This window comes from Chiloscyllium plagiosum, unplaced genomic scaffold, assembly GCF_037043375.1.
Source record: "Chiloscyllium plagiosum isolate Xiang-an unplaced genomic scaffold, Cpla_swu_hap1 HiC_scaffold_42, whole genome shotgun sequence".
Lineage (NCBI taxonomy): Eukaryota > Metazoa > Chordata > Chondrichthyes > Orectolobiformes > Hemiscylliidae > Chiloscyllium > Chiloscyllium plagiosum.
The window spans coordinates 6656460-6728548 of record NW_028270180.1 but is presented as its reverse complement, the minus strand read 5'-3'; the positions used below and the strand labels follow the sequence as shown (position 1 = coordinate 6728548).

At 44.0% G+C, this 72089-nt stretch overlaps 1 long non-coding RNA gene across 1 annotated transcript; it reads left to right on the top strand.

The window, feature by feature from the left end:
- Positions 1-24966: 24966 nt before the first annotated feature.
- LOC148137553 (uncharacterized) lies at positions 24967-61363 on the top strand. Its single transcript, XR_015754099.1, has 3 exons — positions 24967-25225; positions 29779-29852; positions 61275-61363. It is a non-coding gene; the product is annotated as an uncharacterized LOC148137553 (long non-coding RNA).
- The last annotated feature ends 10726 nt before the right edge of the window (positions 61364-72089 follow it).

The following is a 72089-nucleotide window of genomic DNA, read 5'->3' as shown; positions in this document are numbered from 1 at the left end:
AACAGCCTGACATAGTCATTCTTATGGAATCATACCTTACAGATAACACCCCAGACCACAACCATTACCATCCCTGGATATGTCCTGTCCCACCAGCAGGACAGACCCAGCAGAGGTGGCGGCACAGTGGTATACAGTCAGGAGGGAGTTGCCCTGGGAGTCCTTGACACAGTCTGGACTCTATGAAGCCTCATAGTTTCAGGTTAAACATGGACAAGGAAACCTCTTGCTGGTTATCATGTACCATCCTCCCTTGGCTGACGAATCAGTACTCTTCCATGTTGAACAACACTCGGAGGAAGCATTGAGGGTGGCAAGGGTACAAAATGGTTCTGGGTGGGGGATTTCAGTATCCACCAACAAGCGTGGCTCAGCAGCAGTGATACTGATCGAACTAGTTGGGTCCTAAAGGATATAACTGCTAGACTGGGTCTGTGACAGGTGTTGAGGGAACCTACAAGAGGGAAAAACATACTTGACTTCATCCTTACTAATCTGCTGGCTGCAGAAGCATCTGTCCATGACAGTTTAGGTAAAAGTGACCATCGCACTGTCCTTGTGGAGACAAAGTCCCACCTTCACATTGAGAATAACCTCCATTGTGTTGTGTGGCACAATCACCATGCTAAATGGTGATCAAACATGGCCTGGCATATCCCCACTCAACCATTACCATCCATCCAGGGGATCAACCCTGGTTCAACAGAGAGTGCAGGAGGGCATGCCAGGTACAGTATCAGGCATACCTGAAGATGATGTGTCAACCTGGTGAAGCTACCGAACAGGACCACATGCCTGCTAAATGGCATAAACAGCAAGTGACAGACAGAGCTAAGTGATCCCACAACCAATGGATCAGATCTAAGCTCTGCAGTCTTCCCACATCCAGTCATAAATGGTGGTGGACAACGAAACAACTCGCTGGAGGAGAAGGCTGCACAAATAGCCCCATCCTCAATGATGGAGGAGCTCAACACATCAGTGAAGAGATAAGGCTGATGCTTTCACAACAATCTTCAGTCAGAAGTACCGAGTAGATGATTCATCTCGGGCTCCTCCAGTAGTCCCCAGCATCACAGATACCAGTCTCCACCCAATTCAATTCCCTCCACGTGATATCAAGAAATGGCTAGAGGCACTGGATACTGCAAAGGCAATGGGCCCTGTTAACATCCGGCAATAGTACTGAAGACGTATGCTCCAGAGCATGCCGCTTCCCCAGACAAGCTTTTCCAGTGCAGTTACAACACTGGCATCTACTGACAATGGGGAAAACTGTCCTGTACACAAAAAACAGGACAAATCCAACCCGGCCAGTTACCGCCCAATCAGTCTACTCTCCATCATCAGTAAACTGATGGAAGGGGTCATCAAGCAGCACCTGCTCAGCACCAACCTGCTCGGTGACGCCCAGTTTGGGTCGCCAGGGTCACTCAGCTCCAGACCTCATTCCAGCCTTGGTTCAAACTTGGACAAAAGAGCTGAATTCCAGAGGTGAAGTGAGAATGACAGCCCTTGTCATCAAGGCCGCATTTGACAGAGTATCAAGGAGCCCTGGCAAAACTGGAATCAGTGGGTATCAGGGGGCAAACACGCCGCCGGATAGAATCATACCTGGCACAAAGGAAGATGGTTGTGGTTGTGGAGGGTCAGTCATCTCAGCTCCAGGACATCTCTGCAGGAGTCCTTCAGGGTAGTGTTCTAGGCCCAACAATCTTCAGCTGCTTTATCAATGACCTTCCCTCTGTCATAAGGTCAGAAGTGGGGATGTTTGCTGATTATTGCACAGCGTTAAGCACCATTCGCGACTCCTCAGATACTGAAGCAGTCTGTGCTCAAACGCAACAAGATCTGGACAATATCCAGGCTTGGGCTGACAAGTGGCAAGCAACATTCACGCCACACAAATGCCAGACAATGGCCATCACCAATAAGAGACAGGTCAAGAGGGCAGTGCCGAATTGGCTCTCGAGGTTGGGTTGGAAGGTTGATGAACAGTTCATCAACTTCACTAACACCTTCTCCTGACCTCAAGTTCACTTGAACCATGTCAGATACCTCCGTCCCCTTCCTGGACCTCTCCGTCTTCATCTCTGGCCATCGACTCAACATGGACCTCTACTTCAAACCCACTGACTGCCACAGATGCGTGGATTCCACCTCCTCCCACCCCCCTCTACTTTAAATCTTTACACCCAATTCACCCGCCTCCCCCTGTATTTGCTCCCAGAAGGGGCGATTCCACTCCAGGACATCCCAGATTGCTTCCTATTTCAAGGACTGCAATTTTCCCTCCCACGTGATCAACAATGCCCTCCATCGCATCTCCTCCACTTCCCGCACCTCTGCCTCGAACACCACCCCTCCAACTGCAACAAAGATAGAACCCCCGGTCCTTACCTTCCACCCCACTAATCTCCAGATACATCACATTGTCATCTGCCATTTCCATCATCTACAATCAGACCCCACCACCAAAGATATATTTCCTTCCCCACCCCTACTGGCATTCCACAGAGACCAATCCCTCTGCCACTCCCTCATTAGGTCCACAGTCCCCACCAATCCACCCTCCACTCCTGGCACCTTCCTTTCCTTCTGCACGCAGTATAAAACCTGGCCCACACCTCCCCCCTCACCTCCATCCAAGGCCCTAAAGGATAATTTCAAATCCAGCAGAGATTTTCCTGCACATCCTCCCACCTCATTTACAGCATCCATTGCTCTTGATGTGGTCTCCTTTACATTGGGAAGACTGAGCACCAACTCGTGGTGGAGTTCAGGGAACATCTCTGGTCCACATGCACCAAACAACCTCACCGTCCTGTGACCAACCACTTCAACTCCTGCTCCCAATCCCCCAACAACATGCAAATCCTTGGCCTCTTCCACCACCAAATCAAAGCCATCTGATGCCTGGAGGAAGAACGTCTCATCTTCCACCTCAGGACCCTACAACCACACATCATCAACATCGACTTCACCAGTTTCCATATCTCCCCTGCCCCCACCTCATCCCAGATCCAACCTTCCAACTCAGCACTACCCTCTTGACCTGTCCTACCTGTCCACCTTCCTTCCCACCTATCCACTCCACCCTCCACACTGACCGATGAAAAACACCTCCTACCTGCATCCACCTATCACCACCCCCACCCCCACCCCCACCCCTATTTATCTATCATCCACTCCTTCCTCCTCCACATTCCTGATGATGGGCTTATGTCCGAAACATCGGCTCTCCTGCTCCTTGGATGCTGCCTGACCCGCAGTGCTTTTTCCAGTGCCACACCTAGAGAGGTTTTTTAAAATCATGGATTGGGTAAAGAGACAAGATCTTTTCCCCAGGTGAGGGAGTCCAAAACTAGAGGGCATAGGTTTAAGGTGAGATGGCAAAGATTTAGAAGGGAATTAAGAGGCAACGTTTTCATGCAGAGTGTGGCGCGTATATGGAATGAACTGCCAGAGGAAGTCGTGGAGGCTGGTACAATTACAACATTTAAAAGACACCTGGATGGGTACACGAATAGGAAGGGTTAAGAAGGATTTGGACCAAATGCTGTCAAATGTGACTAGATTTATTTAGGATATCTGGTCAGTATGGATGAGTTGGACTGAAGGGTTTGTTTCCGTGTTGTACATCTCTATGACTATAGGACAAACATCTTCATTGATATGGAGGGTTTGTTGTATATAGGTTTAGAAGGGTCTGTTCCTAAGACTGTAAATGGTAGGAGTGGAAGTTGGCCATTCGGCCCATCATGTCTGCTTTGCCAATGAAGTCATAGCTGAGTTGATCATTTTCAACTCAATGTTCCCGCCTCTTCCCAATAATAGCGAAGGGATCTTGTTCAGTCCTGGGGGAGGGAAGGTGATATCTCAGTTTCCCATCTCATCTAAATGATTCACCATCATATCTCATCCAAATGTAGAAGACATGGTTAGTACGTTTGTGGACAACACCCAAAACTGGTGGCATTGTAGACAGTGAAGAAGGTTTTCTAAGATTACAAAAGGATCTTGATCAAATGGATCAGTGGGCTGCAAAGTGGCAGATGGAGTTCAGTCTGGATAAGTGCAAGATATTGCATTTTGGTATAACAAATGAAGGTAGAGTTTATACAACTAATGATAATGCCTTGGGTAATGTTGCAGAACAGAAGGATGTGGGGGTGCAGGTACATAATTCTTTGAAGTTTGTGTCACATATGGACAGGGTGATTAAAAAGGCATTTGGCACGCTTGCCTTTCATTGCTCAGTCCTTGGAGTGTAGGAATTGAGATGCCATGTTGAGGTTGTACAGGACATTGGCTTCTTCGGGAATACTGAGTCCAGTTCTGATCACCCAGTTATAGGATGGATATTATCAAGCAGGAGAGGGTTCAGAAGAGATTTACCAGGATGTTGGTGGGTTTGGAAGCTTTGAATTATAAAGAAAGGCTGGATAGGCTGGGGCTTTTTCACTGGAATGTAGGAGGTTGAGGGGTGAATTTATAGAGGTTTAAAAAATAATGAGGGGCATAGATAGGGTTAATGGTAGTTGTCTCTTGCCTAGGTTGGGGGATTTCAGGTGTAAGGGGCACATTGTTAAGGTGAGAGGAGAGAGATTTACACAGAGGGTGGTTCACATGTGGAATGAACTTTGAGAGAAAGTGGTGGCTGCAGGTAGAATCACAATGTTTAAAAGACATTTGGATAAGTACGTGAAAAGGAAAGGTTTGAAAGAATATGGGCTAAGAGCAGACAGATGTTTGAGACTATGTTCAGCATGGACTGATTGGACCGAAGGGTCTGCTTCTGTTCTGTATGACTCTGACTCTATGACCCCTGGCACTACACTAGGAGAGAGAGAGAGGGAGAGAGCATAGATGTTTTATGATCAAGTCTCTGAAATGGGACTTGATTTCAGAAACTTTAGAAAGGTAGGAATAGTAGCCACAGCTGTTGGGGGACTGAGTACTGTAACTTCTGTTATAAGAGTGTGTGAGAAAGCTGCAGAGTGCCGCTGCAATTCAATAATTTGTGAACTAATGAAATTATTGGAAGCTAATTATGGCTCCAGCAACAGATATAAATCAGTTTTAAGCACAATGGCATTTAACAGAGCCAAATTATTGTTGCAAGTTCCATTAAGAGCATATAAATTATGAGCAGAAAAAAGCTGTTCAGCTCCTTGAGTCTGTTCCACCATTCAATAAGATCATGTCTGACCTGACTGTGATCTGGCCTCCACTTTCCTCTCAATGCCTGGATTTCTTTGTCACCTTAAATTCTGTCGAATATGGCCTTGAATGTTTTCATTGACTCAGCCTCTGCTGCTCATTGGGAGGGAATTTCAAACACTGATAAACTTTGACAGAAGAGATTCCCCTTCATTTCCATTTTAAAGAGTGGACTCCTTGTTTTTAAATTCTGACTCCTTGTTCTAGATTCAGTCACACGGGGAAACATCCTCCCCAGAATCTCCCTGTGAAGCCCCTCACGATCATACACTTCAATAATGATTTGGAGATGCCGGTGTTGGACTGGGGTGTACAAAGTTCAAAATCACACAACACCAGGTTATAGTCCAACAGGTTTAATTGGAAGCACTAGCTTTCGGAGCATCGCTCCTTCATCAGGTGATTGTCACCTGATGAAGGAGCATCGCTCTGAAAGCTAGTGTGCTTCCAATTAAACCTGTTGGACTATAACCTGGTACTTCAATAAGATTACCACTCATTCTTCCCAATTCCAATTGTACACGATCCATTCCTCACAATACAAACTCTTTTATCCATCAAACCATCTAATGTTCCTTCTCTGATCTGCCTCCAAAGCGAGCATGTTCCTCCTAATCTAAGGTGGCCAAAACATGGAACACAGAACATTACTCAGGAACAAGCCCTTTGGCCCACCAATTGCTGTGCTGTCCATGATGCCACGAATCCCAACTGCCTCCACATGGTCCATATCTCGCTAATCCATGTGTCTGTCTAAATGCCTCTTAAATGTTGCTACTGTATCTGCTTTTACCACCACCTCTGGCAACACATTCCAGGCACCTACCACCCTCCATGTAAAAAGACATATCTTACACATCTTTAAGTGTGCCCCTCTCACCTTAAACTTATGCCCCCTAATATTTGACATGTCCGCCTTGGGAAAACGTCTCCGACTGTCCGTGCCTCATAATGTTATATGCTTCTATCAAATTGCTCCTCAGCCTCCGATGCTCTAGTGAAAACAATTCAAAGTTTGTCCAACCTCCTTATAGTTAATGCATTCTATTCAGGCGACATCCTGGTTAACCTCTTTTGCACCCTTTCCAAAGTCTCTACATCCTTCCTATAGTGTGGGGACTAGAACTGCACACAGTACACCAAATGTGGCCTCACTAAATTCTTATGCATCTGCCAATTTTTATACTCAAAACTGAAACAATACTGATATGGTCTCACCATTGCCCCAAAACTTCCTAGCAAGACATTGCCATGAACCTTCTGCAATGCAGCGTGTCCCATTGTGCTACTCACAGATTATAATGGAAGAGATTCTCAATGGCCTTGTGAGTAAATTCACTCTAGTGCTGAGGCATACTGAGCTCTGGGATTTCAATCTCCAGCATGTGCTGTACCAGCTGGGAGAGGGTTGGGGTTTAAGAATAAGGGCACAGCAACTAGGCTGTTTGGCTGGTGACGCAGGAACAATCTACTTAAATTACCTCAAACGCAAAAGAGAATGACTAACCAGACAAAGAACATATTTAAAGAATATGGTGCTCTCCATTGTCGGGAGAGATTGAAGTGAATGGCATAATTTCCTTTATTAGATTAGATTCCCTACAGTATAGAAACAGGCCATTTGGCCCAACAAGTCCACACCAACCCTCTGAAAAGTAACCCACCCAGACCCATTCCCTATATTTACCCAATGCACCTAACACTATATGCAGTATAGCATGACCAATTCACCTAATCTGCACATCTTTAGATTGTGGGAGGAAACCCACACAGACAGTCACCCAAGGTGGGAATCAAATGCAGGTCCTTGGCACTGTGAGGCAATAGTGCTAACCACTGAGCCACCATGCTGCCACATGGGATCTTACATGAGGAACCTTTATGAGGAACTTTACATGTATATGAAGGAGAAAGGAACAGAAAGAAATGCTGATAATGTGTTCTAAATAGGATGGGAGAAGGTCCAGGTTAAACACCAGCATTGACCAGTTGGGCTGAATGGCCTGTTTTAGCAATGTAGAGCTGACAGGAACAGAAATTGCACGTAAAATGAATACAATATTTCCTGAAAAGGTTTAAGACCAATATTGGAGTTGAATGATCTTTTTTGCCTTCAGTTTTTTTTAAAGAATAGCTTCCCACCTCATTAAAATGTCAAATTTAGAGTGGACATTTTCAGAGATTAATAAAGATTGGATGCATTACTGTGAGGCATGCATTTACTTGAAAAGATCTGTCAAGGGCAATGCTTCTATCAATTTAATGGAATTGGAAGAGGTAGATACTTTCACATAGAGTACTCGGAAGAGTTAAACCTTATGTATCAGCTCCAGTGATCCAAGGGAAACTAACATGCAATCAGAGTGGACCAGTCACTCACTGGATCTCAAAACGGTTTATTTGTTGTTAAATTTAAAATGGAACATGATTTATTTTGCAGTGATGGTGGCAGACTCAGAATAGCTTTAAAAGGACAAATGGACAAATGTTAGTTTCAATAAGAAGGTAAGTAAAAAATTGTGGGGAGGCCATTGTGACAAATTTTGATAGCGCCAACAAAGAGATTAGTAAATGGAATGAATGGCGTTCCTCTGTTGTAAAGGTTTGCGGGCATCTGCAGTCATTGTTTTTACCTCGATGTGCTACACCTGTCATCTAGTTTTGCTGTTCTCTAAGTCAATTATGTAACTGATGTGACTTGAGTGAAACTAGAAAACATTTCTTTTTATCTTATAAATGACCCCATTGCCCCCCTGTACTCAGAAGAGCTTGGGCATCTTGGGAGGCCTCCAAAAGAGGCATTCTAGCGAAGTTTGCCGATGATACAAAGTTAGGTGGACAGGCAGGTAGTACTGAGGAAGTGGGGAGGATACAGAAGGATCTAGACAGGTTGGGAGAGTGGTCCAGGAAATGGCTGATGGAATTTAACGTGAGCAAGTGCGAGGTCTTAGTCTCTTATCTCAAGAGGGTTGGAATATAAAAGCAGAGATGTACTACTAAGACTTTATAAAGCTCTGGTTAGGCCCCATTTGGAGTACTGTGTCCAGTTTTGGTCCCCACACCTCAGGAAGGACATACTGGCACTGGAACGTGTCCAGCGGAGATTCACACGGATGATCCCTGGAATGACAGTCTAACATATGAGGAACGGCTGAGGATACTGGGATTGTATTCGTTGGAGTTTAGAAGATTAAGGGGAGACTTAATAGAGACGTACAAAATAATACATGGCTTGGAAAAGGTGGATGCTAGGAAATTGTTTCAGTTAAACGAGGAGACTAGGACCCGTGGACACAGCCTTAGAATTAGAGGGGGTCATTTCAGAACAGAAATGCGGAGACATTTCTTCAGCCAGAGAGCGGTGGGCCTGTGGAATTCATTGCCACGGAGTGCAGTGGAAGCCGGGACGCTAAATGTCTTCAAGGCCGAGATTGATAGATTCTTGTTGTCTAGAGGAATTAAGGGCTACGGGGAGAACGCTGGTAAGTGGAGCTGAAATGCGCATCAGCCATGATTGAATGGCGGAGTGGACTCGATGGGCCGAATGGCCTTACTTCCACTCCTATGTCTTATGGTCTTATGGTCTTTATTTCAGAAACATCTCACTGTAGCTTAATCTTGCCACAAGGCTGCAAGACAGAGTAAGATTATGTGACATTGCATGACCGTCTGGGATGAGGTATACTGTGTGTCAATAAAATGTCACAATTAAGCATAATCTCTTCTACCACACATTCAAAGCTTGCAGACATCAGATTTCCTCAGTCTAAGTGCTCCTAATGCTTTGGTATTTGACGTCTGGGTTTGGGGAGCGGGTTTTGGGGGCATCCTGTCTCACAGAAAAGACACACACAGTTAGATCTCCCTGGCAGATGTGGGGGTCTGAAACCCCATGCGTCACAACCACCCTAATACTCCCCCACTTACCCCTACCTCCATCGCCTGGTACTCAAAGCTGGGGCACCACATCAATCTATTTTTGTCCTTTTTCAGTCACCCTCTCAGCCTTCTTTTTTCAGGAAAATACACCCACAGCCTATTCAGTCTTTTCTAGAATCTTCGACATTTACAGCAAGAAATAAGGCCATTCAAACTCCCCCCCCCCACCCCGCCCCATGTCTGTATTGCTGACAAAAAGCCAACAAGCCTAATCTCACTTCCTGTCTTATCTGTACACCTATAGGTTGGAGTACTTTGTGCTGATATGCAGATGCATTTTAAATGCTTTGAACATGCTCTGACATGCCACCATTTCAGACAGTACCAGAAATCTCTCAGTGCCATCAGTATAACGTCCGATCACTGCACCCGTCACTTAATGTTAAAACACAAAGGCTTTCCTGATAGCTGTAACCTCAAAACAGCCTGAAAAATTATCTTCAGTTTTCACAGAAACCTCCAAAATGCACAAAGTTCCAACACCTTGGGTCTGGTCCAGTGCAAGAAATGTAGGATCTCTCGAAGGGATCAGCAAAATGTCGAAGGGAGGAGCTCAATATTTTAGTGTTGAAAAGAAAGATTTGTTCATACTATCAGTTGGACTAGTTTGCGAGGCTGACTTTCCCTCTTGACTGTACATTATTAATTTTGTTCCTATAACCTGGACTGCTCCTCTTGGACGTGCCTCTCCCCTTCTTACAAATAACACCTTGTAGTAATACGTGTTACAATTTTCAATGCTGCTTCAGGCTTTGATGGGCTTAACTGATTAATAGAAGTGCAGCGGGGCAGAGAATCATTCAGCCCTGTTGGCAGTCTATTCCTCTTGTAGTTTCTCCAATCAATGTTGTTAATTAAACCTTAACAGGACCATTTGTTACGGTGTGTAGATTTGCATACTTATCTGCTGGGATATTGGATTGAGAATGAGATTTCTAATGAATCATGAAAGATTTCTATTACTCTGCGGTTTCTTTTAACCAGCTTGATTACCACTTTAACAGTCCATATTTATCTTACTGAACACTAACTTTCTGAATAGTGTTGTGTTATCCCCCCCGTACACGAGGAAATTTTATCTTCAAGGGGGGTTGCTGCTTATTAAAGCCAAGACAACTCTTTTCGGGATGAGCTTTGTCCTAGTCAGGGTGAAGGCTGATATTCCTGAAGAATGATCCAGAAAGACACCTAATTAGAGCAAGAAGCATTCTCATATGTCAAGTTACTTACAGAATCAATGGGAAGGGTCTTGTAGAGCAGTGGTGAATAGAACATAGAATGGTACAAGCCCTTCGGCCCATCATGTCTGTGCTGATCATGATGCCATTCTAAATAAAGCCAATCTGCCTGCACATGGTCCATATCCCTCTATTCTCTGCTTGCTCATGTGTCTGTCTAAAAGTCTCTTAAACATTGCTATTGTATCTGCTTCTACCACCTTCCCTGGCAGCACATTCCATGCAGCTATCACCCCTCGCACATCTCCCTTAAACTTGCCCTTTCATCTTAAATCTATGCATGCTCTTATTCAACATTATCATCCTGGGAAAAGCAATCTGACTCTCCAGACTAGTGCTGCAAAAGCATAGCAGGTCTGGCAGTATCCGAGGAGCAGGAAAATCGACATTTCAGGCAAAAGGCCTTCATCAGGAAGGTATTCATTCCTGATTAAGGGCTTTCGCCTGAAACGTCGATTTTCCTGCTCCTCGGATGCTGCCTGACCTGCTGTGCTTTTCCAGCACCACTCTCATCTTGACTCTAATCTCCAGTCTGCAGTACCCACTTTCGCCCAATCTGACTATCCACCCTACTCATGAATTTTATATACTTCTATCAGGTCACTCCCTCAGCCTCCGAAGCTCTAACCAAAACAATACAAATTTATCCAATCTCCCCTTATAGCTAATACACTCCAATCCAGGCAATATCCTGGTTAACCTCATTTTCACCCTCTCCATAGTTTCCACATCCTTCCCATTATGTGGAACCAGAATGCACACAATACTCCAATTGTGACCCCTGGGCCAGAAGGTCTGGATTCAAGACCTAAACATGTGTCATCACATGTCAGAACAGATTGCTTCGAAATATCTACTTCTGGATTCACGGCCTGTCCACATGACTCAGGAGAACCACTGGAATAGAGTCATAGAGGGGTTGGGTGGAAAGAAATAATTAAGAGTGGGAGGATGTTAGTGAGAAGCGTACAATTTGAGGTAGACCAGTTTGATCAAATGGTCTGTTTCTGTACTAGACATGCCATGTGATTCTATCTCATCAAACACTCCCAGGGCCGGTACATCTCTGCGTTCGATACAGAGTAAAGCTCCCTTTGCTCTTTTAAACTGAAAATAAAGCTCTCTCTACATGGTCTTCAGCAAACACTCCCAGGAGAGTTACAGCATGAGGTTAGATGCAGAGTGAAGCTTCTCTACTCTTTTAAAATGCAAGTAAAGATCTCTCGACACTGTCTTCATCAAAGACTCCCAGGACAGGTACTGTACAAGGTTAGATATAGAGTAAAGCTCCCTCTACACTGTCCCCATCAAACGCTCTCAGGACAGGGACAGTACGGGGTCAGATACAGAGTAAAGCTCCCTCTACACTGTCCCCATCAAACGCTCTCAGGACAGGTACAACACAGTGTTAGATAGAGTAAAGCCCCTTTCTACTCTTTTAAACTGAAAGTAAACCTCCCACTACACCGTCACCATCAAACACTCCACAGGGACAGCACGGGGTTAGATATGGAGTAAAGTTCCATCTATATTGTTTTCATCAAAGATTCCCAGGACAGAGACAACCAGGGGTTGGATGCAGGGAATATCACCTTCCACACTGTTCCAAAAGCATGACTGATGCACTAGAGTGGCCCTTACAGTACCACGTGATGGTCTTTACTCTCCTTATTGACCAGATTTCTGAGTGCAATCGCAGTGTCTCCATATTCGCCCTCTTGAAGCATGTTAAGCCCTTGTTGTCCTCTCTGAGGCTCAATAAACATCAGAGAACATCCATCACCTGCCACTGGGCCAAGTCTTGCAGAATTCACTGACAACTTTGTTTAGCCTAACCGACTGCTTACAATAAAGCTCTGCTAAAGGTCAATAAATCCAGAGTGACAGCATTAAATTCCACTTCCTTCATCCATCTACGGAAAACCACATTTCCTGAGATTGAATTGTGTGGGATTAAGTAACAGTTTCCAAAATTGAATTGTGCTTGGTGCACATTTCTAAACACATCGGTCTTTCCTGAGACAGCTCTTTAAGCTTTCTTGGCAGTTACATTCTACGTTTCCTGAATCTCAAGGTTGCTGCAGTATTGTTATCTAACTCTCCAGTGAGCTATTCCATCCCATAATCTGGAGTTTATAATTATGTTAGATTATCGCATTGTGATATCGGTTGCACAGGGTGGATGTTGGGCAGTTTCCAGATAGATGGTTGAATAGTCTTGAACTAGGATTTGAGGCTGGGGCTATTTTCCCTGAAGTGTCAGGGGTGACTTGATAGAAATTTATAAAATCATGAGAGGCATGGATAGGGTGAATAGCCAAGGTCTTTCCCCAAGATAGGGGAGCCCAAAACTAGAAGGTTTTAAGGTAAGAGGGTAAAGATTTAAAAGGGATCTAAGGGGCAATTTTTTTACATGAGGGTGCTGTGTGTATGGAATGAGCTGCCAGAGGAAATGGTGGAGGTTGGTACAATTACAGCACTTAAAAGGAAGGGTTTAAAGGGATTTGCTGGCAAATGGGTAGATTAATTTAGGATATCAAGTCGGCATGGACGAGTCAGACTTAAGAGTTTGTTTCCATGCTATACATCTCTGTGACTCTATAATCGGATAGGACTGAGATAAGGAAAAATATCTTCATTCGGAAGCATGCAAATCTTTGGAATTCTTCGGTTGTGTGACTGGATGCTCAGTCATCAAATCCTTTCAACATTGGGATCAATAGACTTTGAGTTCTGAGGGAATGGAGACAAAGTGGAGTTGTTATAAAGAGTGATCTTATTAAATAATGGAGGAAACTTGAGGGACCAATCAGGCTTATTCCTCATGTTTCTGAAGCAGTCCTTTTTGTTCAATGGCCATCCTCAGATACATATGTTGTTCAGTTCACATTTCCAACAACACTCAAGAAGCTTGACATCATCCAGGACAAAGCAGCCTGCTTGATTGGCACCATATGCACAAGCACTCACTCACTCAACTACCGACACTCAGTAGCAGCAGTGTGTACTATCTACAAGATGCACTTCAGAAATTCACCAAATATCCTTGGACAGCACCTTCCAATACCATGGGCACTTCCACCTAGAAAGACAAGGGCAGCAGACAGAGTCCTACAGCACAGAGACAGGCCCTTTGGCCCAAACTGGTCCATGCTGACCAAAATGTCCATCCACACTAACCCCATTTCCCCTCACTTGGCCCATATCTTTCTAATCCTTTCCTATCCATGTATTTATCCAAATGCCTTTTAAATATTGTTAATGTGCCCGCCTCAACCACTTCCACTGGCAGCTTATTCCATATGTGTACCTCCCTCTGTATATAAAAGTTGCCTCTCAGGTTCCCTTTTATTCTTTCCCCTCTAACCTTAAACTGATGCCCACTAGTCTTCAATTTCCCAACCTTGAGAAAAAGATTGAGTGTATTCATCCTATCCATGCCTCTCATAACCTTATACACCTTGAAAAGGTCTCCTCTCAGCCTCCTACGCTCTAAAGAAAACAGTCCTAGCTTGTCCAACCTCTCCATATAACTCAGACCCTTGAGTCCTGGAACATCTTGTAACTTTCTTTTGCACTCCTTCCAGTTTAGTAACATCCTTCCAGTAACAAGGTGACCAAAACTGAACACAATACTCCAAGTGCAGCCTCACCAACGACCTGTACAACTGCACCATAACTTCCCAACTTCTATACTCAATGCCCTGACTAATGAAGGCCAGTGTGCCAAAAGCCTTCTTCACTGCCCTGTCTACCTGTGACTCCACTTTCAGAGAACCGTGAACCTGAACTCCAAGGTCCCTCTGTTCCACTACATTCTTAAGGCCTTACTATGCAACATGAAACTCCTACCTTGATTTGACTTTCCAAAATGTATAACCTCATACTTACTTATATTAAACTCCATTTGCCATTTCTCAGCCCAAATCCACAGCTGATCAAGATTCTGTTGTAATTTCTGATAACCTTCCTCACTGTCCGCGATACCGCCTATTTTAGTGTCAACAGCAAACTTACAAATTATGCCTTGTACATCCTCATCCAAATCATTGATAATCGATAACAAACAGGAATGGGCCCAGCACCGACCCCTGAGGCACTCCACTAGTCATGGGCCTCCAGTCCGACAAACATCCTTCTACTATTACCCTCCGCTTCTACCATCAAGTCAATTTTGCATCCAATTTGCCAGCTTGCCCTGGATTCCATGTGATCTAACCTTCCAGAGCAGCCTAACATGTGGAACCTTATCAAAGGTCTTACTGAAATCCATATGGTCCACATCTACTGTCCTGCCCTCGTCAACCTTCCTGGTCACTTCATCAAAGAACTCTAACAAATTTGTGAGGCATGATCTCCCACTCACAAAGCCATGCTGACTACTCCTAATCAAACATTGTCTTTCCAAATGCATGTATATCTTATCCCTCAGAATCTTCTCAAGTAACTTACTTCTCAAGATGTTAGTCTTATTGGTCTATAGTTCCCAGGCTTTTCTTTGCAGCCCTTCTTGAGTAAGGGCACAACATTCACTACCCTCCAGTCTTCCGGGAACTCACCCATGGCTAACAATGATGCAAAAATATCAGCCAGGATCCCTGCAATTTCTTCTCTAGCCACTTGCAGTGTTCTTGGATGTATCTGGTCTAGGACCAGGAGATTTATCCACCTTCATACACTCTAATACATCCAACACCTCCTCTACTGTGATATGGACTGTCCTGAAGGTATCACCACTAACTTCCCCAAGTTCCCAGGTCTTCATGTCTTTCTCCATGATAAACACAGAGGAGAAATATCCATTGAGAATCTCGTCCATCTCTTGCGGTTCTACACATACATGTCTATTTTGGTCTTGAGGGGCCCTATTCTTTCTCTGGTTATTCCTTTTTCTTTACTATAATTAAAGTCCCTCTTTGAATTTCTCAGCCAAGGCTATCTTGCACCCCCTTTTCACCCTCTTGATTTCCTTCCTCAGTAAACTCCTGTATTCCCTGTGTAGCTCTAGGGATTCCCTTGATCCCAGCTGCCTGTATCTGAGCCACTCCTCCTTTCTCTGGTCAAAGCCTCAATATCCCTTTGTCATCAGATACATTGGAAGTTCCCTTCCAAGCCACGCCCCATCCTGACTTGGAAATATATCGCCATGCCTTCACTGTCACTGGGTTAAAATCCTGGAATTCCTTCCCCAGTGACATTGCGGCTTATCCCACAGCAGGTGGACGGTAGCGGTTCAAGAAGGCAGCTCACCACCACCTTCTCAAGGGCAGCTAGGAACTGGCATTAAGTACTGGCACAGCCAGCAATGCCCACATTCCACAAATGAATTTTTAAAACATTTATGGGAGATTGGCCAAATGAGACTAGATTTATTTAGGTTATCTGGTCGGCATGGACAAGTAGGACCAAAGAGTCTGTTTCTGTGCTGTATGACATCTCTAAGACTCTATGATTCCAAGTCAATACTCCCTATGCTCCAGTCCACTTTAACATTTGTGGATCCTTTAAAGAGTTTTACTACATTGAAAATTTATTGAGTCCTGAGGGTCTCTCTGTGTCTGACAGCAGATTTGCTGGTTAATGAGTTAGCTAATGTTATTGTTTCTAATATTAATTCATCATTTATTTCTTACTCAGCATCAAAGCAGCACAGATTCGGGCCTGTGGGGGATTTCAATTAAGCGTTAAAGAAACGACTTCAGTGGCCGATATGACTATATTTATGCATTTCATTGTTTCCTGTGAGAGGCAACCTAAAGTTTATAGAATGTGAAAGTAATATCACACAGAGCGAGGCCGTTTGACCCATCGAGTTCTGCTGTTTTTAACAAAGGACAATCCAGTTAACCCACACCCTGGCTCTTTTCCCAAAATCCACATTTCTTTCCCCTTGAAGTTTTGCATCTTAATTGTGGCATGATACCCATTGCACACAGAAACATAAAAACAGAAGGAGGCCATTCAGCCCCATTCAGGCACGTTCCAATGAGGTCATGGCTAATCTGCAGCCCATGGACCCATCTTCTTACCATTGAATTATTTCTCAATTTAGAAATTGTACATTTAGAGTATTGATTAACTAAATGCTCCTCTTCAATAAGTTGTGTTTGGAGAGTGTAGCTTCAAAAGGTAAATTACAACTGGGTACAAAAGAAGCCCAATTCTGAGGAAGGGTCCCTGGACCCGAAATATTAACTCTAATTTCTCTCCACAGATGCTACCAGACCTGCTGACCTTTTCTAGCCATTTCTGATTTTGTTTCTGATTTATAGCATCTGCAGCTCTTTCAGTTTTTACAAAAGATGAAACACCTGCTATCCAGTTAAAATAGAAAACCTGAGGCATGCATACACTCACAGAATACTGCATGGGATTAGATACAGAATAAAGCTCCCTTGACACTGTTCCCCATCAGACACTCCAGGACAGGGACAGAATGGCGTACGATTCAGACTAACGCTCCCTCAACACTGTCCCCTTCAAACACTCCCAGTTCAGGGACAGAATAGTGTTACACACAGAGTAAAACTCCCTCAACACTGTCCCCATCAAACACTCCAGGGACAGGGACAGAATAGTGTTAGACACAGAGTAAAGCTCCTTCAACACTGTCCCCATCACATACTCTAAGAACAAGAACAGCTTAGGGTTAGATATAAAATAAAGCTCCCTCTACTTTTTTAAACTGAAAATAAATCTCCCTCTTCACTATTCCCATCAAAACTCCCAGGACAGGGACAGAATGGTGTTAGATACAGAGTAAAACTCACTGTACTCTTTTAATCTGAAAGTAAAGCTCCTTCTCCACTGTCCACATACAGCATAGAGTGAGACACAGAGTTAAATGGTCTGTGGCAAATTCAGTGAAATTACATTGTGTCACTAGTTTAAGTAAGCCTTAAAAAAAACACGAGAAACACATAAAACATCATTTGAACCATCCCCTAAAACAAAAGCAAACATTGCTGATGTTGGAGATCTGCAACAGAAACAGAAGGTGTTGGAGAAGCTCAGCAGGTTTGTTAGGATCTGTGAAGAGAGAAACCGAGATAGCGTTTTGTGTCACAAGTTACCCTTTTTTGGAACTGTCCTTCTTCAAACAACGCAGCGGTCAACAATGTTTGCGGATGACATTGTACATGGTTGGCATGTTAAGAACATGTATCTGAAGAACTAAAGAAAATTCTGGAAGACATACTTCAGGATGACCCTGGGGGGAAAAGAATTGAGTGAAGTTGAAGACTTGAACAGAAAGAATGGTTTCAAACAGCTGAGTTCAATGGTGAGGAACACTGGAAATATGGAAAGGGAAGCTTGTCAATGGATTAGCTCTGGTTGGACGATTTGGGAAAATTCTCATGAGTGTTGTGTGAGAGAAAAATATTTCTAAAAATGAAAGGAACAAGTTAGAAGATTGATGTGAGACAAGCTTTGTTATATCATAGACAGAAGTCACATGACACCAGGTTCTTGTCCAACAATTCTATTTGAAATCACAAGTTTTCAGAGCATTGTTCCTTCATCAGGTGAAGTCAAGAAGAGGAAGGGGCGACTGGTAAGACGGGATGAAGAAGGGTGATTAACCAGCCCTGTGGTGACCCCAAGAAAATGAAAAGCTGAAAGAGGGGGTAAATATGTACCCCATGACTCAGATATGAATATAAGCTGAACATTTGTGTCATTGAATAGCACCCATTTTACCAAATGTAACTCACAGCTGATACACATTTTTTAAATTTCAAAAATGCATTTTATTTGTAAAAAGAATCTTTGTATATATACCACAGTCACAAGTGCAGTTCAGTTCTGTATAGTAGCATATCAAGGAAACAAATAAGCATTGGAGTTTGATTCTATCCAAACAAACCAACAACATCTCTTACACGTACAAGATTATATTTACATGTATTTGAGGCACTAACTGAACAGACCCCCATTTAACTTTGGCAGAAAGACTCCAACAGTGGTCTTTTCCACTGTGCTTGGTGGCAGCTGCTCCAAGCTTTAGTGAGTCCCTTTATTTCAAACACATACTTTATTCATAAAAAAATCTTTGTATATATACATAGTCACAAAATGCATTCTTCTAGTTTTGTACATTCGATGTATGTACATCGATTTTGTACGTTCTTCTAGTTCCCTCACTACATCTGTGAAGGGTATAGCTTTGTTCTAGTCTGCTGGTCTCTCCTCAGTCCTTTATCTCAGTGGTTTAAGAAGTGATACTGGTGAGTTATTTGACTACAGCTAGTAATATGGCACTGTAGCTGAATTATTGTAATCACAATCTCGAGACTTGAGCTTATGATCCAGAGACAATGTATATAGAGCCTACCACAACAGCTAAGAAATTTTAATTCAGTCAGTCAAATAAGTCTGGAACAGAGAGGTGGTGGTAACAGTGGCAACCAACTGTATTGCTGTATTGAATTGCCTGTATTGCTGGAAAAACCAATCTGATTCATTAATGTCCTGAGGGGAAGGAATTCTGCCATCCTTAACCACTGTGGGCTACAACACGATAACCACAGTGATGTGGTGGACTCCACTACTCAACCTTCATCAATCTTCTTTGTCACTTCTTTGAAAGACTCAATCAAGTTAGTGTGACACAATTTCCCACACATGCCAACTATCCATAATCAGTCCTTGCCTTTCCAAACTATCCTGTCAAATGGCTTAGCAAGACACCCAATTGTATGGAAGAAGGCAGCTCTCCCCCAGGTTGTTGGTGGCAACCAGGAATGGGAACTAAACATTGGTCTCATCAGCAACACCCATATTCTGTGAACAATGTTTTTGAAGAAGTGTCTTTTTTGATCCACAGTCATGAAAGAAAGGAGGTTGCAATGCACTCCGTTTTTAAAGTAGAGTTATGTAAAAACCTGTTAAGCTTTTCTGTGGAAGTGACTGTTTTGCTTTAATACCTTAACCTGCGGATTTGCCATAATGTCTGTGACATTTTGGGCTGCTACTCATCTACTAGTCTGTAAGAAGCTTTAATTGGACTTTATTGTATTATCCATGTGGTTGTTAATTGTGTTTGGCTGAGCAGTGATAACTGTGAAGTACAGGCACCCTGACAGGTACTAATTGTGAAACCAGCTGGATTGTAAAGTAATTTGTATTTTATATGATAGGTAACAAATTGAAAAGGACAACAAAGAGTCACATTGCTGTCACTTCCTCGTTGAATTGCAAGTGTTTAAAAACAAGGTTAATGAAAAATATCTGTCGAGATACATGTGCTTGCAGTGGAATGAAGATTAGCCAGTTTAAATGTCTTTAAAATGGTATATATCATCCTTATTTGTGACACTTCCTTCCTGTCACATTGTCTTTTCACATCTTGTCACTACCATCTTTACTATTGCATTGTTGCTACTAAAGAAGTGATTGAGGTATACAGCAAAGATGCATGGAAAGGGGAAGCTAGTTACGTATAAGAGGGAGAAAGGATAGAAAGTTATGCTGAAGGGGTTATGTGAAGGGGGATGGGTGGTGACAGGAGGCTTATTCAGGGCTTAAATGCCCACATAGACCAATTGGTCCGAATGGCCTCTTGACGTGCTGTTGTACCTAGGTAAAGCACCAGACCTCAGACTCGGCATGAACATGCCTCGCAGATTCACTGAGGTTATGAAAAATATAGTCTGAAATTCCCCGTACACCACATATCACATATCACTATAAAATTCACTAAAGAGGAAGAAAACAACAACAAACTGCCATTCCTAGATGTCACAGTAGAGCGAAGAGCCAATGGGGAACTTCAAACCAGCGCCTACAGGAAAACATCACATACGGACCAAATATTGAACTACAGAAGCAATCAACCCAACATTCACAAACGTAGCTGTATCAGAACATTATTTCAATGATCCACCACACACTACAGCACAGAGGAACTATGCAGAGCAGAGGAAAATCGCCTATACAGTGTTTTCAAAAAGAATGGGTAGCCAATGATCACAGTCCGCAACAAACCCAAACAAGCAGACAAAACGCATCCAGAAACCACAGCCACTCACCCTTATATCAAAGACATCTCAAAAATGACTGCCAGACTACTTAGACCTCTTGGCATCATGGTAGCCCACAAACCCACCAACACACTAAAACAGCAGCTAATGAACTTGAAAGACCCTATACAGACAACAAGCAAAACTAATGTCATTTACAAAATACTGTGCAAGAAGTGTAACAGACACTACATTGGACAAACAGCCACCAAGATATATGAACATCAACTAGTCACAAAACGACATGACCCACTCTCACTAGTATCCTTACATACAGATAAGGAAGGACACCACTTTGACTGGGACAACACATCCATCCTAGGACAAGCCAAACAGAGACATGCACGAGAATTCCTAGAAGCATGGCATTCCAACTAGAACTCTATCAACACAAACATTGACTTGGACCCTATTTACCACCCCCTGAGTATAAGAACAGGAAATGACATTACCACAGGAAATGACATTACCATAGGAAATGACATCACCAACCCAAGGAAACCCAAACACATAAATAGAAAGCAGAAAACACGAGCAGTGCTTCGTCCAGAGGCTCACTGGAAATGTTACCTAGTAGGGTGATGAAATGTCTGAAAATGAACCTTCCAGCTCAGCGTGCAAACCTACATCAAGACATATCACCCTTTGCCTTCTCCCTCAGGTTAAACTCACCACTAATTATCTCTGATGAGAGACCAACCTGATGGTCCTCTGGGACTATACCTTTACATTTTACCTCGCAAAATACTGGAGTCAGAATATCTGCAGCCTGTTAACTGAGCTATGTATGAGCCTTATAATGATTTAACGAAAACAACTTCATCCTTTGAAAAATATACATTTTTTAATCCTTTCATGGGGTGTGAGTGACGATTACAAGGCCAGCCTTTATTGGTTATTTCTAATTGACCACGAGAAGATGGCGATGAGCTGCCTTCTTGAACCACTGCAGTCTACTGTTAATCCAGACTTTACATGGTATAATGCTCCTAAGCCTATAAACTAGTCCTATGGGCATTTCCTTCTCTGTCATGCTCCAAATGTCACAACATAATTTTCTGTTCTACTTTCAAAAAGGAAATGTAAAATGAAAATGGACTCTGACACTTCCAATGTCAAGGCTGACAACTACTGCACCCAGTGCATTTCTATCATACTTTATGCATTAGATTTTAAAATGTGACAAGTAAAATAAAATGAGAAAGAAATCCAATCTCAAAACACACAGTAGGACTGTTGGCAGTGACTGTGCCATGGATATCTTTATAGGGTTTGTACAGTTGGGCCAAGACTTACTGGAGTTTCATCCAGAATTTAATTCATTGGTGTTTCACGTAAGCTATCCTTAGTACGAATCACTCTGTTGTGCAGCAGTGTACAGTGCTGTCAAAAGAAAGCAGCTTGTATTTTGCACCAGGAATTGTGCACTAAAGACATTTTTCCAGATGCATTGTGATCGTGCTCCAGATATAGACTAGAGGAATTCACACGCTCACACACGCTCACACACGCACATCAATTTGAATTAAGTATCCCCATTCAATTTCCAAACCTTCTTCATCCACACTGTAGGCAATCTAATCTGATCATCTGTGTCTGTGTGTGTGTGTGTGTTTTTGAATTCCTCTAGGTATATCTGGAGGACAATCACAATGCATTTGGAAAGATGTCTTTGTTTCACAATATTCCATTAAAACTTTTTGACAAAATTCTGTTCTAATATCTCTTTAGATAGTTTCTTTGACAATACCTTCATCTTTTGACAGCACCTTCCAAAGCCACAGCCCTTATCATCTCGAAGGACCAGGGCACTAGATTCATGATGTCACAACCCTAATGGGAAAGATGCACTGGAAATGAAGCTCCACTATTCCATGAGTCATCATAAATGTATAAATGACCAATTTAATCGATAAGATGGTTATTTTGCCTGTCTTTGACCATTATCTTAGAATAAAAAAAGTCTAGCACCAAGTTGCATCAAGAAACCAAAATATATTTATTTTAATAATCTTATCCTTTAACAAATGGCAAAATGTTAGTTAGTGATGTTATTAGTTGCTAATATGCAAACTTAAACTATAGCCTCATTAAATCCAAACGTGTGCACATGCATTCAAAAACATGACAGACAAGCCGTACAGTTCTGCAGGAATATCTCAAATGGAAAGCAGGCAGAAAGGAACAAGTTTGTAGATCAAGAGACCAAACCGTGAAGGGTAGAGTAAAAAAACGAAGGAACTGCGGATGATGGAAATCAGAAACAAAGACAGAAATTGATGGAAAAACTCAGCAGGTCTGGCCGGATCTGAAGAGAAATCAGAGTTAATGTTTTGGGTTTAATGACCCTTCCTCAGGAGGGATGAATGATGTGACTTTCTAAGTTCTTTTAATTTCTGGCACTGACCAATGTCACATCGTTGTTGACTGTAGCTAGTCAGTCAGATTGGGGTTTTTGCTTGAATTAGAGATTCTTCCTGTTAGAGTCTTTGAATGCCATTTCTTTCTTCCCCCCACTGTATGAGAGAGAGATAGAATCATAGAATTGTACATCATGGAAACAGATCCTTCTGTCCATCTCGTCCATGCTGACCAGATATCCTAAACTTATCCTGTCCCATTTGCCAGCATTTGGTCCATATCCCTCTAAACCTTCCTATTCATGTACCCATCCAGATGCCTTTTAAATGTTGTAATTGTACCAGCCTCCACCACACAAGCACCACCCTCTGTGTGAAAACGTTGCCCCATAAGTTCCTTTTAAATCTTTCCCACTCATTCTACACCCCTACCCTGGGGAAAAAACCTTGTCTATTCACCCTATCTATGCCCCTCATAACTTTATAAACCTTGATAAGGTCACCCCTCAGCCTCTGATGCTCCAGAGAAAATAGCCCCAGCCTATTCAGCCTCTCCTTATAAGTCAAACCCACCATCCCTGGTAACATCCTTGTAAATCTTTTCTGAACCCTTTCAAGTTTAACAACACCTTTCCTATAGCAGGGAGACCAGAATGTAGTATTCTCAATCTCCTGTACAGCCAGTGTTTCTCAGTTCTGTGAGAAATTGTAACTTAAAGCAAATTTAAAAGCTGTTGCTGGGCATTTTTCTTTTCAACTCAAAGGGACCTGGTGCCAGTTAGTTTCACAAAAGTATCAAATCCAGCTTTTCTAAAAGTGAAATCCTTTTGTGTAACCAGTAAGTAAACAGCATAGAATGTTGCTTTTCCTTCAGGTTATAAAAAGAACTCTTCATTCCCTGCAACATTGCAGTCCAAACTTCCATTTTTCCAGGTTATATTTCGAAAAAGAAATCTTCACAAAGGGAAAGCCACCACTTGCAAATTCCCCTCTGAGCCACAAACCATCCTGACTTGGAAATATTCTGTCGTTTCTTCGTTGTCGGTGAGTCAAAATCGTCAAACTCCCTTTTGTAATGGCACAATGGTAACTGTCTGCTGCATGGACTGCCTGAAAGCAACTCGCCACCACCTTCTGCAGGGCATTAAGGGATGGACAATAAAAGCGGGCACGCCCAACAATACCCTGAGCCAATTATTTTTTAAAAGTCTATTGTGAAGTTTTATTTGGTTACAGCCCTGTAAGAGCTTCGGGGATGATTTCCTGTGCTAAAAGGTGCTCTCTAAATGCACAATCAAAACTGTGGATGCTGTAAATCAGAAACAAAAAGAGAAATTGCTGGAAAAGCTCAGCAGATCTGGCAGCATCTGTGGAGAGAAAACAGAGTTAACGTTTCGGGTCGAGTGGGTTCTGAGGAAGGGTCCCTGGACCCGAAACGTTAACTCTGATTTCTCTCCACAGATGCTGCCAAACCTGCTGAGCTTTTCCAGCAGTTTCTGTTTTTGTTTCTAAATAAAATACACATTATTCTCCAAATACAGCAGTGATTCTCAGGTTCCTTCCTGTCCACTGTGCCGAGTATCACATTCAAATGTTAAACTCAGTTTCCAGTCACTACATGGAATGTAAATCAGAACAGCACTGGAACGAGCCATTCGGCCCACGATATTGTGCCAAACATGATGCCAAATTAAATTAATCCCTTCTGCCTGCCCTTGGTCCATATCTTTCCATTCCCTGCATCAAGCTAAATGCCACTGCTCATTTGTCATATATTGCTTGCTAATTTCCCTTACCTATTTTTGCACTGGGACTGAGGGAGTTAATAGTGCTTATACAACTTACTACCTCTAGGATCTTATGCTCATTTAAACATATCTACGTTTTCAAAGATATGAAGAGATAGAAGAAATTCAATTACTTGTGCCAGACGTGGGTTATCAGCTCTATAAATGAGGATGTGATACCATAAAGCACATAGCGTGAGATCAGGGGTGTGATACTTTAATAAGATTTACTGAGCATTCAGGGCTAGCAGTAGGCCACTGGTATCCTGAGGCTTTTCAAACAATGATGAATGCACATCTCATTAGCTTCCCAGAACAAACCTGACATCAGTGTCTCAGTCAGACCACTTTCAAACAGGACTGATCACTTCAAGAGGGTTTTAACCAGTTCTGATAGTCCGGCAGAGTGATGCAGGTAGAGAAGGCTGGTGACTGAGGTTAATGCTTAATTCAATATAAACAAGTCCACTTCTGATTCTGGTGAAACGTGCTTCAATGGGTGTGAAATGATTTTTCTCTCTCGCGAGCTCAGCCAGGACTGACCCAGTGACATTTGGCCTCCATACACTGGACCGACCTGGAGTTGGGAAGGGAAGAATCCACCAAGATTCTCACGTTAATCACACAATAATGATTCTTGGGAATGCCATGCAAAGGTAAGATCACGTAAACACAGAAATCAGGGTAAGGAATTCTATCATGTTACCCTCTTCCATAAAGATGTTAATGGAGTGCCATGTGATCCGATAGCCTAGCACAACTGCAGATTGAGCCTAAGATCATTGTGCCTTTAAGAATTCATTGCAACGGAGGATTATGTCTTAATTCTCCATTTAGGTTTTGTGATGATTGTAACTTTTATTTGGGGTGTGTCCACATTGACATCTGGTCAATCATACTATTTGTTAGTGTCATTGTTAGGTTCAGGGTGGGGGAATATTATTTGTTTTTGAGTGCATTTAAATAGAGAACAGCAGCGACACTGGATGGTTGCTGAGAACTGTGAGACTGAGCAAGTTAATAAACTCTCTCCACGAAGAAAGCATGAGCATCTCGATTTCACCAGCTGGCTTGGATTTTACTAGCAAACTACAGTACAGCAGAATGGCAACAGTATTCTCTTCGTAATCCAAACTGGATTTTTCTTTATTCATTGGTGGAATGTCAGCATCACTGGCTAGACCAGCATTTATTGCCCAAAGGGCAGTTAAGAGTCAACCACATTGCTGTGGGTCTGAAGTCACATGCAGGCCAAACCAGGTAAAGACAGCAGTTTCCTTCTCTAAAGAACATTAGTAAGCCAGACAGTTTTTTCCAACAATTGACAGCAGTTTCATGATCATCATTAGACTGTTTTAAAAATTGATTTCAAATGCCACCATGGCAGGATTTGACCCCAGGTCCCCAGAACATTGCCAGGGTCTCTGGATTAAAAATCTAGCAATAATGCTACTAAAACATTGCCTCCATAAAACACATGGACAATCCCGAGTAAATTAAAGAAGCCACCTGAAAGTCTCTTTAGTTTTGGATGAAGGTACAAAATGAAATTAAATAGCCTTTTTGGTGAAGAAACCAATACATATACATGAGTAGTGTGATTGGTGGAGCAGTGAGACTTGATAAACAGTGCCTTCCTCCCATCACAATTCTGATGCCACCCAAACCTGATGGATACCTGTACCCAGTTTTTACATTTATTTCAGTTGATCCATTTGGGCACAATGATAGTGCCACATTTCACAAAAGAGGGTATCCTCAATGTGGAGGCAGGGATGGTGACCATGTTGCCTGGGAAATGGACGCTCAGGTATAACTGTGCGAGATGACTTTCGGGCTGTTGCCTGATAGTCTGTGGGGAGTAACTCACAACTTTGACACAGGCCTCCACATGTTCATAAGGAGGGTTTTGCAAGGTTGACAGCGTTCCGCATACTGCTGGGTGGTCCATCTGCTTTCATTCTTTTTAACAGTAAAGTAACATTACCAGTTTCTTACCAGACTGTAAGGCTGCTCTCCATTGTAGAGAGCTGAAAATGTGTTGCTGGAAAAGCGCAGCAGGTCAGGCAGCATCCAAGGAACAGGAGAATCGACGTTTCGGGCATAAGCCCTTCTTCAGGATTCCTGAAGAAGGGCTTATGCCCGAAATGTCGATTCTCCTGTTCCTTGGATGCTGCCTGACCTGCTGTGCTTTTCTAGCAACACATTTTCAGCTCTGATCTCCAGCATCTGCAGTCCTCACTTTCTCCTCCTTTGTAGAGAGACAACTGAAGGGGAGTGTTAACCTGAGAGTCACCACACTAGAGGCAAGGGCTGAGGTTAAGAAGATGACTTCAGCTGGAGCAGGATTTGAACCCATTCTGCATTGGCAACCAGCTGTCCAGACAACTGAGCTAACCTATCTGGCCTTTTTTATACAATTGAACAACTTGATAACCCATTTTACACAGCAGTGAACAAGTAACCAGACTGCTGATTAATTGGACCTTTGGTGAATTTCTGTACTGCATATTGCAGGTGGTACACACCGCTGTTACTGATTAGATAGACTAGATTAGAGGTGATGGCGGCAAATGTTTCTTTGCTAAAGTCTAATAGTGAAACAGCTGGGATTTTGTAACAATCACCATGGTTACATGGTTACTATTGGCCAGCTTTTCATTCCAGACTTATAAAATGAAAGGAATTCAAATTTCACCATCTGTTGAGATTCCAGCCCATCTCCCCAGAGTATTAGCATTGGTGCTATGGAAATGCAAATCTCCTCTCATAAGTTAACATTAATACTTTAGTTAACAAAATCACACAATTTCAACTTCACTTGGATTCTCTTCTAGACAAGTCGACACAGTTGCACACTCACACGCACATTGCTCGTTTACACACACACATACACACACAATCTCACATACACACAAAACATCATACTATTTTAGTGACAATACCACACTCCTATAAATGACTTGGATGGGTTTACACATGTATATTATATTATGTGTAACTATCCTCCACTGACTGCAGTTTGCTGGAGTTGTTACCCTGTTCCTATTAGGGCAAGTTGCTTTAGCCTCTGTTAAGAGTTCTGTCTCCTCTGGTTCAAAGAAGCTTTTTCAACTAGATGCGTAGACTAACATAATTCACACCGTGCAAGTCAGGAGTGTGATGGAATACTCCCTACTTGCCTGGATGTGTGTAGCTCCAACAACATTCAAGAAGCTTAACACCATCCAGGACAAAGCAGCCCACTTGATTGGCAGCACATTAACAAACATCCATTTCCTCCACCATCGACGTTCAGTAACAGCAGTGTGTATCACCTGCAATATGCAGTACAGAAATTCACCAAAGGTCCTCAGACAGCACCTTCCAAATACATGACCACTTCCAACTAGAGGGACATAGGCAGCAGATACATGGGAACACCACCCCCTTCAAGTTTTCCTCCAAACCTCTCATCGCCCTGACTTGGAAATACGAGACCATTCCTTCACTCTCACGGGGTTAAAATCTTGGAGTTCTCTTCCTAACAGGATTGTGGGTCAACCTACAGCACTTAAACTGCAGTGGTTCAAGAACGCAGCTCAACACCACCTTCTCTGAGGGCAACTAGGGGTGGGCAATAAATGCTGGCCCAGCCAGAGATGTCCACATGCTCCCCTGATTGAATTAGAAAAAGATCCATCAATTTGACTGACACAATGATGTCAATGAACATGCTGAGTGTGACCCAGTTCTGTGAAGAACTAGTCAAAGAATCCGCAATGTCAGAACTCAGTTCTTCAATGTGTGAGAGTGTTACACTCTAGTGCATGCAGGTAGGAGCGCAGTTAATGGGCAACAAGACTCCGGGATGCCATTGTGTCAACATCAAGGCATATGCATTTGCCAGGACACGTGGAAGTGTGCCTATTCTATCCAAGGAAGGTCAGTGCTGGACTTTACAGAATAAATCTTCAGACTAGAATTGTATGGAGTATTTCTTCTACGGAGCTGAACTGAAAATCAGTTAGTGTGTCTCAATGGTTTGTTGCCTTTAATGTCAGATGCCTAATATAATTCTGTAACCAGCGTGATGCTAACCTTTCAAGAAATGAAACATGCCATGCTTCCTTTTTAGTTGGGAGCTATAAATGTCAAATTTAATTCATAAATTGGGGAGGAAAAGTGAAGAGATTTAATTCATCGATTCATCGAGAATTGCCTAAATGGATGTGGGCTGAGATGACAGCGCAAATCTTAGAGTCAAAACAATCTTTAGTTCCTTTAGTCTTCAGTTGACACGATATTAATCATAGGATTATAGTTCGCCACAGTCCAAAAGAAAGCCATTTGGCCCATTGTTATAATGCTGCTTGCCTGCAAGAACAACTGAGCAAGATGCTGGAGATAAGCAGAATAATCTCATAAATATAGATGATAAATACATGTAATGTATAGGGGAGCAGATACATGGGAGCACCAGCATGGTGGCTCAATGGCTAGCACAGCTGCCTCACAGTATGAGGGGTGTGGGTTCAATTCCAACCTTGGGCAACTCTCTGTGTGGAGTTTGCATGTTCTCCCTGTGGCTGCATGGGTTTCCTCCCACAGTCCAAAAATGTGCAGGTTAGCTGGATTGGCCGTGGGTAATTGCCTGTAGTGTCCAGAGATGTGCAGGCTAGGTGGGTTAGCCATGGGAAATGCAGAGTTACAGGGCTGGGGTGGGATGCTCTTTGGAGGGTTGGTGTGGACTTGATGGACTGAATGGCCTGCTTCCACACTGTAGGGTTTTTATTATAGTTGCCATTCTGACTGGAAATGTATCATTGTTCCTTCACTGTTGCTGGGCCAAAATCCTGGAATTCCTTCCCTAATGGTGTTGTGGGACCACCTACAGCATATGGACAAGAAGGCAGCTCACCATCACCTTCTTGAGGGCAACTAGGGATGGGCAATAAATTCTGGTCCAGTCACCAAAGCCCCCATCCTACAAATTTCCCACCACTGATCCCTTAGCACTTCATTACAATTTGAGAACCTAAAATTACCCATTTGCCCTTTCTGTTTCCTGTATCTGTGTTAATATACAGTATAACCATGAAAATCAGTAGAATCTCAAGAATAGCCTTTCATCTGATCACATTAAATTGCTTTTGGAAATCCAAACATGCTACATCTACAGTTATCTTTCATCCTTCCTGATTGTTACTTTGTCAAAAAATATCAACAGATTTGCCAAAGATGTCATGTTGACTCTACCTGATTATATGAAGAAATTCAACAGGCCATGAGTGACTACACTTTGTAAGTACTCCATTGGCTGTTTAAGTACTTGAGGATGCCATAAAAGGTGCTACGGAAATACATGTTTTTCTCTCATGAGTTAATATTGACCTATTGGTTAGCAAAATCATGCAACTTCAACCTCACTTGGATCAATTTATAGTCAAAGACGGTTGCCCCATCCAAGTCCACACAGTTACACTCTCACAAACACAAACACACTTATGTACATACACACTGACAAACACATACACACAATCACAGACATACACAGCCCCAATCTCACACACACACCCAATCGCAGACACACACATGCACTCTTTCTCTCACACACAGACACACTCTCCCAATATCTCTCTCTCACTCACGCACACACACACCCACACACGCACACACCTGCACACGCACAGGCACATACACAGGTACAAATCTGTAGATCAAGGTCACCTGGTGATATTATTGCCAGACTATTATTCCAAAAACTCAGGTCATGTTCTAGGGACCTGGGTTTGAATCCTACCACTGCTGATGGTGGAATTTGAATTCAATTAAAACAAATCTGGAATTAAGAATCTGCTGATGACCATGAAACCATCGTCAATCGTGAACCCATCTCGTTCACGAATGCCCTTCAGCAAAGGAAATCTGCTATTCTTACCTGGTCTGACCTACATATGACTCCAGACACACAGCAATGTGGTTGACTCTCAATCACCCTCTACAATGGTCTAGCAAGCCACTCAGTTGTACCAATCACTACAAAGTCTCAAAGAAATGAAATTGGATCGATCATCTGACATCTACCTAGGCACTGGAAAAGACAACGGCAGAAACAGCCCTGTCACCCCTGCAAAATTCTCCTTATGAATATCTGGGGGCTAGTGCTAAAATTGGGAGAGCTGTCTCACAGATCAATCAAGCAACAGCCTGACATAGTCATACCTTACAGACGACTCACCACATTAAACACAGCGGCTACAAGATCAGGTCAGAGGCTGCAGTAAGTAACTCACCTCCTGACACCCCAAGGACTGTCCACCATTCACAAAGCACAAGCCAAGAATATGATGGAATTCTGCCCATTTGCCTGAATGCAGGCCCAACAACACTCAAGAAGCTGACACCATCCAGGACAAAGCTTCCTGCTTGATTGGCATTGCATCCACAAGCATCCACTCCCTCCATCACCGATGCTCAGTAGCAGCAGTGTATACCATCTACAAGATGCACTGCAGAAATTCACCAAAGATCCTCAGCGAGCACCTTTCAACTCCACGACCACAAGGACAAGGGCAGCAGATACATGGGAACACCACCACCTTCAAGTTCCCCTCCAAGCCGCTCGCCGTCCTGACTACCTGTTCCTTCACTGTCACTGGGTCAAAATCCTGGAATTCCGTCCCTAAGGGCATTGTGGGTCAACCAACAGCAGGTAGACCATAGTGGTTCAAGGAGACAGCTCACCCCCACCTTCTCAAGGGGCAACTAGGGACTGGCATTAAATATTGGCCCAACCAGTGATGCCCACATCCGACAAATGAGTAAACAAAAAAAATGCACACATACATGTGCAAGCACTCATAATTTTGCAAATGAAAACACAAAACCGTGCATAAAGAATCACTTTACACACACCTACTAAGCATGCTTACATACACTATTAATCATAACCACACACAATCATGCACAAACACACACATACATGTACACATATAAGTACACTATGATACACTTGCAGCTGGATGTTTATACAATCAGTGAACCATTGAGTCTCTTTGCCTGTGACATTGGTCCCACAACCCGCTCTTTCCCCATAGCCCTGAAATTATTCTCTTTGAAAGTATGTATTCAATTCCCATTTGAAATTGAACCTTGCCCCTCCAGGTTAACCATCTGATTTATTTTACCTTAACAAGATCATCGAGAGGCTCCTCACGTTCCTCTCCCTCACACAAATATGTTTATTAGAAGCTGTGCCTTTCTCAGTCCATCCCATTGGACCAAAACAAAATCTCTCCAAATGTTGAATCTGTTTATTATTAATAATAATACAGGCCAGAAGATTACAAGTTCTAACCCCAGCCTGTGCTGAATTAATTGATTTTTATTCTGGTTTGAGACAGGAATCACTCCTGCTGTGCTGGGCAGGGAATTCATATTAGCTACATTTATTAACTTTTTCAATAAAATGTAAACACTGCAAATGCTGGAGTTTTGGGTGACACGGTGGCTCAGTGGTTAGCACTGCTGCCTCACAGCACAGGGATCCAGGTTCAATTCCACGCTCAGGCGACTGTGTGAAATTTGCACATTCTCCCCGTGTCTGCGTGGGTTCCCTTCAGGTGCTCCAGTTTCCTCCCACAATCCAAACATGAGCAGATTAGATTAGATTAGATTCCCTACAGTGTGAAAACAGGCCCTTCGGCCCAACAAGTCCACACCGATCCTCCGAAGAGTAACCCACCCCCCTCTGACTAATGCACCTAACACTTTGGGCAATTTAGCATGGCCAATTCACCTGCCCTGCACATCTTTGGACTGTGGGAGGAAACCAGAGAAAACCCACGCAGACACAGGGAGAATGTGCAAACTCCACACAGACAGTTGCCCGAGGCTGGAATTGAACCTGGGACCCTGGTACTGTGAGGCAGCAGTGCTAACCACTGAGCTACCGTGAGCAGGTTAGGATTAATTGGACATGGGAAATGCAGGGTTACAGGGATAAATGAAGGGGGTAGGTCTGGGTATGATGCTCTTTGCTGGGTCGGTGTGGACTCGATGGGCCAGATGGTCTGCTTCCCCACTGTAAGGATTTGAGTGATCATGATCCAAGGATGGAATCAAATTCCTCCAGGAACAGGGTTGGTGCTCAGGCCCCTGCTGACAAACCTGAACCAAAGTCTTTTCAAAGTTATGAAGAAAGGCTGGATGGGCTGGGACTTTTTTCACTGGAGTGCAGGAGGTTGAGAGGTTTATAAAATCATGAGATTGTATAGACAGGGTTAATGGTAGTTGTCTTTTCTCTAGGATGGAGGATTTCAAGACTAGGGGCACATTTTTAAGATTAGAGAGAAATTTAAAAAAGACATGAGGGGCAATTGTTTTTTCACAGAGAGTGGTTTGAGTGTAGAATGAACTTCCTGAGGAAGTGGTGGATGTGGGTATAGTTAGAACGTTTAAAAGACACTTGGATAAGTACATGAATAGCTGAAAATGTGTTGCTGGAAAAGCGCAGCAGGTCAGGCAGCATCCAGGGAACAGGAGAATCGACGTTTCGGGCATAAGCCCTTCTTCAGGAATCCTGAAGAAGGGCTTATGCCCGAAACGTCGATTCTCCTGTTCCTTGGATGCTGCCTGACCTGCTGCGCTTTTCCAGCAACACATTTTCAGCTCTGATCTCCAGCATCTGCAGACCTCACTTTCTCCTCTAAGCACATGAATAGGAAAGGTTTGGAGGGATATGGACCAGGAGCAGGCAGGTGGGACTAGTTTAGTGTGGGATTAAGGTCGGCATGGACTGGTTTGACCGAAGGGTCTGTTTCCATGCTGTATGACTCTATGACCATCCTGGCTCCCATTATCAGGTCACAGGTTCTTTATCTCTTATCTGTTTTCTCTCTCTTTGTGGTTTTTACAAACTGTAGTGGTAAGCCTACATCTTTTTAATTGAAACAAAACCCAACTTCACGTCCCAATTGCTCCAGAGATGTGTAATAGTATTGCTGAACAAGCTGATCAGAAACTATGTAGGGTACATCTGTGTCACTGGGTATGGGATGAGAGGGTTAAGACTAGGGAAGTCAAAAAACTCTTCACAGAAGAAAATATTGATTTCAATTTCTTTACTTGGCTTGAAACCAAAGGCAAATATGAAAGGAATGTTCAGTTGATGAGGCCGGTGCTAATGGAATGCGAATTATATTGTGCGATAACACATTGTTCAGTTAAGTAGTTAGAGCAGTTACAAGGACAGACTGCTGGGAAGCTGAGGTTTTGGGAATTAGGAAGCAGACACAAGATGTGAACAAGCCCATTATGAAAAGAATAATCGTGTCTCCGTTCATATCGGTTTGTAATGGGTTGAAGGGATTCAGGGAACTTTACCTGAGCAGGACTTGCATGAAGAAAGAAAAAGGTTGGATATGAAATCTGTACAAAGCTATCCACCAAGTGTTATCCATCCTGTTTCTTGGGCTGTTCCAAATGCGTTCATGTTCTTTTTAATTATAGATGGCAAGAAATTAGTGGTGGTTTCTCTCCCTCCCATTTCCATCAGCTTTGTCAAATTAAAATATTCCTGTTCACGCTTTCTCATTGATGTTAATATCTGGCTGAATTCCAGTGATTCCATCAACAGCTTGTATTGCACAGTTAATGATCTTCATGGTCCATGCAAAGTGCTCTCATTGTTTGGTTTTCTGTAATTGTGTCCTTGTTCCTTGTCTGTCACTTTAACCTACCAGGAAATTAGCACAAAGGCTCCTTATTTAGTTATCTGGTGGTGAATTTTCACTCACTTGTTTCTCGATCTAAAAATTCATAGATGCTCCACACCCTCGCCATTGTTTAAATCAAGATCCATCACCCCATGTTCCTCTGATAGTACTATTATTGCTGCACTGTTAATCCAGAGACCCAGATAATGTTCTGGGTTCGAATCCTGCCATGGCAGATGGTGGAATTTGAAATCAATAAAATATCTGGAATTAAGAGTCTAATGATGACCATGGACCTAGTGTTGAATATTGACAAAACTGGTTCACTAATGTTTTTCAGGGAAGAAAACTGCCATCCTTACCTGGTCTGTCCTACAGATACCTCCAGACCCACATGTGGTTGCCTCTTAACTGCCCTCTGGGCAATTAGGGATGGGTAATAAATATTGGCCTGATCAGAGATGCCCTCAGTGAATGAATGAACAAGTACAGTGGCTCAGTGGTTAGCACTACTGCCTCACAGCACCAGGGTCCCAGGTTCGATTCCAGCCTCAGGTGACTGTCTGGGTGGAGCTTGCACATTCACCCCGTGTCTGCGTGGGTTTCCTTTGGATGCTCCGGTTTCCTCCCTCAGTCCAAAGATGTGCAGGTCAGGTGAATTGGCCATGCTAAATTGTCCATTGTGCTAGAGGGGTTACTCTTCAGAGGGTAGGTGAGGACTTGTTGGGCCGAAGGGCCTGTTTCCACGCTGTAGAGAATCCAAAAAACAGTAATTAAGTGGTTCTCAAACTTCGGTGATTCATAGACCATATTTCATCTTTAAAGGTTGCTTCATTCCTGTCGAAGTGTCTGACTTGGCCACCCTTTATAGTCCATCCCTAATTTGCTTGAGAAATTACTTCAGTTCCTGGGGTTAGAGACAGGCACAGTGCTGTTTGGGAGGGAGTTTCAGGATTCTGACCCAAAGACACTGAAGGCATGGTAATGTATTTCCAAGTCAGGACAGTGAGTGGCTTGGAGCTGGTGGTAACTCCTTGAATCTTCCCATCCCAGTCCCATCATTAACCTCCACGTTTAGCAAATTGGTCGTTTAGCATTATTGCTCGAGAAGGATATTCTGTCAATGCATTGCCATGCTGCCTCACAGTGCCAGGGACCCGGGTTTGATTCCCACCTTGGGCAACTGTCTGTGTGAAGTTTGCACAGTCTCCCCGTGTCTGCGTGGGTTTACTCTGGGTGCTCCGGTTTCTTCCCACAATCCCAAAGGGAGGTGGGTTGGCCATGCTGAATTGCCATAGTGTTCAGAAATGTGTAGGTTAGATGCATTAGTCTGATGTAAATATAGGGTAGGGGAATGGGTCTGGGTGGATTACTCTTCAGAGGATTTGCTGGGCCGCGGGGATTCTATTCCATGATTACTCTTCAGAGGATCAGTGTGGATGTTTTGGGCCGAAGGGCCCGTTTCCACACTGCAGGAATTCTATCCCATGATTATTTTAAAATACCTTTGTCTGGAACACTCATCTAAAGGAACCAGGTGTTTATAAAAACGGTGGTTACAGTCTTTGTAAACACGAGTGGTTTGGCTAAGTTTGGCTAAGTTTGAGAGGAGCACATTGATCCATGCTGGTATTTTGCACATTTCTCCACCCTCCCGCCCTAGGAGCAACATTTTCAGAGCTATGTAGGTTGTTCAAGAGCCAACATAGGTCTGATGGACTGAATGGCCTACTTCTGCACTGCGAGGTGTGATGATCGCGTTACTTCCTTTTATCTGAACCGCCTAGACTTCTCCTGCAAACTCTAGCTACGATGCAGAGATGTGTGCAAGGCCTGCAAGTTGTTTGGTGCCTGTCAGTCCCACCATACTGAGCTCTGAGTCCAAAGGTTCAGGCCTCCATCAGAGCACTGGCTGACATTCCCAGTGTATTATTACACCTGTGCTCAAGTAATTAGAAATGCCGTCTTTTGGATGAAATGTCAAACATTTTAAAAGGGAAGTTGTGGGACGGTGTTTCAGTGGTTAGCACTGCTGCATCACAGCACTGGGGACCCGGGTTCGATTCCAGCCTCAGGTGACTGTCTGTGGAGTTTGCACATTCTCCCTGTGTCTGTGTGGGTTTTCTCCCACAGCCTAGTGATGTCTGGGTTAGGTGGATCGGTCATAGGAAATTACCTATGTCCAGGGATGTGTAGGCTAAGTGGATTGGCTATAGGAAGTGCAGAGTTACAGGGATAAGGGAGGGGGGGGGTGGGTTTGGCTGTGATGCTGTTTGGAGGGTCAGTGTGGACTTGATGGGCTGAATGGTCTGCTTCCCCACTGTAGGGACTCAATGACCTTTGGAAGAAGAGTCAAAACATTAACTCTATTTCTCTTTCTGTCAGACTGGTTATGTTTTTATTTCCAATATCCGTTATCTGCAGTATTTTACTTTCATGCCAGAGATTATGAAGGAACATTATGGTGATGTGAAGAAGGGTCTGGTCTCAAAACGCTAACTCTGTTTCTCTCTCCACAGATGCTGCCAGATTTGCTGGGTTTCTCCAGCACTCTCTTGTTTTTGGATTTCTCGCATTTGCAGTTCTTTGTTTTATTTTAGCATTTATGAAAGAGTTTGCATTTATTTAGCACCTTTCACAACCTCAGGACATCCCTGTGCCTGTTTCAGCCAATGAAGCACTTTCTGAAATGTGGTTACAGAGCGAGGAGCATTGCAGCCAAGTTGCACACAGGAAGCTCCTAAAGAAAACAATGTGGTCACGTATTCGTAACTGGATGTGGGTTGAGGGATAGGAATTGGCTAGGACTCCATGAAAAGCTGCCGGGGTCTTCTTCACAATATTGATTGTGGAGGTCTTTTATACCCACTGGAGACGGCTGGAGTGATCTCGTAATGTCTTATTTGAATGACACCTCCGATAGCGCTGGACTCACTCATCAAAGCGGTGCTGGAATTATCAGCCTGGACTGCAACTGTTTGTTGGCATATTCCCATGTGTAGAAAGAGTCATTCCTACCATGTGGACAAGACTCACAGCTTGATCAGACCGGACACTTCCCAGTCACATTGGTCAGCCAGTTGAGTTTTTGGAACAATCATTATCCGTTATAAGAGTCATATAGCTTGGAAACAGACCTTTTGGTCCAACTGTCCATGCCATCCTGGTTTCCCAAGCTAAACTCGTCCTACTTGTCTGCATTTGGCCCCTATCCCTCTAAACCTTTCCTATTTATGTCTTTTAAATGTTGTAACTATACTTGCATCTACCACTTCCTCTGGCAGTTCATTCCACATACAAAACAAATGGCAGCAATTTATCAAGGCTCCTTCAACAGTACCTTCAAACCCATGATCTCTATCACTCAGGAGAACGAGGGTATCAATGTTTGGGATCACCATCACCTTCATGTCTGTCTCCATGTCACTCACTACCCACCCTTCCTTTGCATTAATCTCGTGATTTACTGAATTCACTTTTGTCACCTGCCTGTCATTTAGTGAGAATCCAAAAGGTACACACTAGACCACAACGCTACCCCTTATCAGGTGTGAGGCTGCTCATGGTGCGAGTCTCTCGGGACTCCCCACAGAGTCTCGGGACTCCCTTACTTAAGTCTTCATTTGGCTTGTAAAAGTCAAGAGTTTTTTTTATCGACGTAGTCCTCTTATAAGGGGGAGAAAGTGAGGACTGCAGATGCTGGAGATCAGTCAGAAAGTGTGGCACTGGAAAAGCACAGCCGGTCAGGCAGCATCCGAGGAACAGGAGGGTCATCGTTGTGAGCATAAGCTCATCATTCCTGATCCAAACCATTAGTCAGATATCACAATATCTCATTGTGGCCCGGTGAGGAAGTTTTATTTTGATAATACTCCTTTAGCGCTGTTAAAGAGGCTATCTAAATGCAAGTCATTGTTGCTTCTGTAATGCTTGAGTGTGGAGTTGTCCAGTGCTCATCTCAGTAACAGAGAAGCAAGTCTTGGATCACTAGGAGGTTGGTTCTGCACAGCAGGGTACAACCTTACCCCATAGACCAAAATGCTGGATGAAAATTCAAAGTTTGGCACAGGCCAAGGGGTAGATTTATCCTTGAGATTCTGAGGGTCTGTAGGATCCACCATTAACCTTCAATAAAGGGCAAGTGTGCAGCTGGCAGTGTGCAGTGGGAAAACATACCAAGCCTGAAGCAGCAATGCTTGATTTAAAGTTCATATCACAATGGTGTGATCTATTAAGCATTTTATCATTGGAATTCTTCACAAGTGTCACATATCTGTATTAGCACAAGGGAGACAGAGCTGGCGATGAGCTATATCTGACAGTCACTTGATGATGTGAGCAGTAATGACAGATTATGAGCTCAATTGTACCCTGCCGCAAAAACAGATCATGGCAAAGTGATTAAATATAAAACTTGTCATTTGTTCAATTAACTGAAGCCTGCTGTGAGATAAATATTGAGGACAGGGAATTTGCTTGAGTCTTGTTGTCAGAGGGAGATATTTAATGCTGAGACAATTGCACCAATTTTGTGTGATGAAAAATACTAAGGGTGTGGGAGGTTTCTAATGAGGGCAGATGGTTTTAATCATTCCCTCGGTTGTCTGATTAACTAAGAAGCTAAAAAGGAAAGCTGCTAATGGCCTGGAATATCTGGTGAATGGCAGTGAAGCTGAAATTGACAGCGACTTCTGGACACTGCACATGTGCAGCACATTTCGAAATCCAAAAGGTGTTGCTGGTCACTCTCTGTTTTCCCACAAGGTGCGTTGTTGAGACAGCCCATACTGCAGTCACTGACCTGAATAAAACTTCCACTCTATAGTTGTTTGTCTCCCTGTAAGAGCGTTGGTTGAGCAGCGTACAACAGAAAGCTAAGTCATAATTACCCCTAAACAACCTCTCTGTTCCCGAAAACAAAATAGTTTCGTAGTTGCAACACGTCAGCATTTTCTAATACAGGTGAAAATACACATTCATTGAAAATAGGAGTTAAATATTAGTTTCCATTTTAATACCAACTTGACCATTTACTCCACTATCTGAAAATTCAAAATAAAGACATTTACTGCCTTTAATTTCCTGGTTTGCTGTTGGTGCGAATACTTTACTGTGATTGGCTGCTTAGCAGTGTGGCGAGATAATGGCTGCAGTACATCTGTTTGACTTAAATTGACATTGGAACCTGTTGTTCAATGCTTTGTTGTGTTAGAGCTTCATAGAGCTTGTTTTGTTAGAGCTGTTACTGTTAAAATGTAACAGTCATTTTATAATGACTGTTACAAAACAATGGGTCCAGTGTTAGAGCTCAGGACAATTGCTCAATCAGCTTCATGATGCAAGGCAATCATTTGGTGTTTTATGATTTAAATGTCCTTCATTAGTGGAGTGGGTGGCATTCTTGTCCCTGAGTCAGAATGTTCGAAGTTCTCAGATGCCCCTCCAGAGATACCAGGCAAAAGTCCTCAGCCGGTGCAGTGCTGAGGGAGTGCTACACAGTTGGAGTACAATCTTTATTTAAATGAAAGCCCTGTCCTCTCTCTCAGACAGAGGTTAACAATCAACGGGGGCGGTGTGGTGGGGGCGGGAGTCCCTGGTGTCCTGGCAATATTTATCCTTCACCCAATGATCATTATCTCTGCTGTTTGTGGGATCTGGTCAATTATCCACTGGGTTTCCCCATGTTACAGCAATGATTGTCCATCAGAAAGCCCTTCAGTGAGCTTATGGAAAGGGCGGTGTCTGCCCTGATTGCCAGTGCTGCCACCTTGTGGCATGTACCACCTCTACCAGTGTGTGGTACAGAATCCCTACAGTGTGGAAGCAAGCCATTCAGCCCATTGAGTTCACAACAACCCTCCAAAGAGCGTCTCCCCTGACAAAGGAGGAGAGCTTTGGAATCTTGTGATTTCAAATAAACCTGTTGGACCTGGTTTTGCTGCTGTTGTGTGACTTCTGACGAGGTACAAGAGTAGAGTTTGGGTAGCATGGTGGCTCAGTGGTTAGCACTGCTGCCTCACAGCACCAGGGACCTGGGTTCAATTCCAGCCTCAGGTGACTGTCTGTGTGGAGTTTGCACATTCTCCCCATGTTTTTGTGGGTTTCCTCCTACAATCCAAAGAAAAAGAGACCTAAGGGGCAACTTTTTCACACAGAGGGTGGTGCGTGTGTGGAATGAGCTGCCAGAGGAAGTGGTGGAGGCTGGTACAATTGCAACATTTAAAAGGCATCTAGACGGGTGTATGAATAGGAAGGCTGGATGAGTTGTACCAAAGGTTCTGTTTCCGTGCTGTACATCTCTATGACTCTATGTGCAGGTTAAGTGAATTGGCCATGCTAGCGTAGTGTTCAGGGATGTGGAGGTTAGGTGCACTAGTCAGGGGAAATGTAGAATAATAGTGTAGGGGAACGATTCTGGGTGGGTTACTCTTAGGAGGGTCAGTGTGGACTTGTTGAGCTGAAGGGCCTGTTTCCACACTGTAGGGATTCTATGATGCAGCAAAACATGTACTCAGATAGAAAGTTTTGCTTTAGCTCTTATTTTCCTAACTTATACAATGTATATCTGTAATGTAGTGTAACTCTTCTTTATTTTGTATACTTTTTTGAGCTTAAGATTTATACATCATACTTTGTACCTAACATAACACTGTGTGTTGGCGACATTGTGGACTTTTTACTGTGCTCCTGTACTTTTGTAACTTGAGTACACGTGACAATAAAGTTCAATCTAACAGCGTTGCCACACACGGCACCATCTTAGGTACAAAGTCCCGAGGTATAAGGCCTAAGGGTAAATCAGAAGAAGTCCCATGTTTTCTTTTAGATTAGATTAGATTACTTACAGTGTGGAAACAGGCCCTTCGGCCCAACAAGTCCACACTGACTCGCCGAAGCGCAACCCACCCATACCCCTACATTTATCCCTTACCTAACACTACGGGCAATTTAGCATGGGCAATTCACCTGACCTGCACATCTTTGGACTGTGGGATGAAACCGGAGCACCCGGAGGAAACCCACGCAGACACGGGGAGAACATACAAACTCCACACAGTCAGTCGCCTGAGGCGGGAATTGAACCCGGGTCTCTGGCGCTGTGAGGCAGCAGTGCTAACCACTGTGCCACCATGCCGCCCGCAGCATGCATGGTTGCATTTCCCACAATGGAGCTGCCAGTCCCCACAATCTCAGCACAGTGCGATCAGTGTGATTGGATACAGTTCTGAGACACCAGCCTGCAGCGGGGTGGCACCTGGTTCATTCTTGGGTTTTGGGACAACGAGCAGGTCCTTTAAGCCCCTACCTCGGAGCCAGGAAGTTCAAGGCCCACTTGCTCCTGAGGTGTGTGTGATAAACATCTCTCAGCAGATTGATTAGAAAATATACCAAGCTACAACCCCGAGCTCACTGTGATGGGCAGAGAATAGGTTAACATTCCCAGTATTAGAGACTGTCCATTTAGAACTAAGATGAAGCGAAATTTTCTCATTTGGAGCACTGAACATTTTTAAGTTTCCCTAATCTCCTAAAAGCTCCTGATCTTTCTGTCTCTCAGTCCTCCTTTAAGATTGGCCTCTTTGACCAGGCACCAGCTGCCCAGATGTTATACAACCTGCCGTGAAATTCGTTTATTTCACTTATGCTCCAGTGAAGCACTTTGGGACATTTTGTTCTGATAAAAGACTCTGCCTAAATGGAAATTGTTGCTGCACTGGATCCCGGTTCCTCTCCCCTTCCCTGGTGGAGAGGATGTTGGGGGGCTTGCAGATGGGAAACGTAGATCCTGGGGGGGGGGGGGACTTTGATATGTACCCCCTCACCACCTCCCCCCCTCCCACCCCCACCCCATCCCATACTCTCTTGTCTTCTTCTGCTGTATCTTTGCGCAGGAGTCACATTTGGGACTTTAAATTGGAGTGGGATGCTCCAGTTAAAATGTTCACATATGTAAGGATTTCCTTCATTTATTGAATATTATGGGAAGAATTCTTCAGAAGAATTGTTACAGTGCATTAATAGACCATTCAGCCCATCTTGTCTCACGTAGTGGCGTTCTCTCTGTCACCCTGCACCTTCTTCCTTTGTGAATAGCCATCTAGCTCCATCTTTAATGCCTCAGTTGAAGCAACCTCTCCCATGCTGTCAGGCAGTAAATTCCAGACCCTAACCATTCACCATGGAAAACATTTTTACTCTGTTTTCTTTTCCTCGTTTTTAAATTTGTAATTATGCCAATCAATTTCAATGAGTTTCTCTCCATCTCCTGAGCATCTCGATTAAATCTCCTCCTAGCCTACTCTGAGGAAATCAATCCCAACTTTTCCAATTTTTCTTTGTCACTGAAGTTCTTCGTCCCTGGAATCATTCTTTACTGCTTCCCGTCTAATGCCATCAGACCCCTCCCCTGCTGTGCCCGGAAATCCAGCCGAAGGCCAAACTGTGTGTTTATAAAATGGTTTTAAAAATCACCCAGGAATTCCCCTCCAATGTTTCATGACTTGTGGTTGCCAGGTGAAAATCACTGCGACACCCTGAGATACTTCATGCTCCAATTTGAAGCTTACTAACAACCTCCTGACCTCTGACTTGTTTATGCAGCCGCGAGGCGCTGAAGGTGCTATACAAATGCAAGTTCCTCGTTTGCAGGACCGTGCATGAAGGTGTGGAAATGATACATCAATGCTAGAGAGCCGCTGCCACCTCGTGGAGGGAAGGGATAATTACAGCTGGGTAAAATGACTCAGAACCTACAGCCTACCCTCGTCTCAGGGTGTAAGTTCTGTTCATTCATTCATCCTTGCACTCAAACCGCCTCTTTCCAGAGATACTCCTGTAGCACAGAGTACCTTGCCTCAACACAACTGTTTTTACTATTCCACAGATCTGTGAATTCTGCAATATCACCAATCTCTTTGTGTGAAGAAAATCCTTCGAAATTCTGCCTGTGACCATTCTATTCTGGCCACTTGTTCCACAGTAGAATTCATTTCTACTCATGTATCTAATTGAATCTGTCCATCAGATCTGCCTGTATCTCCTTTTCCCAGAGGGCAGAGCTCCAGCCTACAACATAAAATCCCTACAGTGTGGAAACAGGCCATTCGATCCATCGATTCCACGCCAACCCTTCAGCCAGATCCGCCCCCACTCTAAACCCTTAACCCTGCATTTCCCATGACCAATCCACCTAACCTGGACTGTGGGAGGAAACTGGAGCACCCAGAGGAGACCCACACAGACACGGGGAGAATGTGCAAACTCCACACAGACAGTCACTCAAGAGTGCTAATGAGCCCAGGTGCTGTGAGGCAGCTGTGCTAACCACTGAGCCACTGTGCCAACCATCTTTCCTGATGGTGGCATCCCCATAATTCTAGTGCAACCTATAAATCTGTCTCCACTGTCGTGATGTTCTTTTTGCAACAGGAAACATACTTCAAAGCTGGTCTAGCCAAGGTTCAAGACAAATTTAACCATCTCACTGATTTTGAATTCTCTTCCTCTCACAATCTACTGCCAGACCCTTCCTTGTTGGTTCTGTGGCTGTATTAGCTTCTGTAGCTACTTTTGCTGATTTATAATTTTGTACTTACCATTTTCCCAGATGTATTTTAGAACAACTTTCCTTGTGCATAGAGTCATAGAGACGTACAGTACCAAAACAAACTCTTCGATCCAACTCATCCATGCTGACCAGATATCCTAAATAAATTTAGTCCCATTTGCCAAGATTTGGCCCATATTCCTAAACCCTTCCTATTCATAAACCCATCCAGATGCCTTTTTAAGTGTTGTCATTGTACCAGCCTCCACCACTTCCTCTGGCAGCTCATTCCATATTTCTGCGTGAAAAAGTTGCCCCTTAAGTCCCTTTCAAATTTTTCCCCTCTCACTTTAAACCTAAGCCCTCTAGTTTTGGATTTCCCCACCCTGGGGAAAAGACCTTGTCTATTCACCCTATCCGTGCCCCTGATGATTTTATAAATCTCCATAAGGTCACCCCTCTGCCTCCGACACTCCAGAGCAAGCAGCTCCAGCCTATTCAACCCCCTCTCCCCACAGCACAAATCTTCCAATTCTGGCAACATCATTGTGAATCTTTTCTGAACCCTTTCAAGTTTCACAAGATCCGTCCGATAGCAGGGAGACCAGAATTGAACACAATGGTTCTGTGAGATAGCTCCAGTTCTTTCTTACAGGTGACAAACTGCAAGGCCAAAGCAACCCCACTTGATTGGCACCACATGCACATTGACTCCCTTCACCACTGACCACAGTGTGTACCATCTACAAGATGCACTGCACTCGGACAGCATCTTCCAAATCCATGACCCCTTCCATCTAGAAGGACGAGGGCAGCAGATCCATTGGGATACCATTAGCAGTGAGTTCCCCTCCATGCCACTCACCGTCCTGATTCGGAAAAATATCACCATTCCTTCACTGTCGCTGGATCAAAATCCTGGAACTTGCTGCCTATCGGCGTTAACCCACAGCAGGTGGACTGGAGCGATTGAAGAAGGCAGCTCACCACCACCTTCTCAAGGGGCAACTATTCAATTTGATTTGATTTATTTATTGTTGCATGTATCTTGTTGCAAAACGCAGTGAAATGTTGTATAGTCTCACCGCTCTCCAGCGCCATCTTAAAGCAGAGAAAAATAAACCAAAACATAAAGAATTAAATAAAAAGTGTTCCATTTTACAGCCCTTCTTGTTAAGTGCTCTGCTATAGGTCTGGTTGCCAGGCACGTGTCTCTGTTATCGTGCCACCACTGCAATGGATGTTGCCACACATCGGTGCCATCTCGCATCTACCAATGCCCTTGTCACAATGAGTCCTCGATGGACCTTGCCAATGCCGATGCCACTGGGTAATGAACTGGCCCAAACCTGACTCCGCTGCTGTTGCCATGAGACCGCTTCAGGCGATACTGATCCTGCCGCATCTTGTACTGAGCCCAAACATCTCTCCGCCACCCTGAATCCACCCTGGACCCACTTGGAGGGACGGGCAGTAATGCTGGTCCAGCCAGCATCACCCACAATTTTTAAAAAGCTTTTGGTTTGATAAGCAGAGGAAACTTTTTTAGTGAGATGCCGGGAAGGTGTGCTTTTCAAATTCTTTCAATTTGACATGTAATCAGGAGATGAGGGCAGTCTGAGGCTCATCGCAATTCATCCACCTGGAAGGATCAGTGAGAGCATTGCTCTCACCTCTGAGTTTGAGGCTTCGTACGTTCAAGCCCTACTTCAGAGGCCAGATCACAAAGGTATGGGTTAATCCACCACCCAGTGAGGTTCTGATCAGGGGGCTGCAAGGTGGGAGTTAGAGGTGAGAGGTGACACCAATGCCTCAGCCTCTTATAAAGAAGCAGCAGATTCCATGGCCACTATTTTAATGAAGGACCAGGAAGTCCCGCCCATATCCAGAGTTACAATTATCCCCAAACATCCCTGAAACAGAATACCTGGTCATTATCACATTGTTATTAATGGGAGCTTGCTGTAAGCCAATTGGTTGCTGTGTTTCCTACATTATGATTGGGTCTTCACTAAACTTTTTTTTCACCTTTATTCAGTCACAGGATGAGGGATTCACTGAGCAGGCAGCATTTATTCCCCATCTCTAATTGACCAGAGGGCAGTTGAGTAAACCACATCGCTGTGGGTCTGGAGTCACATGTAGGGCAGACCAGGTCGTGAAGGACATTAGTGAACCAGATGGATTTTCCCAACAATCAACAACGGATTTATGGTCATCATTAGACTCCTAATTCCAGATTTTTTATTGAATTCAAATTCCACCATATGCTGTGGGGGATTCGAACCCAGGTCCCCAGAACATTACCTGGATCTCTGGGTTGACAGAGCTGAAAATGTGTTGCTGGAAAAGCGCAGCAGGTCAGGCAGCATCCAAGGAACAGGAGAATCGATGTTTCGGGCATAAGCCCTTCTTCAGGATTCCTGAAGAAGGGCTTATGCCTGAAACATCGATTCTCCTGTTCCTTGGATGCTGCCTGACCTGCTGCGCTTTTCCAGCAACACATTTTCAGCTCTGATCTCCAGCATCTGCAGCCCTCACTTCCTCCTCTCTGGGTTGACAGTCCAATGATAATAGCACTAAGCCACCGCCTCCCCAAGTTGTAAAAGGTGCTGGCTTTTCATTTATCTTCGAACCTCAGTCCACACATATAGACCTTCCTAATGGAAGGTACCAGAGAACTGACAGAATGCAGGAATCTCAGACTGATTACCTTTCATTGGAGAGAGAGAGAGATACTTTAAAATACAACTCGCCTGTTGATTTACCGACACAGCTGTACAGTTGTACCCTCTGTGTGTTACTGTGGCCACTTGGTGGCAGCATTTAGCTACAGTGCCTCTGTCTCCCCTCCAGCTGTGAATAGGAGGAGGCCATTCAGCCTCTTGAGTCTGTTTCACACTCTCACATCCCAATGCACCTGGCTAAACCTCATGTACCTGCCTTGGCCGCTAATCCTCACTGAATAAATCCAGCAATCTCAATCTGCGGGTGCTAAAGCAGACAGGATTGAGATTGCTGGATTTACTCAGTGAGGATTAGTGGCCAAGGGAATGTTCGAGGGATTGGTTGCCTGGTTACATGGTTGCATGCGGCCATTCCAGAAAGGCACTGATGGCTGCTGTAAAGCTACGGCCAGACATGGCTGCTTACCGGAGCAGTGAGCATCCTGTGTGAATTTGAATGCTCTGTACTGTATAGAACCGGTCTCCCCAGTAATTCACCTATCAACACAGGATTGCAATTTAACTTGCAATCAGAGTATCATTCAAACAGGAACAGCTACAGAATTCCAAGATGCAGAGGGAGTTAGATGTCCTTTGGGTTTTTTATTTGATTTATTATTGTCACATGTCCCTAGGTACAGTGAAAAGCTTTGTTTTGCGTGCAGTACAGACCGATGATAACATGCAGCGATCATAGGGTGATAGTACAGAACGAGGAATACCAAGTTGCTGCTACTAAGGAGATGCACAAAAAGAAAGACTTGAAATTTGAGAGGTCCATTCAGAAGTCTGATAACAGCAGGAAAGAAACAGTTCTTGAACCTGTTTAAGCTTTTGTATCTTCTGCCTGACGGAAAGAGGTTGGAAGAGATTATAATCGGGGTGGGAGGAGTCTTTAATGATGTTGGCTGCCTTTCTGAGGAGATAGATGGAGTCAGCCAATGGGAGGCTGGTTTGTGTGATGGTCTGGGCTGTGTTCACAACTTTCTGTAGTTTCTCATAGTCCTGGGCAGAGCAGTTGCCGTACCAATCAGTGATGCATCCAGATAAAATGTTAGAGCATGAGTTGTAAAACATTAGCATGCAGGTACAGCAAATAATTAGGAAGGTAAATGGAATGTTATCCTTTATTAGTAGATTAATTTAATTTACGAGGGGATGAATTGAACATGAAAATACATGTTATGCTTCAATTGTACAGGACATTGGTGAGGCCACATCTCGAATACTATGCACAATTTTGGACTCCTTATTTAAGTAAGGGTGTAAATATATTGGTGGTAGTTCACAGGAGAGTTATTGGATTGTTGATTTGAATGAGTGGGTTGTTGTCTAAGGAAACATAGTGTTATGGACCAGGCCAGACCCCCCCAAAATATTTTAAGAAGGTAGCCTAGACCCTAACTTTTTATTGTTTTAAAGGCAGATGGAAAGTGGATGTTCCTGGTGTGATGTAGCTGGTCCAACCACTCAGCTTTAAGCAAAACAATTTATTTAAACGCTACAGTTGAAACATGAACAAAAAAGAAAGCAGAATTTAGAATAAATTAATTATTGGGAAACGTAACCGGCCAGATACGTTACTAATTAACTGTTCCAATACAATAATATCCCATAAACATACCCCTTGGTAAAAAGATCAATTCAAATACAGCTTCTGACAGACAGGAGGGAGCAACGTTCAGAGAAAGATTTCAGAGTAAGTCAGAAGAATCCTTTACTGGTTTGCAATTCCCCTGGACACCAGTGAACCTGATGGGCATTTCCCCCAACAAGCGACAACAGATTTATGATCATCATACGACTATTCATTCCAGATTTGATTGAATTCCAGGTGAGGCAGGATTTAAACCCTGGTCCATGAGAACATTCCCCAGCTCTCTAGGGTTAATGTTAATGTCACAAGGTCATCACCTCCCCTTGGAGATGGTTAATAATTGAAACGATGAAAAATGAAATGTATAACAGACACACAGCAATGTGGTTGACTCCTAACTGCTCTCTGACAAGGGCCACTGAGGGGTAATTAGGGATGGACAATAAATGCTGGCTTTGCCAGTGGAGACCACATGAGAGAATTTAATCAAACAGATATTTTCTAATCAAAATATGTTATTATAATCCCCTATGCAGTACTCAATCCAATACACTTGCCGGTCCATCAACCCAGAGACACTTTGATACACACAGCGCTCCAGTTAAAACAGAATCCTGGGTTCTCATTGGATTGGTGCCACTTCACTGGAGTTATAAATCCCCTGCTGACTTCACCCAGGGAGCTCTCCCCCCAGAGCCTGACTCACTCCTGGCAGAGCTGCCTGGCAGTTCCCAGGCACCACATCTGCCCACACACAACCCCTTCCTGCATAGATGGTTCATATTAAATTGTGAAGGAGAGGGGTGCACTTGGAAAAGTCGACTTCTCCCCCTCCTGATGCTGCTTGGCTTGCTGTGTTCGTCCAGCTTCCTGCCTGTCTATCAGTGGTTAGCACTGCTGCCTCACAGCGCCAGGGACCTGGGTTCCATTCCAGCCTCAGGTGACTGTCTGTGTGGAGTTTCTCCCCATGTCTGTGTGGGTTTCCTCTGGGTGCTCTGGTTTCCTCTCACAGTCTAAAGCTGTGCAGCTGAGAGTGGATTGCCCCATAGTGTGCAGGGATGTACAGGCTGAGTGGGTTAACCATGGGAAACATAGGGTTAACAGGGATTGGGTGGGATGCTCTTCGGAGGGTCGGTCTGGACTCGATGGGCCAAATGGCCTCAGTTACCCTGTAGGGATTCTATGAGGAGGCTGAAATCGCAAGTAGGGAAGTAATCCTGAAGGTGTGGGTATGGGGGAATTGTCAGAAAAATGATCTGAGATACAAACAAGGGAAGTAGCAGCTGCTGAGACATGAGAGCACACTGTAATTAAAATGGATTACGTCCCACGGACCCCATTCCCAGCCGCTTCTTGCTTCAATAGCTGTGCCTGGCTGTATCGCGCCTCAGCTCCTGCAGCCTTCACCTATTGGTCTGCCTGCAGAGCTCGTTATCTGCACAACGTTTTTCCAGGGTATAATTGTCTGCCCTCGGCACCACCAGGCAGGGGTTTTCTCTTTCAAAATTCAGTCTCAGGATGTGAGCTTTGCTGCTAAAGCCAGTGTTGTTTCCACCCTAAAATGGGGTGGCACAGTGGCTCAGTGGTTAGCACTGTTGCCTCGCACCAGGGTCCCAGGTTCGATTCCAGCCTCGGGTGACTGCCTGTGTGGAGTTTGCACATTCTCCCTGGGTCTCCTCCCAAATCACAAAGATGTGCAGGTCAGGTGAATTGGCCATGCTAAATTGCCCGTAGTGTTAGATGCATTAGTCAGAGGGAAATGGGTCTGGATGGGTTACTCTTCAGAGGGTTAGTGTTGACTTGTTGGGCTGAACGGCCTGTTTCCACACTGCAGGCAACCTAATCTAAGTTGCTCTTGAAAAAACAATGGTGAGCAGGAAGAGTCATTAAACCACTGTACTGTCCAGCCTAGTATCTGCTCATAATGGAATCAAGGTGACATTTAAACCAGGGTCAATGCTGCTTTAAAAATTAAAACTATAAAAGAAATGCAGCTCTTGTACTGGGATTTTTCTTAGCTCCTGGATGAATTTAATATCCCAGTGTGGTCAAAATCCTGTGAGGAAGGATTTCGACCCAGCGACAATGATGGCGTGGTGATGTATTTCCAAGCCAGGATGATGTGTGTGGCTGAGAGGGGAATCTGCACTCTTGAAGAGGCCCCCTCCCATCGCTCAGTTTGCATCGAGGGGCAATTTCCAAACCTTGAAGTGGGGTCACAATTGGAAAGAGTTTGGGAAGCCCCTGTTCCAGGGGCTGGAGGTGGTGGGATTGGAAGGTGGTGAGTTGGTGAAGGTTGGAGATGGTACAGCTGTGTGGGTGATGGGAGACCGTGCAGTGTCCCCCACATTACGTTGGGGGGGAGAATGTGCCAATTACTCCTGTCTGCCGAGCTTGGCTGAAGGCTCAGCTCAGCTGTGATGCCTACCCAAGTTGAGCAGTGCTTCACAGTTGAGAGGCTTAAAAATGAACAACCATCAATACAATACAGGAAGTCACTTCCTTCAGGGAAACGATGATCTCTGTAATGCCTCACCTACAACATTCCCATCATTTAATCACATCTCACCACATCACCCACAGTCTGTTAAACAATCTTTCAGGGGAAGGCGACATGTTTTTATGAGGAATATAAACTCGGAAAGTAAAACTCTGGACACTGCTGCGTTGCAGACATAGGGGTGTATGAATTGGAGGAAGTGAAAGCGATAGGGAAGGGTGTGGGGATTGGAGGAGGTGACAGAGATAGGGAGGGATGTAAGAATTGGAGGAGATTGTAGAGACAGGGAGGGATGTAGGAGCTGGAGGAGCTTGCAGAGATAGGGTTGTATGGATTGGAGGAATCGACAGAGATAGGGAAGGGTGTGGAGCTAGAGGAGGTTACAGAGATCGGGAGGATTTGTAGGGGCTGAAGGGTGATGTTTGGGCAGTGAACGTGGCCCCAAGTGCAGTAACTGCGAGATGTTGGATGGCAACAGGAAGAGGCCGTTCGGCCCTTTGAGCCTGTTCAATGACAAAATGGCTCCTCAGCTCGGATCACCAGTCTTTATCTCGTGTACCTCATGTACCCCAATCCAAAAGTAAATGTTTCCATCTCCAACACTGCGCAGTGGCCACAGGACTCTCTGCGGGGTGAGGGCTGCAGATTCTGAGCAGCAGTGGGAAACTGAAGCTCCTTTGTTCAGTTCCTACTTCACTGGGCTAGCTCTCCTTCTGGTGTTTCCTTAATCAACCTGTTCCAGAGCAGGTTGGACTTGAACCTTAGTCTCTTGCTTTCGAGGCAGGGACACTGCCACTGCTCCACAAATGCCTTCCAGCTTGCCTTAAGATTCCTTCTCCTCCTCCCCAAACACAGGAGACAGTTCTTTTGTGAAAATCCAATTGAATCCTTTTAATATTTTAAACAGCTCAAGTAAATCGCCCCTCAATCTGCCAATCCTGTGGGAATACAAGATGAAGCTCTGCAGGCTGTTCTCTTGGTTTAACCCTTTGTGTCCCAGGTTTGTTCTGGTGAATGAATTAATACCTTATCTGTGTTTACTTGAGAAACCTGCCCATTGGGAATGTGTTATTCTTATGAAGAGTTCTTGTTCTGCTAATGTATGCACGAGAACAATGAATGTTTTCATGTCGGAATGTCTGTTGTTGGAATATAAGTTGCAACTGGTGTTAATCTGCTAGCTTATTTTTTTTTGCCCACGTATCCTGAAACACCCAGTTTCCTACAGCTCTACCCCGTGTCCCAGTAAGTGTGCCCCTATTATCACCCAGTCCCTGCCATGTCACAATTTGGGGTGGCAGTTCATTCTGCAAATGCTGAGTCTCTCGCCGTGAGCATTTGACTGTGTAAAACACAGACTCTTTGTGGCTATTGTCCTGCTATCCATATTAACCATGTGCTGGGTAATCGGCCCCTTAGGAGATCTCCAGGTTTAAATATTCCACCACTGGTGCTCCGTGCCTAGCTCCTAAACTCTGGAATTCCCTCCTTGAACCCCTCCACCTTTTCAAAGGTGCTGCTTAAGAATGAGTCATTCAGGTATGGAGAGGGACTTTCCGTGATTCTGGAATCATAGAGTCATAGAGATGTACAACACGGAAACAGACCCTTCGGTCCAACGCGTCCATGCCGACCAGATATCCTAAACTGATCGAGTCCCATTTGCCAGCACTTTGCCCATATCTGTCTAAACCCTTCCTATTCATATCCCCATTGAGAAGCCTTTTAAATGTTGTAATTGTACCATGCTCCACCACTTCCTCTGGCAGCTCATTCCACACTCACACCACCCTCTGCGTGAAAAAGCTGCACCTCAGGTCCCTTTTATATCTTTCCTCTCTCACCTTAAACCTATATCCTCTAGTTTTGGACTCCCCCACCTTGGGGAATGGACCTTGGCTATTCACCCTATCCATGCCCCTCATGATTTTGATGTTTGTTTATTTTTGTTTGACCTAACTCTGATGTCCCGAGATACTGGAAATTGACACAGATTCTGCTCCAGTGGCAATCTCTCTCTGAGCTCTTCATTTCATCCAGGTGTGTCCATCCCCATAACCTTCTCAAAATGTTCTCTCCAAAAGCCTCCCCATGAACCTTCCTCATAATGCTCCCTAATAGCCTCCCTCATGACCCTCCCTCATAACCCTCTCTAATAGTCTCCCTCATGACCCTCCCTCCCTCAAAACCCTCTCTAATAGCCTCCCTCATGACCCTCCCTCCCTCATAATCCTCTCCAATAATCACCCTCATAACCCTCTCTAATAGCCTCCCTCATGACCTTCCCTCATAACCCTCACTGATCACCTCTCCTTTTACCATTGCTACTCATAACCCTCCATGATAACCCTCTCTCCCACCCTCCCCCATTGCCCTCAATGCATATGCCCCCATGAAGGGAGCAGATAAATCCTCCCATGTTGGTGTACCACCTCCATTGACGATTCAAACAACAACAATTTGCATTTGTAAAGTGCCTTTAACTTAGTAATGCTTCCCAAGGCTGTCCAGGTGAGCATTACCAAACAGGATTTTACAACGAGGCACGAGTAGAGATATCAGGCCACCTTTGGACAAAAAGGTGGGTTTTTAAGGAGCGTCTGTGAGGAGGCAGAAAGGTTTGGGATGGCATTCCGGCGCTTGATGCCCAGGCATGGCCACCAATGGCAGAAGAGTAAAAATTCAGAATAAGCAAGGGGCCAGAAGACTTTCAGAGGGCCCGCAACCAATAGGGTGACAGCAGACACAGCCCTGAGGAGCCTCTATGCCTGGGTCAGAAAGACAGCACTGCTGACAGTGCAGCACTCAGTCCACTGGAGATGTAGCCTGGGATCTGTGCCCATGTCTCTGGAGTGGGCTTCCAACTAGCAACCATCTCAACTGGGTTAATAGACTGAGGAGTGGCAGATGGAGTTCAGTTTGGATAAATATTACGTATTCCTTGAAACTGTGTAAAAACCCCTTGAAGTGCAAGTTTTACATGAGATTAATATTGTACATAAAATCTGTAATTGTAACTGCAGTGTGATATCTCAGAGTGTCATGTGCTGTTGGGAGAGAAGCTTGACTGTTTAACACAAGTTTAGTGCCAAGTCTGAACTGTTGTGTAATGTACCTTACAGATTTTATGAACAAAGTATATTTTTAGATTTAAAAAATCCAGGATTCATATTCACCCTTAATGCACCAGCTACAGCACCTGTCAAACTAGCTGAGCCAAAAGACCATGGGTTCAAGCCCCCCTGTTCGACACTTAGAGTCATAGAGATGTACAGCATGGAAACAGACCCTTCGGTCCAACCCGTCCATGCCGACCAGATATCCCAACCCAATCTAGTCCCACCTGCCAACACCCGGCCCATATCCCTCCAAACCCTTCCTATTCATATAACTGACACTTGACACAGGCTGACTGCAATACTGAGGGAGTGCTACATTGTTAAGGGAGGGTGAGTCTCTGTGATGAGACATTAAGCTGATCTGTTGGCTACTGGTTCAGTTGGCTGGACAGCTAGCCTCATAATGCAGAGGGAGGTCAATAGTTACAGCTTCAAGTCCTGAGGTTCACATAAAGTCCTACCTCCTCAACCTTTCTCCTTGTCTGAGGTGTGGTGACCCTCAGGCTAAACCAGTTGTCTCCCTCTTATGATAGCGTGGTCCTCCAAGTGATGTTACCTTTTACAGAGATGGTGAAGATCCCACAGGACTATTCCAAGATGAGTATTGAGTTCTGCTAGCCCATAACGATCTCCCCGTCAATCACCAGAAAGATATTCATTAATCACTCAACACATTCTGTGGGATATTGCTTTGTACGAATGAACTGTGGCTTTGGCCTCCCTTATAAGGTCAAAGTTTAGCAATTGTTTGTGAGGTGTTTTGTGACATCGTGGAGGATGTGGAAGGTGCCATGTAAATGGAAGTTTTCTCTTCAGATTAGAGCCTGTTGGCTTTTGTTTAATTATCTTCTATTTGTTGCAGTTTGACCTGATCGCTGTGGTGACAGACCAAACTGACTTTACGCGTAGGTCCTGGACACACGACATTGATACAAACCTGGAACTAAGCCTCTGTGTCTCATTATTTATGTCTTTAATCAATGGAGAGCTGGAGTCTGAAAATCAATCGAACTCCACTCACTGTTTAATTTAAATCATTCCCTATCATTTTTCATTCTGAAGTTTTCTAGCCTAATTGGGAATGTAAACACACTAGTGCGCCAGGGTCTTCTCAGACAACACAATTCAATTTCTTCCAAAGTAACTGAGACCACAGTTTGTTTTGAAGTTTAGCTGAACCTTTCTGTAAACCGCCGCACATTGAGAAGTTTAGCAAGGGCTAAGAGGCCTTGTTTGTTGCTAAATTCTAAGTTGAGATACTGAGATCTGTTAGTACTTGCAACTCTGTGAGAACCTTCTGGCACCCCTTGAGATAACTCCACTAAGTTCGGTATTCCACCCTTTATTTACACATGGACAGTACATCACACTGATCAAGCTCCTTCAGAGTCAGCTCCTGGAGTGAACAGAACCTCTGACACTCCTGTTTATCTCTGTCAGCCAGAGCTCCCTGATTGGACAAGGTTAACAGCCCCAATCAGGGAACTCATATTCTGAGAGGTCTGCCTGGCTATTCTCATTACAGCCGCTACGCCCCCACATTCCATGGTCACACGTCTAGAGGGTTCCTACCTACAGAACATTATTCCTCTCAATATGACAATTTCCTGTCTAAACTTGTCACGGAATACATTAACCACATTGCTGTGGGTCTGGAGTCATATGTAGGCCAGACCAAGTAAGAGCAACAGATCTCCTTTCCTGAAAGGAGTGAACCTGATGGGATTTTACAACAATCTGGTTGTCATGGTCACCATCACTGAGCCAAGCATCCAATTCCAATGGGATTAAAACAGATGGATGTTTGATTGCTGACATGGAGATAATGGGCTGAAGGGCCACTTTCCATGCTGTGAAAGCTTAATGACATTGTTAATTGAATATGAATGCTTGTAGCTGCCTTGGTGCATTTGAACCTGAGCCCCTGGAGTAATCAGCCTGTGACTTCTAGCTTGGAGTAGGACATTACCACTGTACCACTGTCCTCAAACAAGGAAGTAGGAGATCATGCAATGGTTTAGGTCTGTGAAGTAAGAATTGTCAACTTCAGAGACCAAGATATGACCTGTATTTCTCAAAGATTTGCAGAGCTGTGTACGGTTCTGGCTGCCCTGCAATGGGAAGGATGTTATTAAATTGGAGAGGGTGCATGGAAGATTTGCAAACTGTTACTGGGACTGGAGGATTTGAGTTATAAGGAGAATCTACATAGGATGGGTCTTCTTCCCCTGGAGTGTCGGAGGTTGGGGTGGGGGGAATGACCTTGCCGAAGTTTGTAAAATCATGAGGGGCATAGATAACATGAACAGCAAAAGTCTTTTTCCAAGGCTAGGGGAGTTCAAAACTAGAGCGCAAGGTGAGAGGGCAAAGGATTAAAAGGGACCTGAGGTGCTACCTTTTCACACAGAGTGTAGTTCGTGTATGGAATGAATTGCCAGAGGAAGTGCTAGATGCAGTTATAGTTACAATAGTGAAAAAGACATTTGGGCAGTTACATGAATAGGAAAAGTTCAGAGGGATATTGGTCAAACACAAGCAAATGGGTCTAGTTTAGTTTGGGAAACCTGGTCATCATGAAAACATAGATAGAGGGGTCTGTTTCCGTGCTGTATGACTCTGAGATTAGTTTAGAGAATGTTTACCAGATTAATATAGAAGCAGATGCTGGAGATCTGCAATAAAAACAGGAAGTGCTGGAGAAACTCAGCAGGTCTGGCAGCACCTGTGGAGAGAGAAACAGAGTTAATGTTACAAGTCTGGTATGATCTTTTTGAACAGTACCAAATAAGAGCCATATTGGACTCAAAATGTTAACCCTGTTACTTTCTGTACAGATGCTGCCAGACCTGCTGAGTTTCTCCAGCACTTTCTGTTTTTTATTTCCAAACTGATACCAGGAATGGGGTGGTTTTTTTAATGAGGAAAGGCCGGGCAGGCTAAGATGTACTTAGAAAAGTATGAGGAGGCTCAGTTGAGACATAGAAGATCCAGAAGGTTTTTGATATGTAGATATTGGAGAGGATGTTCCCTTGTCTGGGATAAACATGATCTAGTCATCACTTTAAAACTAAAGGGGTCCCACTGTTTAAAGCATAAAGCAAATTAAATGTAGCTTATTTCCCACAGAGAGCTATGAATCTTTGGAATTCTCCACCTCAAAAGACACTGGATGAAAACTGTTTGCCATGAGCTTATTGAAACGACGGAGCAGGTTTGAGGGGCTGAACGGTTTCGGCCTGCTCCTTGTTTGTATGTGCTTAAACTGGGATGGGGTGCAGAGGGATGAGGAACCAGGAGATAAAACCCTTTCCTGGAGCAAAATTAGGCTATTCAGCCCATCAAGTCTGCTCTGCAAATTGACCAATCCCAACAATTCAAATGTCCAGCACAGAAATAAATTATTAGTCTTAGAGTCATAGAGATGTACAGCATGGAAACAGACTCTTCGGCCCAACCCATCCATGCCGACCAGATATCCTAACCTAATCCAGTTCCGTTTGCCAGCATTTGGTCCATATCCTTTTAAACCCTTCCTATCCATGTACACAACCAGATGCTTTTTAAGTTTTATAATTATACCAGCCTCCACCACTTCCTGCGGGTGCAAAACAGTAAGTTGGCAAATTAGTGAGGTTGTGTTGGGGTGTGTGTCTATATCAGCGATAAAGAAAATCTGACACAAAGCAGAAGGAATACAGATTAAATGCCAACGCTGCTCCACATGTCAGCCCATCCCTGTATTACAACAGCACCAATTCATTTCTGTTACAGTAACCTAGTTTCATGAAATAAGGTTAGCCCAGCCTGCACCTTGTTGGATTGCTCCAGAATTTGATCCCTGTCTATTTCAATGCCATTATTTTCAGTGGCCCCAGGGCTATTCTGTTGATGTGCAGGCATACGGAGGAAAATGAGGTAAAGGGTCATAGGGCCAGGCAGGATGTCAACTGTTACCATTCCACCTGACTGCCCCAAAGCTGACGGAGATTAATCAGAAGCTGAGCTCCAGTGTGCTCTGATCAGTGGCAGTGATTAACAAGGGGTCAGTGACCGGGGACAGTTGCTGTAGCAACTGTCAGAAGGAATGTAATTATCAAATTTGTTGTTCTTCTTCAAGGCTGTGGTGACCAGCTATCCCCAATTCTGTTGCAGTAATGTCCCCATCTGCCTTGCAGGAGAGTCTCAGACCAGTGTCTTCAGCTATTAGGGTGGTGTCACGCAGCACTCATTCACAGAGTCAGAATCCCTACAGTGTAGGAAGAGGCCATTCAGCCCATCAGGTCTGCACTGATCCTCTCAGGAGCATTGTCCCTCCCTGCACTCACCCAATCCCTGCATGGAGTTTTTTTAACAATGGATAACCCAACTGGCCTGCACATTCCTGGACACTATATGAGCAAATTAGCACCTAAGCTGCACATCTGCAGACTGTGGGAGGAAACCGGAGCACCCAGAGGAAATCCACGCAGACACGGGGAGAATGTGCAAACTCCACATAGACAGTCACCTGAGGCTGGAATCAAACTCCGGTCCCCAGCGCTGGGAGCCAGCAATGCTAACCACTGGGACACCATGCCTCCCTATATCCCTTTTTATTCAGCCACAGGGTGAGGGCTAGGCTAGCATTTATCGCCCATTCCTAATTGCAGAGGGTAGGTAAGAGCCAACCACATTGCTGTGGGTCTGGGGTCACATATCAACCAGACCAGATTTCCTTCCATAAAGGGAATCCCCAGGGTTGTCATAGTCATCAATAAGCCGGCTCTTTATTCCAGAGTTTTTGACTGAGTTCAAATTTCAAAGTTTGCTGTGGTGGGATTCAAACCCATGTCCCAGCAATATCACGCTGGTTTTCTGCATCTCGACCAAGTGACATTGCTACAATGCTTCCCCTTCATGACACTGCAGTCCCCCTCCTCATAGTCAGCTCCTGACCACTTGCTGCAGGTCCCTGGCTTTGCTCATGTCTTGTTTATTCCAACTAAAAGTGGGTTACTCTATCACTGGCATCTGCAGGTTGGAGTCCAATGTCAGAGAATTGGACATGGAATCTAGACTGAGAGCCTGGCTGTGCCGAGGAGGTACTACACTGTGGGGAGGTTTTTGATTTGATTTGACTTATTATTGTCACAGCAGTCTAATAACGGCCATGAACTCATTGTCAATTGTTTGAAAAACCCATCTTGTTCACTAATGTCCTTTAGGGAAGGAAACTGCCATCCCTAGACAAGCAGGAGGCTGGAAGAACACAGCAAGCCAAGCAACCTCAGGAGGTGAAGACGTCAGTGTTTCAGGTATAATCCATCTTTACTCCTGCAGAAGGGTTACACCCGAAACATTGACTTCTCCACCTCCTAATGCTGCCTGGCTTGCTGTGTTCTTCCAGCCTCCTGATTGCCTACCTTGGTTTCCAGCATTTTTTTGTCTCTAACCAAGATTCTTACCTGGTCTGGCCTACACATGACTAGACCCACAGCCATGTGGTCAACCATTAACAGCCCTCTGGGCAATTAGGGATGGGCAATAAATGCTGGCCTAGCCAGCGATGCCCTCATCCTGTGAATGAATTTTTTACAAAATGTCCCTAGGTATGGTAAAAAATGTTGTTTTGCTGTGCAATACATTCAAATCATACCATACAAAGTGTGACAGGGTAATCGAACTGAGCAAGGAATACAATGTTGTGGCTGCAGACAAAAGGTGTACAAACAGCGTGGTCAACAATAAATTTGAAATTTGAGAGGTCCATTCAGAAGTCTGATAACAGCAGGGAAGAGGCTGCTCTTGAATCTGTTGGTGCATGTGTTTAAGATTTTGTATCTTCTGCCCGATGGAACAGTTGTAAGAGATTATAACCAGGGTGAGAGGGGTCTTTGATAACGTTGGCTGCCTTTCCGATGCATCAAGAAGTATAGATGGAGTCAATGGATGGAAGATTTGACTATTAGATTGAGAGATAGGTGCTGTGCCTGCACTTCAGGCAAACGTGAACAATCTCATAATTATTATATTGAAGAAGAGCAGGTGGGGAGTTAGTTCCACTGGTCTAACTGATCTTTAGCCCTCCAGCAGCCGCATGGAAATATCTGGTCATTTGCTGTGTGTAAATTGACTGTAGCATTTTTCTGAGATGACTACTCTTAGAAATATTTAATTAGGTTGTAAAACACTTTGGGTTGGTTTGCAAATGCCATCAATTTTGATTCAAAACGAGGGCAAACCAACTGAGAATCTTCACATGATTAAAAGTTCACCTTAATTTTCGTGATATTTAAATCAATCAAAGGGTACAGGCCAATTAGTGTTGAATTGAATTTATGTTTGATTGGATGAGCTGGTGATCATTTTAGCTTTCATCCTGTCATTGAATCCTGATGAGTCACTTCCTTTCCTGAGCTCTTCCATGGCCACAAAGGCACTTCCATGCACATTGTGGAAATTGCAGTTGGTAGTTTCATTGCCCCTAATAAAGCTGAAACTCAGGTAGTGTCAGGAACTCCAGAGTCTCCCTGGGCCAAACACACTTCAGTTCCTTCATTGAAACAACAGAGAATATTACTGCAATAAATCTGCTAAAAGCTCAGAGGAATGGCTTTTATTGTAGCATTATCTCTGAAAACATTTTCTTAAAAATTAAATATTGAATAAATACCTTCATGTGTCAGTGAATATTTGCACTGTGCCACTACACTATGCAATTTCTTATATTAGGAAGATGAACACACCTCTCTCTCCGTTGTATCTCCATCTATCCCTCTGTTTCATTTTCTTGCAATCTCCATTTCTGTCTCTCTTTCTGTTGTTTTTCCCCATTCTCCCTATCTTAGTTTCATTATTGTTTAACCTTGTCTCTCTTGTGTGTCTCTCTGTCTGACTTGCCCTTCTTCGCTTTGTCTTAGTCTCTCTCTCTCTCTTTCTGTGCCACTTCCTTGCTGTTTGTCTGCCATTTCTCACACAATGTCTCCTTTTTTCAACTTATCCTGGTGTCTGTCTGACACTCCCTCCTTCTCTCTGCTTTTCTTCTCTCACCATCGTCCTCTCTCCCCTTTTTCTGTCATTTTCTTGAGTCTCTGTCTTACTCTCTGTCTTGTGGCAGGAGAGACCATTTGGGACACAAACCTCCAAAGAGACTGGAATGAGGAAAATCACTCTTTTTCTGCCTCTCTTTTTCATTTGAAAAGCAACAGCACTCAAAGATTTTTCAAAAAGAAAGAAGACAACCAGTTCAAGTGAAGACCAAGGTCCAAATGACTGGCTACTGTTATGAACCAGACTAGACTCCAAATTAAATTATTGATGTAGCCTAGACCCTAACTTTTATATTTTTTTAAAGGGAAGCGTAAGGTGCTGTGTTCCAGATGTGATTCGATTGGTTCACCACTAAGCTGTAATCAAAACACACTTTCTTTTTACATTACAATTAAAATACAAAAGAAAATTGATATATCTTTATTCTAATTACATACTTAACAAGATAACATATTATTTAAACACTAATCACCAACTGTTCCATTACAGGCAGCATCCCCGAGCCCAGGTGTCCCTGGTGAAGGAGCATGGGTTATCTTTCAACTCCCTCGAGCTGTTCAGGGGGAGGTGGGCACCGCAGGGAGTGGAGTGCCTTAATTCCACCTCCAACTCTATTTTGATTTAATCCTACCCTTCCCTTCACTTTTTTGATCACGCAGCATTGCCTTTTGATGAGAAAGCATTGTCACTGGCCACCCTGGTGTATCCTTTCTTCCTAGTGGTGGAAATTGAATAAAGATTTGTACACTTGTTATCTTTCACTGTGTCTCACACCTGCACACACACAACATGGGTGCTGGGGAAAATATAAACACTACCACAGTCAGGCAGGAGTGTGAGGGTAAAGAAAAAATAAGAAAAAAAGAAAAAATAAACAAAAAGAAAAATATATAGGCAGCATCCCATAAGCATACCCGAAGACAAAAATGCATGTCAGCAAAACAGTTCTGATTATCACGAACTGTCTCCCTCTCTCTCCAGTCCAGAAGAAAGATACACTGAAAGATACAATCTGCCCCTTTGCACTTTTTAAGAGGAAGCCTCTCTGTCTAACACTTTGCTCTAGCAGCAGAGATGTCAAGCTTTCAGCTTCAACCACCAATAGGAACATTCTCATTAACTGAACGCCAAACTAGAAGTCTTCCCATGTCTGTGTGAGCCCTGACCCCACCCATTCGTGATTCTTTATCTTAATTTTCAAAAAAGAACACCCAGGGAGAACTTAAAACCTGTTCACCAACTGCCTGCCTAAAGGAGACGTTTCAGTACCACTGTGACAAAACCCCTCTGCAGGAGAAACAGGACAAAACACACCTCTTAAAGGAACAGTACCATCACAGTACAGAATTTAGGATGACAGCATGATATTATTGCCAAAAAACAAAGAGAAACAATTTGAGAGGAAGTCACCACATTTCCTCTTATAATTTGAAGATGTTTGCAATGTCTTTGTGCCTTTTTGCCTATAATTTCCACCAAGGTTATTCTTGAGACGATTGTTAGTCTTGTCCTCCTGACCATCCTATATGTAAATAAATATGTGTGCATTTAGATTTAAAGGGATATAGGTTAACTTCTTATATTACAAATTAATATTATGTTTTACCACTTGTCAGAGGATAATTAATTGAAAGCGATCATTTATTGTTACATGTATTCAACCTAAAATACAGTGAAAAGTGTGGACCATCGCCATGCATAGCCATTTACTTAAACTTAAAATCAAATAAATAAGAAATAAAGATAACTTAAAGAGAGTTCAACTTTTCCTTCTCTGCTACTTCAGTCCTGCTCTGCGCTACACCAGCCTACACCATGTCCCTGCCAGAGTCTGGCTCTGCGCTACACCAGCCTACACCATGAGTCTGAGTCTGGCTCTGGGCTACACCAGCCTACACCATGAGTCTGAGTCTGGCTCTGGGCTACACCAGCCTACACCATGAGTCTGAGTCTGGCTCTGGGCTACACCAGCCTACACCATGTCCCTTCCAGAGTCTGGCTCTGGGCTACACCAGCCCACACCATGTCCCTGCCAGAGTCTGGCTCTGCGCTACACCAGCCCACACCATGTCCCTGCCAGAGTCTGGCTCTGCGCTACACCAGCCTACACCATGTCCCTGCCAGAGTCTGGCTCTGCGCTACACCAGCCTACACCATGTCCCTGCCAGAGTCTGGCTCTGCGCTACACCAGCCCACACCATGTCCCTGCCAGAGTCTGGCTCTGTGCTACATCAGCCTACACCATGCTGCCACCAGAGTCCCAGACTCCTCACTGTAGGTTTCACAGGCTGACCGATCTGTAGCCACGCTGCCTCTAAAGACACCGCCGTCACTCCCAAACCTATCGAAAGCACCTTCCTACCGAACAGTTCTCTTTATCAGGTAACCTTGAGCTAAATAATTTGTTACAATAAATAAGGTTTTGTTTCTTGCTCATTGATGATACCTGGTCTGAGTTTCTTTTATTTTTGACAATGGGTCACAGTCAGATATTAACCATCCTAGTGATTAAGTTGGTCATTTTCCTGTTGCTGTTGATTCATGGAATAATGGCATTTAGTTTCTAGAACATCATTCCCACTAGGAATGTGACACCTTCTTAACATTGTGGGAAAGGTCAAATTTAACTTAGAGTCAGAGAGTTAGAGAGATGCACATCACAGAAACAGATCCTTCGGTCCAACCCGTCCATGCCGACCAGATATCCCAACCCAATCTAGTCCCACCTGCCAGCACCCGGCTCATATCCCTCTAAACCCCTCCTATTCATATACCCATCCTGATGCCTTTTAAATGTTGCAATTGTACCAGCCTCCACCACTTCCTCTGGCAGCTCATTCCATGTGTGAAAAAGTTGCCCCGTAGGTCTTTTTTATATAATTCCCCTCTCACTATAAACCCATGCCCTCTAGTTCTGGACTCCCCCACCCCAGGGAAAAGACTTTGTCTATTTATCCTATCCATGCCCCTCATGATTTTATAAATCCCTCTAAGGTCATCCCTCAGTCTCCGACATGCCAGGGAAAACAGCCCCAGCCTGTTCAGCCTCTCCCTGTAGCTCAAATCCTCCAATCCTGGCAACATCCTTATAAATCTTTTCTGAACCCTTTCAAGTTTCACAACATCTTTCCCATAGGAAGGAAACCAGAATTGCATGGAATATTCCAAAAATTACCAAATCAATGTCCTGTACAGCTGCAACATGAGCTCCCAACTCCTGTACTCAATACCCTTACCAATAAAGGAAAGCATACCAAACGCCTTCCTCACTATCTTGTCTACCCGCGACTCCACTTTCAAGGAGCTATGAATCTGCACTCCAAGGTCTCTTTGTGCAGCAACAATCCCTAGGACCTTACCGTTAGGTGTACAACTCCTGCTAGGATTTGCTTTCCCAAATGCAGCACCTCGTATTTATCTAAATTAAACTCCATCTGCCACTTCTCAGCCCATTGGCCCATCTGATCAAGATCCCATTGTAATCGGAAGTAACCTTCTCCACAGTCCACTACACCTCCAATTTTGGTGTCATCTGCAAACTTACTAACTGTACCTCTTATGCTCACATCCAAATCATTTATGTAAATGACAAAAGGTAGTGGACCCAGCACCGATCCTTGTGGCACTCCACTGGTCACAGGCTTCCAGTCTGAAAAACAACCCTCCATCACCACCCTCTGTCTTCTACCTTTGAGCCAGTTCTGTATCCAAATGGCTAGTTCTCCCTGTATTCCGTGAGATCTAACCTTGCTAATCAGTCTCCCATGGGGAACCTTGTCGAATGCCTTACTGAAGTCCAGATAGATCACATCTACTGCTCTGCCCTCATCAATCCTCTTTGTTACTTCTTCAAAAACTCAATCAAGTTTGTGAGACATGATTTCCCACGCACAAAGCCATTTTGACTATCCCTAATCAGTCCTTGCCTTTCCAAATACATGTACATCCTGTCCGTCAGGACTCCCTCCAAAAACTTACCCACCACTGACATCAGGCTCATCGGTCTATAGTTCCCTGGCTTGTCCTTACCCCCTTTCTTAAATAGTAGCATCACATTAGCCAATCTCCAGACTTCTGGCACCTCATCTGTGACTATTGATGATACAAATATCTCAGTAAGAGGCCCAGCAATCACTTCCCTAGCTTCCCACAGAGTTCTCGGGTACACCTGGTCAGTTCCTGAGGATTAATCAAATTTTATGCATTTCAAGACATCTAGAACTTCCTTCTCTGTAATATGGACATTTTTAAAGATGTTACCATCTATTTCCCTACATTCTATATCTTCCATGTCCTTCTCCACAGTAAGCACTGATGCAAAATACTCATTTAGTATCTCCCCCATCTCCTGCAGCTCCACACAAAGGCCGCTTGCTGATCTTTGAGGGGCCTTATTCACTTCCTAGTTATCTTTTTGTCCTTAATGTATTTGTAAAAACCCTTTGGATTCTCCATAACTCTATTTGCCAAATCTATCATTTCCCCTTTTTGCCCTCCTGATTTCCCTCTTAAGTGTACTCCTACTTCCTTTATACTCTTCTAAGGATTCACTTGATCTATCCTGTCTATACCTGACATACGCTTTCTTCTTTTTCTTAAGCAAACCCTCAATTTCTTTAGTCATCCAACATTCCCTATACCTACCAGCCTTCCCTTCCACTCTAACTGGAATATACTGTCTCTGGACTCTCGTTATCTCATTTCTGAAGGCTTCCCATTTTCCAGCCTGCGAACATCTGTCCCCAGTTAGCTTTTGAAAGTTCTTGCCCAATACTGTCAAAATTAGCTTTGCTCCAATTTAGAATGCCAACTTTTAGATCCGGTCTACCCTTTTCCATCACTACTTTAAAACTAATAAAACTATGATTGCTGGCCCGAAAATGCTCCCCCACTGACACCTCAGTCACCTGCCCTGCCTTATTTCCCAAGAGTAGGTCAAGTTTTGCATCTTCTCTTGTAGGTACATCCATATAATGAATCAGAAAATTTTCTTGTACACACTTAACAAATTCCTCTCCATCTAAACCCTTAACACTATGGCAATCCCAGTTTATGTTTGGAAAGTTAAAATCCCCTACCATAACCATCCTATTATTCTTACAGGTAACTGAGATCTCCTTACAAATTTATTTTTTAATTTCCCTCTGACTATTAGGGGGTCTATAATCCAATCCCAATAGGGTGAGCATCCCTTTCTTATTTTTGCCAGCATTTGGCCCACATCCCTCAACCCTTCCTATTCATAAACCCATCCAGATGCCTTTTAAATGTGGTAATTGTACCACATCCTCTGGCAGCTCATTCCATACAAACACCACCCTCTGTGTGAAGAGGTTGCCCTTTAGCTCCCTTTTAAATTTCCCCCCTCTCATCTTAAACTATGCCTTCTAGTTATGGACTCTCCCACCCCAGGGAAACGACCTTTTCTATTTACCCTATCCATGCCCCTCGTGATTTTACAAACCTCTATAAGGTCACCCCTCAGCCTCCAATGCTCCAGGGAAAGCAGCTCCAGCCTATTCAGCCTCTCCCTATAGCTCAAATCCTCCAACCCTGGAAACATCCTTGTAAATCCTTTCTGAACCCTTTCAAGTTTCGCAACTCTCATGACTGGAGCTCACGCCCAGTAAGGAAGCAGAATCGGCAATAGTTTGGAGGAGTTTGAGTTTAAGTTTGATTTATTGTTGTCACGTACTGAGATATAGTGAAAAGTGTTGTTTTGTGTGCTCTACAGGCAGACCGTACCATACAAAGTGCATCAGGGTAGCAGAACAGAGTGCAGAACACAGTGTACAAGATACAGAGAAGGTGCAGAGAGGGAGATCAGAATCAACACTGGAGAGGTCCATTCAAAAGTCTGATAACAGCGGGGAAGGAGCTGTACTTGAATCTGTTTGTACGTGTATTCACTTTTATATCTTTCACCTAACAGAAGGGGGTGGAAGAAAGTATAACTGGAACGGGAGGGGTCTTTGATGATGTTGGTTTGTTTTCTGAGGCAGCGGGAAATGTAGACGGAGTCAATGGATGGAAGGCTGGTTTGTGGGAGCTGTGTTCACAACTCTCTGTAATTTCTTGTGATTTTGGGAACAGCAATTGCCAATCCATGCTGTGATGCATCCAGATAGGATGCTTTCTATGGTGCATCGGTAAAAATCGGTAAGTCTTTGTGGATGTGCCGAATTTCCTTTGCCTTCTGAGCAAATAGAAGCATTGCTGTGTTTTCTTGGCTGTCACATTGACATGGGTGGTCCAGAACAGATTGTTGGTGATTGTCACTCCCAGGAACCTGACGCTCTCGACCATCTCCACCTCAGCACCATTGATGCAGACAGGGGCATGCAGCGATAACGGCAGTTTAGATCAGATCGAGAGAGACTATTTGGGAAACTGGAGGTGAGAGAGATCAGGTCTACAAAATGGTAAACTATTTTAGTTGTACATTGTCCAACAGAGAGTTTGGAAATCATTCCCTAGATATGAGAAAGCTTTATAAAAGATTTAAAAGCGCACTTGCACTGTTATTAGGATTCCTTGTCCAATAAACTCTATAACAAGGATGTTCCCCTTTCCCACTATCATATTTTTAAATCCTTATAGGTTGCTTGAGAGTTCAGGATTTTGTACATTCATTTAAAATGCCATAAAATTCAAGTATATTTGAGGTCAATTGTTCCTCAGGGGCTTGTTTTAGTGAGAAGTGATGATAAAACTCCAATCATTTCGGAATCAGTGAGGAGGTGAAAACACTCAAGGGAGGCTTGCGGGAAAGTGGGGCAGGGACTGTTAATCGAGTCAAAGAGAAGCTTCCATTCTGGTATCTCAGTGTTGTGCATTCTCATTCTGTATGGCTGTGCAGAGTTTCAATGGAATCTTCTTTCCTGGAGTCAGCCATCCTTACCCAGTCTGGCCTACATGTGACTCCAGACCCACAGCAATGTGGTTGACTCTCAACTGCCCTCTGGGCAATTAGGGATGGGCAATAAATGCTGGCCTAGTCAGGGATGACCTCACACCATAAATGAATTAAAAGAAGGAATGATGCAAGTTAGAAGGAATGATGCAAGTTGTGGGCGGCACGGTGGCACAGTGGTTAGCACTGCTGCCTCGCAGCGCCAGAGACCCGGGTTCAATTCCCGACTCAGGCGACTGACTGTGTGGAGTTTGCACGTTCTCCCCGTGTCTGCGTGGGTTTCCTCCGGGTGCTCCGGTTTCCTCCCACAGTCCAAAGATGTGCAGGTCAGGTGAATTGGCCATGCTAAATTGCCCGTAGTGTTAGGTAAAGGGGTAAATGTAGGGGTATGGGTGGGTTACGCTTCGGCGGGTCGGTGTGGACTTGTTGGGCCGAAGGGCCTGTTTCCACACTGTAAGTAATCTAATCTAATCTAATCTAATCTAATCTAGAGTGTGGGAAGCAGTTTTCCCTGGAGCGTCGAAGGCTGAGGAGTGACCTGTAGAGGTTATAAAATCTTGAGGGGCATGGATAGGGTAAATAGACAATGTCTTTTCCTTGGGGTTCTTTCCCAGAACTAGAGAGCATAGGTTCAGGCTGAGAGGGGAAAAATTTAAAAGGGACCTAAGGGGCAACTTTTTCACACAAGGGGCGGTGCAAGTATAGAATGAGCTGCCAAAGGAAGTGGTGGAGGCTGGTACAATTACCACATTTAAAAGGCAACTGGATGGGTATATGAATGGGAAGAGTTTTGAGGGATATGGGCCAAATGCTGGCAAATAGGACTAGATTAGGGTTTGAATATCTGGTCAGCATGGACGAGTTGGACCGAAGAGTCTGTTTCTGTGCTGTACATCTCTATGACTCTATGACAGTGTTCCGGCTTGTGGAGTTGGGCAAAATGTTGGAAAGCGACCTGAAACACATGGGGAAAGGTCAGTCTGGGGGACACAAACGACAGTTTCAGCAGCCTGTCCTGATGTTATCCATTCCCCTGCACTTTCCAGCAGTGGCCATCAGGGAGCGAGCAGGAGCAAGCGGGGAGGGGGTGGGGGGTGGGAGCCTTGGTTAATTTTTAGTTTGACTCCCTAAACCAAGGAGCCAAATTCAAGGAGCAAACTGCTGCCATGGCAACCATCAGCACAGCTCCCTTAAAGAGAGAACATTACAAAGTGGCTGTTTATAACTCAATGAATATGTTTCCCTTGTACAATTTAAGGAGCAAGTTGAAGGCACCAGCATTATTGTAAAATGTCACTTTCACACACTTTAACTATAAAAAGGTAACAGATCTCAGAGCTAAACTGATGGGAGGCAGCAGTCATAATTGGATATTCAAGAGGATATTTGCATAGGTTATTGTTTAATGCTCTGGAAAATGGCAGGTAGGACTAATGAACGGTAATGGAGGGAATCTTGACTAAATAGAATTTTTATGACTGTGAAAATCACTGGAAAGGAAAGGCTGACATTAAAAAATGCAAAATTAGTCAGCTATGATTGGCTGTCCCAGGCAGCAGCTGACCCACAGTACACTCAAAACTGGCCCTTGAGGAAATTAAAACCAGTATTCCAGAGAAAACGGGAAAACAAAGCATTAAAACTATAAGACAACCGAGAATTGGTAATTGTTTGGGAGGTAATCTCACTTGTCTTCTCAGCTACTGTCAGCGAGGACTGGGAAATCGCTGATAGATGTGCTTTCAGAGAGTTGATGTGATGTGATAAAGTTTAGTTTACTATCTAGCGCTGAAGGCTATTAGATCGAATTTCATCGAGCTGACAGAACACAGTCAAGTCATTTGACTCAACTGGTCTAAGCTGTTCTTTATGTTCCACACAATCTCTCTCCCTTCACCCCTCCCCCATCCCACCTTAATCATTGTCATTCCATCAACATTTCTTCATTCTTTCTCTCTGTGTTCATCCAGCTTCCCTTAAGTACACCGACTCTACCCTACTCATCTCCACCACACCCTCAGGACCAGGGAGTGTTGGCCAAGTCATAAGAGGGAGTGAGGACTGCAGATGCTGGAGATCAGAATCTGGAATGTGGTGCTGGAAAAGCACAGCAGGTCAGGCAGCATCCCAGGAGCCGGAGAATCAATTTTTCAGGCATAAGCCCTTCATTAATTTCCTGACGCTCCAGGGAAAAGAGCCCCAGCCTCTCCCTTTAGCTCAAACCCTCCAACCTTGGCAACATCCTGTAAATCTTTTCTGAACCCTTTCAAGTGTCCCTAGACTATTAATCCAGAGGCCAAGGGGACCCAAACTTGAATCCCAATGTGGCAGATAATGAACTTTAAATTCAATTTAAAAAATCTGGGATGAAGTGTCTCATGACGACCATGAACCTATTTTCAGTTGTTGCAAAAACCCATCTGGTTCACCAATGTCCTTGAGGAAAGGTAACTACTGTCTTTAACTGGCTTAGCTAACATATGACTTCAGATCCACAGGATTGTGACTGACTCCTGCAGAGAGTTGTGACTGCAGCCCAGTCCATCACACAAACCAGCCTTCCATCTACAGTATTGGCTCTGTCTACACTTCCCGCTGCATCGAGAAAGTAACCAACATAATCAAAGACCCCTCCCACCCCAGTTATACTCTCTTCCACCCTTTCCTATCAGGTGAAAGATATAAAAATTTGTGTACAGGTACGAACAGATTAAAGAACAGCTCCCTCCCCGCTGTTATCAGACTTTTAAATGAACCTCTTCAATGTTAATGTTGATCTCTCTCTGCACCTTCTCTGTGGTTGTAACACTGTAGCCTGCACTCTGTTCTGTTACCCTGATGCACTTGTATATAAAGCACCTAAGACAATACTTTTCACTGTACCTCGATTCACATCAGTAATGAATCAAAACAAATCAAATCAAATCACTCTCTGAAATGGCCACGTGTGTCACTCGGTTCAAGGGTAAGTTTGGATGGGTTGGTCTTGACACCCACATTCTGTGAAGAAATAAATCCTTATAAACTACAAATGTCTGGGTAGAGGCATGAATCATAGATTTCCAACAGTTCAGATAGAGGCCATTTGACCCATCAAGGGTGCACCAAACCTCTGTCAAGTATCCCACCCCACGAACCTATCCCTACAATGCTGCATTTCCCATGGCTAATCCAGCCAGCAAATCCCTATGGGCAATTTCCCATCACTAATTAGTCTAGCTTGCATGTCCTTGAACTGTGCAGGGAAACTGGAGCACCCGCAGGAAACCCATGCAGACACAGGGAGAATGTGCAAACCCCGTACAGATGGAGTTGGAATCAAACCTGGGTTTCTGGTGCTGTGAGGCAGCAGTGCTAACCTGTGAGCCACTCAAATTGTGACATGAGTCAACATTCCTTCTCCCACCTTGTCATGCAGAATATTAAATAGTGCAACAGTGTCAATGCCTCAACACTGGCTCTAAGGTGCTGATGGTTGTGACAGAGTGGGATGAGGATTGGGTTTTGTACATTGTCTCAGTGTGGTGGATGGGAATCAGGAGCTGCTGAGTCAGCAACCTGGCTCATGTCACTTCTGATTTTTAGCTCTGCCGGGATTAACAGGAACAGATGTAAAATTGGTTGTCAGCTCACTCTCAGTATTGAGCAGAGTCAAAATTACCCCCATAATCTAGGTTGACACTCGTGGAGCACTGTGTGTGTGTGTCTGAATAACAATCAGGAACAGAAGGCTTGGCTGGTTTCTCTATCCCTCTCCTTCCTGACTTGGGCGCTGAATCCTATTACAGCTCCCTGAAGTTTGAAAAACTCAGCAAGAATCTGGGGTCAAACTAAACATCCCCCTGGTTTCACATGTATCTGGCAGAATGATCTCTTAACCAAACAGCTGATTGGAGAGCTCACTCCCAAACTCAAGCCAAAAATCTTCAAAATGGGCAAAGACCATGGTAATTTTTGTTAAAGCTAAGCACTGACTTATAAAGTGTCACACTTAGAGTGTTAACTCTTTGAAGGCATTGGAGACAAGGTGATTCAAAGCTTGATGAATCCTGCAGCCCCTTATCGACTTATCACTCACCGCATTCCTACATGTGCAATCTGTCCAAGCAACTAAACAATAATAACCAGGGAAGCTTGTCTCTGTCAATGGCCCTACAGTCTTTCTGGTTTATGTGATATAGAAACAGCTTTATTGTTCCCAGGGGGAGAATTTCTGTCTCTGCTGTTTGTACTGGAGGTGTGACTGCGCTCAGGAAAAATGACCATGCTCACCAGTATAACTGTGCGCAGATGAGAGAGTTTACAATCTCAACTCGGAGAGTGAGATGTGCAAGCTGAAAGGGAAGAAATTGTAGCAAAGTTTTAACATCAAAACATGCAAGAAATCCCAC